The 72089-nt window shown below is 34.9% G+C and overlaps 2 pseudogenes; one reads left to right on the top strand and one right to left on the bottom strand.

Annotated features, from left to right (window-relative positions):
* The first annotated feature begins 20218 nt into the window (after positions 1-20218).
* On the top strand, positions 20219-48740 carry LOC141507334 (keratin, type I cytoskeletal 18-like; annotated as a pseudogene).
* A 16606-nt stretch (positions 48741-65346) lies between these two features.
* LOC141507327 (mitochondrial import inner membrane translocase subunit Tim8 A pseudogene) lies at positions 65347-65883 on the bottom strand (annotated as a pseudogene).
* Positions 65884-72089: the final 6206 nt, after the last annotated feature.

The following is a 72089-nucleotide window of genomic DNA, read 5'->3' as shown; positions in this document are numbered from 1 at the left end:
AAACATGTGTGAAGCTTAATAATAAAGGCAAGATTGGTTTATTAGAAGTATACTCAGAATCTTAGAACAATAATAGTGAATTTTTCAGATATTAAATAATGATAATATCACATATGTTTATGTTTTTGTGGAGTCATGTCTGACTTTGTGATCCCATTTGGACTTTCTCCTACTCATTTTACAGATGAGAAAACTGAAGTAAATAGGGTGAAGTAATTTTTCCAGGATCACAAGGCTAGAAAGTATCTGAGGGTAAATTTGAACTCAGTGTTTCCTGACTCCAAATTTGCTGATCCATTAAATTACTTAACTGCCCTGATATTTTTTAAATGAATTAATTGTAATAGACTAAATGGAAATTCTATTAAGTATTTCATTGCTTCCATAAAAAATGAACCAACAAATTTTGGGAACTTTTGGGAAATATATATGTTTTAATGATTTAGAGTTTATTGTTGTGAAAACATTGCCAGGTATCAAAATACCTGGAGTCTAATTTCAAATCTACCATAAAATAAAAAGTTTTGTGACCTTTGCTTCTCTGATTTTCATTTCCATACCTGTAAAATGAGTCAACTGGATTATATGATTCCATAGGACCTCTTCTTGAGAGAAACATCTATATTTAATTATTTTTTACACATAGGTTAGAATTATTTAATAAAAGTAAAGAAAAATATTTTTAAAAATTTAACAAAAGCATTTGCTAGATTGTTATAAGAACCAAGTTCACATTCAAAGTCAGTTCCTCTAATTTTCCAGGCCATACTCATTTTACTACATTGTCCTATAGTGAACTTCCTATAGTGTCCTTCCTCTAGTGAACTTTTACTTCCACATTCAGTGAGTACAAGAGGGTAATATTGATTATATCAAAAAGGTCCATGGGTTTGTGTCTGTGAGTTCTCTTACTGGCAGATGGAGGGAAAGGAAAGGGAACTTAGATAAGATTACATTCTTAGATATTATCTTGCTCAAATGCCATTTCTTCATTTTACAGACAGATATTTTGAGGCCCACAATTGTCATCCAGTGAGTGGCAGAGTTCAGGTTTGAAGCCAACTATCTTGAACCCCACTCTTGAGCTTTAAGCTACTTCCAATTCTATGGATCTATGTACTACAAGAAGTTTGAGGAGATCATTAAGTAATGGAATCATCAATGTTTAGAGTTGGAAGAAATCTCAATATCCAATTGATACCCAAAAAAGAAAGGACTCAGTATCTTATGAAAAGGCTTTCACTGTCTCCCAAGATAGCCTCATACCATTTGTGGACAGCTCCTCTATTTAAATTATGTTTGCTTTCAGAAAGCCTTATTTGTTGTTGTTTGCCCTTCATTCTCTTTCTCTAATATTTTTAGTTGCATCTTTAGTTCATTGATTTTCTCTTTCTCTAATTTATTCATGTAAACATTTAAAGATATAATATATTCTCTGACTGCCACATTGAGTGTATCCCATAGCTTTTGGTATGCTGTTTCATTGTTGTCATTATCTAGGATGAAATAATTAATTCTTTCTATAATTTGTTGTTTGATACACTTATTCTTTAAAATGAACTTATTTAGTTTCTAATTAGTTTTGGGTCTATATATCCCTGGCCCAATATTGCATATGATTTTTATTGTATTATGATCTGAGAAAAATGTATTCACTATTTCTGCCTTTCTGCAATTGATTGTTAGGTTTTATGCCCTAGTGCATGGTCAATTTTTGTGTAAGTGCCATGTACTACAGAAAAAAACAGTATATTCCTTTCTATCCTCCATTGAAATACCTCCATAAGTCTATTATATCTAACGTTCCTAACAATCTGTTTACCTCCTTAACTTTCTTCTTGTTCATTTTATGATTAGATTTATCTAAATCTGAAAGTGGGAGGTTGAGTTCTCCCACTATTGGAGTTTTTCTGTCTATATCTTCCTGTAGATCTTTCAACTTCTCCTCTAAGAATCTGGATGCTATACCAATACATATTTAGTATTGAAATTACTTTATTGTCTATTGTACCTTTTAGGAGGATGTAGTTTTCTCCCTTATCTCTTTCAACACTATCTATTTTTGAAGCTGCTTTATCTGAGATAGGGATTGCTACCCCTGCTTTTTTCACTTTAGCTGCAGCAAAATATATTTTGATCCAACCATTTACTTTACTCTATATGTATACTCTCTGCTTCAAATGAGTTTCTTGTAAGCAGCATATTGTAGGATTCTGGTTTTTAATCTGCTCTGCCATTCACTTACATTTTAAGGGAGAGTTCATCCTATTTGCATTCAAAGCTATAATTACTAACCCTTTATAGCCTTCCATGCTATCTTCCCTCTGTTTGTATTTTATCCCTTTATCCATATTCTCCAGTAGTTTGTTTATGAATACCTCCACCTTCAAGTGTGTTTGCCCACCTATATCAACCGCCACCCCTTTCTTTCCCTTTCCCCTTTTCCCCTTCCTCCTTCCCTTCTGTCTGTTAGTTCCCCTTTTTCTCCCCCTTCCTGTGCCCCCCAACCTTTTGCCCTTTTAATACTTGAAAGGAAAGATAAGTTTCTTAAATTTAACTGAGTGTGTGTAAATTAACTTTAAGCCAAGTCTGATGAGTAGAAGATTCAAGTTGTTCTAACCACTTCCTTTCTTCCCCACTATTGCAATAGATCTTTTGTACCTCTTAATGTAATTTGATTTACCACATTCAATCTCTTCCATCCTCCCATCTCCTTACTGTCCCCCTTTTTAAGGAGGTAGTGTTTTTAAATCTTTAAATCAAGCTATCTGAGTCACAGAAAAGTCATCAGTGTCTGTCACTTCTGGCTAAGTATATTCTCTTTAATAGAGTTACAATTCTCAAGAGTTATTAGTCTGTCTCCCAGCTAGGAATATAACCAGTTTCATCATATTGGATAGTAGGGTTTTTTCCTTTACTCTTTTTTTTGCCTCTTGATGTGTCCCTTAAGCCTCCTATGATGTACAAATTTTATATTTATCTCTAGTCTTTTCATCAGGAAATGATGGAAATCTCTCATTTCATTAAATGTCCATCTTTTCCCCTGGAAGAGAAGGCTCAGCTTTGTTGGATTCTTGGCTTCATTCCTAGCTCCCTTGCTCTTTGGAATATCTCATTCCAGGCCCTTTGATCCCTTAATGTTGATGCAGCCAGGTCCTGCATGATCCTTATTGTGGCTCCTTGGTATTTAAATTGTTTCTTTCTAACTTCTTTCAAGATTTTCTCTTTTATCTGATAGTTCTGGGATTTGGCCACAACATTTCTTGGTGTTTTCATTCTAGGATCTCTTCACAGAGGGGATCTATGTATTCTTTCAATAACCATTTTGCCCTCTAATTCCATGATATCAGGTCAGTTTTCCATCACTAAATCCTGAAATAGTAAGTCCAGGCTTTTTTTTCTCTTCAATGTTTTCAGGAAGTCCTGTAATTCTCAGGTTGTCCCTTCTCAATCGGTTCTTGCAGTCAGTGGTTTTGCTGATGAGGTGTTTTACATTTTCTTCTATTTTTTTTTAATCTTTTTGTTTTGTTTAACAGAATCTTGCTGTCTCACGAAGTCATTAGTTTCCACAGATTCCATCCTTTTTTTAGAGAAGAATTTTTGTAATTTACTTTTTTGCAACTCATTTTCCAATTGGCCAGTTCTATTTTTGAAGGAGTTTTCCATTTGCCCAAGTGTAGTTTTGAAAGAGTTATTTTCTTTCTGTATTTGTCCAATTGAAGATCTTGAGAGAGTTATTCTCATATTCTCATTTTGTATTTGTCCAATTGTATGTTCCAAGGATTTATTTTCTTTTTTGTGAGCTGTTAATTTTCTCTTGAATTTCTTTTCCCAATTTTTTTCCCAATTGATTTTTAAACTGCTTCCTGATTTCTTCAAAGAAGTCTTTCTGGGCTGGAGAGAAATTCATATTCTCCTCAGAAGTGCTAGATCTCTCTGGGTTAGAATCTTTTATTCTAAGTATTTCTCCATGGGACCCCTTTTTTTTGGTTTTTCTTCATTCTTCTAGAATCTTGTACGGGGGGGAGGGGCAGCCTCTCAGAGGTTTGCTTTTGAAAATCCTACAGTCTTTGTTCACTTGGTTTAGTAATTCCAAGGGTTGTCCAGTAGGAGATGCTGGTTGCTTTCTCTGGAGGGATTGAAGGCCTCTCCCAATCTTGGAGGGAGTGAAGAGAGGGTCAAGAGAGAGAGTGAGGAGGAGCAACAATGTTTGAGTTAACCTTGAACAATAGGCTGGGCCCTGGGGGAGGAAGCCAGTCTCTGTATTCCATACCTGGGCCTGAGGGGGTGGGGCAGGTGGCTACTATTTTTCCTGGAAGAATGCTTCCCTAATGGTATGGATCTCAGCTCCCACACCCAGCTGGACAATTTCCAGGTGTGCAGATCTTCCCTCCCCCTGGTCAAAAACTCCAAGGCTAAAGTTAGTTAAGCCTCTGTAGTTAAGGTATGTCCTCTGGCTTCCCCCAGTTGCTGTCCATACACCAGCCCTCTGGTCTGTGCTCTGGTTCACCCACGCTCCCCTGAGACAGAATGTGTTGGTATGTGTTCTCATAGCTTGTTTTTCTGGGTTTTGTTGATTGAGTTTCTCTTAAGAGGTTTCTTTCATGTTATTTTTGAGAGGATACCAGGAGCACTTAACACAATATCTGTCTTCTCTCTGCCATCTTGGCTGGAAGTTCTGCCTTATACTTAATTATTACAATGGCTTTGAAGTTAAGAAGTTCTCAGTTTTTTTTTTTTTTTTAATCTTGCCTTAGACAATACCTGCTTGGCCTGGGTTAAATCATTCAAACTCTGTTTTGGTTATTTTTTTTAAATCCATAAACTGAATGAGCAGGATTAAGTGCTCTATGAGTTATCTCCCAATACTAAATTCTGTAATTAGGCATTCCAATCAATTCATGATTTCAATAGGAATAATTGTCTGTCCATCCTATGCAATTCTTGATGTTTATGAAACAACCATGGAGAATCTATTGGATTAAAACTTCCCTTTAGGTTATTTTAAAAACATTCTTTGGTTATGACTGCAATATTTGTAAGATTCAAAAATTTTATATTATAAATACTGAACTGAAGGTTATAATTTCAAAATTTGAAAACCCAGCAAAGAAATTCCATAATCTCTCCACTCCTCCACTAATGAACTTTTCCCTTCTGTCATTCAATGATGTTTGGAAGCATCACTTTTAGGTAGTTAGGTATGCCATGGGATAGAGTGCTGCACTTATAATTTGAAAGATCTGACTTTGAATTAAGACTCTGACACTTTTGTACTTTGTGATCCCGGGGAAGTCACTTAACTTGTCTACCTATATTTCTTCATCTGTAAAATTATGTTGATAAGGATTTATATGAGGATAAAATGAGATATTTGTAAAGTCTTAAAATGCTATATAAACCTTAAAGCTCTATATAACTGTTTACTTCTTTTTTCTTTCTTTTGAAATTTATATCTACTTATTTGACCTGGTACATCCTTGTTTCTCCACCTTACATACCTCTCTTCAGTCTTTCCTGAGATTTTGAGATTGTTAACAAGACTAGCTAGCATTGACTTAGAATTTTAAGGTTACAATGCATTTTTCTTTTTTAAAATTTATTTATTTTCACATTACTACAACAATCTTTTTTTGTGAAAGTAATTATAAACCTCTTTCCTCCAAAAAGACAGAGAAACTTCAAGAGAAATAAAATGAGAAAAAAATGTACTTCAGTCTGTGTTCAGTCAGTATTGGCTCTGTCTCTGGGATGGGTTGCCTTCTTTATCATAAGTCCATCAGAGAAGTTGTTTCAATATTTTCCCACAGTAGCAATTGTTAACTGTATTTCCCTCCATTCTCTTGCTCCCCACTCCCATTTATTCTATTCCCCCCCCTCTCTTTTCATCATGTTCTTCCTCAGTAGTGTGATATATTTGACTACCCTCTCCCATGATCTTCCCTCTCTTCAATCATCTATGTCTATCTCTCCACCTGTCCCCTTTCTCCCATCCCTTCTCTCTATTTTTCCTCTAAGGTAAGATGTATTTCTATAATCTATTGAGTACGTATTTTATTTTCTCTCTGAGCCCTTGCTGATGATGGTCCCTCCAAGGGAGCCAAGTCATTTCTATGGTCAGATTCTTTTTTTCCTGTTGTTTGTTCATTTCCTCAGCCTATAACTGATTTCCCACAATTCCAAGGTTTTGAGGGATTTTGGGGACACTCTCCCAAAAACCCTAATTCCTCTAAGGTCCTATGAGAGGCTCTGACTGCTCTCTTGTCTGTGCTCTGGTCTGTGGATGACCATAGATCCTCCCCTCTGCTCTGGAGCGGTGAGGAGGGTGCCTGCAACCCTATGGTAGTATGGGTGCCCAGACTGACCCAGTCATGCCCACTTAGCTTTCCTCCTTCTACTCTATTGCAAAAACTTTTTTCTTGACTCTTTTACATGAAATATCTTAGCCCATTCTATCTCTCCTTTCTCTTTGTTCCAAATACTCTCCTTTTCACCCAATGACTCCATTTTTATAATATATTATACCATTATATTCAGCTCCATCCTGTGCTTCATCTATATATACTTGTGACTGTTCTTTAAATGACAAGATTCATATGAATTATGTTTATCTTCTTCCCATGCAGGAATATATGCAGTTCAAAATCATTGAATCCCTCATAATTTGCCCTGCCATACACCATCTTTGTTTCACCTGAGTCTTGTACTTAAAGATCAAACTTTCTGTTTAGCTCTGGTTGTTCGAACATGAAAGTTTGAAAGTTCCCTGTTTCAATGAAAGCCCATCTTTTCCCTTGAAAGAGGATGTTTAGTTTTACTAGGTAATTGATTCTTGATTGTAATCTAAGGTCTTTTACCTTCTGGAATATTATATTCTAAGTACCATGAGCCCTAAATGTAGCTGCTGTCAAATCCTATGCAATCCTGACTCTAGTGCCATAATAATTGAATTGGTTTTTTGTAATGCTTGTAATATTTTCTCTTTTACTTGGGAGTTCTGGAATTTGACTATAATATTCCTGAGGGTTTATTTGGTAGGGAGAAGATTTCTTTCAGGATAGCTGGATTCCTTCGATTTCTATTTTACCCTCTGCTTCTAGGCTCTCAGGGCAATTTTGCTGGATTATTTCTTGAAAAAATGAACTCTAGGTTCTTTTCCTGGTCATGACTTTCAGGTAGCCTAATGATTTAAAATTATCTCTCTTGGGTATGTTTCCCAGGTCAGTTTTTTTCCAATTAGCTATTTCACATTTTCTACTAGCTTTTCCATTCTTTTGGTTTTGTTTTATTGTTTCTTGGTTCCTCATAAAGTCATCAGCTTCCTTTAGTTCCATTCTACATTTGAAAGCATTGTCTTCTTCAGAGAGCTTTTGTATCTCCTGTTCCAACTGGACAATTCTGCCTTCAAAACATTCTTATCTTCATTGACCTTTTGGACTGCTTTTTTACATTTGACCTAAACTTTTGACCTATTTTCTTTGGTATTTTTTGGTATTTTGGTGTCTCCTTCACCAAGCTGCTGACTTGGTTTGTTAATGATTTTCCTGCACTGCTCTCATTTCTCTTTCCAATTTTTCCTCTACTTTCCTTACTTAATTTTCAAAATCTCTTTTGATTTCTTCCATAACCTGAGGCTTATTTTTTGAAAGCTTTGGATATAGAAGCTTCCACTTTGCTATCTTCTGAGTGTGTAATTTGATCCTCCATGGGACCACAGTCATCTTTTTTTTCCTGTTTGCTCATTTCCTCAGCCTATGACTGATTTTCCATACTTCCAAGTATTTGGGGAGTTTTGGGGAATACTCTCCCAGAGACCTTAATTCCTCCAAGGTATTATGAGAGGCTCTGACTGCTCTCTTGCCTGTCCTCTGGTCTGTGAATGACCACAGGTCCTCCCCTCTGCCCTAGAGCTGTGAGTAGGATCCCTGCTTCAATATGGTGGTATGGGGGCCCAGATTGACCCTGGATCTGAGTTTGGTCACAACAGCAGAAAGCAGAGAGACCTTTTCTGTCTCTCTCCTTCCCCTTACCATTTTTGGGCCCAGACCAGAGCTCCGGAAGCAACTTTTGGGTGGCTCTGCAGGTTTCTGAGGTGGGGTCACTCCTGGGCCACGGCTGACCTGTGTGTGCTTAGTGCTCACTCTGGTGAAACAGAGTTCTCCCACCAACCCTTCAAGCCATCCCCAGGGATCCCTGGGTCAAGAGATCTGAAAACTGCTCCTGCTGCCTCAGACCCAATGGGCCCCAGGGATCCATTCATTGTATGGGCTGTTCCTGGAAGGCTGAAACTGGTCCACTCCAGCAGGGTGGGACTGTGGCCTGTGCCCTGAGGCTCTTTCCAATTCCCAGGCAGGTGGAACAGACCTTTTCCACAGATCTAACAAGTTGTCTAGGGCCAGAAAAATGTTTCACTCTATCTTTCTGTGAGTACTGCCTCTCTAGAATTTGGAAAGTCATATTTTTGTCGCAATTGGAGTTTTTCGGGGGGAAGAGCTTCTGGAAATTCCTGCCTCCTCACTGCCACCTTGGCTCTGTCCCCCCTACAGTGCATTTTCACGTGCAATTTCTAATTTCATTCTCTTAGTCTCATGGAGTAAATAGTAGGTTATTATCCTTACTTTATAAGTAAGAATGCAACCAAGGTCCAGGAGAGATAACTAATAAATAGTACAGACTGGACATGTACACAAATCTTCTGAATTCAGTTCTGCCTTTTTCATCTAGGCCTGTCTTCTTTTTGTGAATCTCCTATAATTCAGGAGTAACTTGGATGTTATTTATAAGATTGCCAAAACATAGAGAGATCATAGTTATCCTAATGATAATTTGTGCTCGGGGACCTATCCTGAGCCTTCGCCTGGATACATACCATTCCCAGGTCTTCGGAAGTCACGGACCCTTCGGTCTTCCCACGCTTATTGCTTCCGGCAATAACTGGACAGCGCACCTGGTAGCAGTCTAACAAACAGATCTTTATTGCTTACATAGCAGCGAAAAATGGCTCTCTTCTTCCCCAGCCCCATCCCTTTTATAGTCCTGAGTTCCTCCCCCGAGCTCCTCCCCTGTTCCTCCCTCATGGGCGGAGCCACTCCTATTACTGGGGTGTTCCCAGCACCCATGTGGGTGGGATCACACCCCCAGGCATCTCCTAGCCCATAGGTGCCCAAGGTCCAGAGCTGGGTCCCTGACAAATTTGCATTCATGATTGCTACTATTAACATGAGTTTTAATGTTCTTGTTCTAAATTTCTCCCACAAAAGAGTTGAGAGTAGAATACTTGTCTGCTGAGCAGGATCACTGTGAGACAAATATATACTGAGATGGTAAAGCATGAGGTGAGATAGGTAATGATTTTTTTTTTTACTAACTTGGGAGTGATTTAAAGAAAAATTAGAGCTATTATTTCCTGGATGGATATAATAATGAGATGATATAATGATAAAAAAAAAGAATGAATTTCTCAATCCCTTTTTTTGTTTTTTTATCTTTTTTTACTGTAAAGATTAGAACAAATATAGTTGATATGGAGATAAATACAAAGAAAGATAAGTAAGAATATATTTGACAAGAGTAAACCTAGTTTTCAACAATGAGTTCAAGTTAACATGTCTACAAGATGCATGTTAAAATATTAATAGGACTACAGGTACAATTCCTGAATTTCTGTCAGATCTTTCAAAGATTATGAAGAATAGGATGGTGTCACAGGACTAGATGCCTCCAGTTTGGAAGAGAAAAGAAGGAGAGAGTGGAATTGGTAAGGTATATACCAACAAGCATGACTGATTTTTGGAAAAAATTTCAAATACTGAGAGCTATTTTAAATATAGTCTATTTTTATATCCATGAATTCTACAATCCAGATGAGTTTTGGTGTACCTGTTCTTAGTTTTTCCCCACAAAGGAGTTGTCAGTAGAACACTTACTAAAGATGTTACTGAGCATCTTTATTAAAGACGTTAGTGAATATATAGAATAGGGAGCATGACTTCAATTGAGAACAACTCATATTATGCTTAATTGGAAATATGATAAAAAAATGATAGAAATATTACTTGGAGATTCTACTTCCAAACATATATTTCAATGAAGTCAAAGATATAAAGATTCCAATTATATAAAAATATTTATCATAGCACTTTTTATCATAATAAAGAACTAAAACAAACAAATACCTTCCATTCGGGGTATGGCTCAGCTAATTGTGATTCACTTAATGGGAAAAAATTCAATTCCATGATAAATAGAAAAAATGTTCAATGAGGCTTTGTTCATTATGTTCTTAATGCCTATAAAGCTAAGAATAATGGTATAGAGGTGTTCGCCAAAGATGTCTGAAAGTACTGTATGATTTCCAGAGCAGAGTCTAATTGGCAGAAATATTTTCTAAAGATGGTGAGGTCCTCCATCAGAATTCCACAAAGTTTTCTTGATAATAACCACAATCTCTCAAAAAAAGTTCTGTTTAACAATACACAAAGAAAAAACCAAATACCTGAAGTATGTTCTTGTTATGATTATAAAATACTCTGGATTAGCAGCCCATATACTTAGTCTATCAATATATATTCAAAAAATAAAGTAGATGAGGAAATGAGTAGAGACTAGAAATAAATGGGAAGAACACAGTGAACCAGAATGTATGTGGGAATTTGTTTAACATTTTAAATAAACCCAAGCTTCTCTTTGATCCAAATTTTTTAATAATGACTTTAATTTAGTGATGCCAAATTCTCATAAGTCAGAGAACACTGTAATCTCTAATAAACTAAATTTATGGGTGACTCAAAGCCTAGTGGGAAAAGAAAAATGTTCTTTTTTAAAGCTGCAGTGCATTTCCAAAGATGACTTTTGTATAAGAAGGTTTATAAAAAAGTAAAAAAGTTATCACTTAGGATATATATATATATATATATATATATATATATATATATATATATATATATAACTAGGAAAGAGGGTGAACTAGTTAGGTAGCTAAAATACTGCTTTGCAACTGAGAAATGAAAAATGTTGAGGAGTGACTTGTATTTGTTTTTGGCAGAACCTTTTGGATCACTGCTGAGGGAGCACTGACATGAGTCACATAATAGGAGGAGGTATAGATTATTGGTGATTTGGCATGATTGAAGGAAATACCCACATAGATGAAATTATGAATCCATTGAATCAAATTGAAGGTTTACAAAGCAAGATCACCACAACTCTATCAGATAAGTTACACAATTTCATCTTGCAGATAAAAATACTAAGACGTTATGGTGGAGAGAAGATTCTTGTTCAGATAAAGGATGCACTAGATGACTTTTGAGTTCTACTGTCCCACTCCACATCCTCACCCAAGATTCCTGTGAGTTTCATAAAGGGGCAAGTGGTTTATTAATTATTCATCAATGGTAAGATTTAACCAAGTTCAGCACTGTGATGTTCAATAAAAACTGTTCTAATACTAATTTTTTATTTGAGCATTACATATTGAAGTTATTTTAATGGAATATTATTTTATACTACAGTTATTCACCTTATTCCATATTCCCTCATTTTTTTCCATCCTTTCCATCATAGCATAATTCTTCAGGCTGTCTCCTTTACTGCTTATAAATAACTTTTCCTTCCAGTAAACTAGAAGCTTCTTTTTTTTTAAATTGTTCTTTTTTTGGCAAGGCAATGGAGTTAAGTGGCTTGCCCAAGGCCACACAATTAGGTAATTATTAAGTGTCTGAGGCTGGATTTGAACTCAGGTACTCCTGACTCCAGGGCGGGTGCTCTATCCACTGTGCCACCTAGCTTTCCCATTAGAAGCTTCTTTAGAGCAAATACATAGGAAAGACAAAGGGTTGGTTTTTTTAAATGAAATAATATTATCTTAGGCTTTTTTGCAAGGCAATGGGGTTAAGTGGCTTGCCCAAGGCCAGACAGCTAGGTAATTATTAATTGTCTGAGGTTGGATTTGAACTCAGGTCCTCCTGACTCCAGGGCTGGTGCTCTATCCAATACACCATCTAGCCACCCCTTATCTTTTGTTTTTTACATAACTTACAACTTTTATTTCTTTTCCCTCCAAGAAAGTCATGTCATATCACAAAGAAGGAAAAAAGAGGGAACACTTCAGCAAATCTAACCAACACACCAGAAAACCTCTGACATTGTATTCCACTCCTATGTTCCTCCCCCTACCTACAGAAGTAAACAAGGGAGATACCTACTCAAATCTATTCTTTGAAGAAAAATCTTGGTAATTATATAGAATGAGTTAAATATCATACTATATATAACCCTGAACAACTTACTCCCAATCTTTCTTATATTAAAGATGTAGAACTGTTTTATCTTCAAATATTTCTCTGGGAAAACATAAGTGGTGATGTAGATTAACAGATGCTCAAAGGAAGATAAATTTTAAATGTGAAATTTAAAAATAAGTTGTATAAAGTTGTTTTACCTATCAATATTTTGAACATTACCACCCTATTTTTAGAAACAGCTATCATTAAAAAAGCACTTGTGTCATACTGAGTTGATTTCCCTTTAAAGGGTATGGGGAGGACATTTCTGGGATTTTCATTAATTTGAATTCCTTATTACCAATGTTAATAGAATTTCTACTTCCCTTATGGGAGCAATGTTATTTTCTAGTATGGCCCCTGGTCGTGAATATGGAAGTAGAGAGAAGTGGATTTTTTATTTGAATTATTGCCTTTTTCTTTCTCAGGAATTATATCTTTTTTTTTACTTTGCTACTAGTAAAAAAATCATTTTTTATTTTATTTTATGGTTCATGGTGCATCAATGTACCCTAACTCTCAACCTAAGTAATTTGATCTGTTCTGAGTCAGTCCAGACCTAGAATGTCCAATTTGTTCTCTCATTAACAATTTTAGGAGGAAGGAACTTCTGATAGCATGAAGACATATTATGGACATATAACTTCAATATACTTTGCAATAATTCCTAAGTAAATATGAGTATACCTTTTTAATAGACCTATTTCTGAAAATATATGGTTTTCTCTAAAAAAGATTATTTGATAGTACAGCTCAGAGCAATCTACACAATGTCTAACATGATTATTTATAGGGCCACACAATATAGTCATCTCAATTCTAAGACCTCTTTTTCTGTTCCTTCTTTTCTATTTATCCTAAGAATAGCTTGCTTGTGTATGTTGTCCTCCTTCCTTCTCCCGACAGCCTTAATTGCATTATGAACTCCTCGAGAGAGCAAGGACTATTTTTTATCTCAATATATTTTCAGCTTTTAGTATAATGTTTGGTGCTAGTAGGTATTTTAATATAGTTATTGACTGAACTCTGAATAAGACATCATCTTTGACTCTGATGAATACTGTGTGACCTTTAGTAAGACACTGAGCATTTCTTGAACTCTATTTCCTCATCTGTAAATTGAAACATTTTAATTTTATGACTTATGAGGTCCCTTCTAGCTCTATCTCTGAAATCCTGTGATTCTATACCTATTATCTTTCTGCTTTATGCCTTATTTGATATTAATGATAGGCTTTTTGAAAAAAATGATTACATCTCAAGGAATTCTGCATAATCTTAACAGAAACATGAGAGCATCATTGCTGGAGAAGAGGTGTTATCTGTTCTATGAAGTCATATGCTTTATAAAAAAATGAATCAGGGGCAGCTAGGTGCTGCAATGGATAGAGCACCAGCCCTGGAGTCAGGAGTACCTGAGTTCAAATATGGTTTCAGAACTTAATGATTACCTAGCTGTGTGGCCTTGGGCAAGCCACTTAACCCCATTTGTCTTGCAAAAATCTAAAAAAATGAATCAATAAAACAGCAAACATAGTAAGTCTCTATATTACTTCTAAGTTAATTGTGAAAGCTGTTATCTGCCTTTGAAAATGAACACTGAGACTCTGTCTGTTGCCTTCCCGTATTTCTACAAGGATATTCTTGATAAAGATAATGAATGTTCTGATACAGATTTCCCAGGGATGAATTTGTGCACAGGATATCCTCCTGAGAATAAATATATGAGAACTTAGCTACTAATTTCTCCTTGCTTACCTACTTCTTTCCTTAATAAACCAATCATATACTCTAAAATCTGCACAGGATATACCAAGTGGATGAAGAAAGCATATTGTCCAGATTCTGACCTAGAAGTAAATGGGAAGCTAAATGAAGTCAATGTAGATGAATAATGAACTGAGACTGAAACTGAGTTGGAGAATAGACTGGACAGAATTTTGGAAGCTGCCTTGAGTGTCCAGAGAACATCTTTTTAATATCATTATATTTTAGGTAACATTCCTGATGTTACCTAAATATTGAAAGCAATTATCCCTGAAGAATCAAAATTCAATACAAAGATAAGTAAGTAAGTATAAGTATATTGTAACATTAGAATAATTACTGGTGTGGGAGAGGAGGTATAACTATCATCAGCTACCACTAGGGGTAAATCCAAAATGAACAAACTGGAAGTGAAAATATCAAAGGTTAGTGAAAGTCAATTTTCACGTGCATTGACTGGGAACAGGATGTTCACATAAGAATATACTTTTAGAAAATTTTATTTAAGACTTTACATTAGTCTGTACAAATGCTTTGAAAGTTATTAAATTTCATCATATATTTTTCTTCTTTATACTCCTCATTTGAATTCTGAGGATGGAAAATATCCAAGAAAAATGTTTCCCTTAAGCAATTTCCTTTTCCCTCTTCCTTCCTTCTTCTCCTATTTTATTTTAGTTTTTCATTTTTGCTTTGAAACCTCAGCTAGCAAAGATGACTGATTTTGCAAAGCTGACCCAGCTGCCAAAAGCAAAGAGTGCTGTGCAGGGAACTCTTAAGTGCTTAGGTCTTTTAGGGCTAACAGCCGCTGGAAAGTAGAATCATTTCTTTCTGGAGTTTGACTGGAAGACATAAATGAACAGTGGTCAGAGACATCAGGTTTATAAAGTACTTAAGATAGTTAAAAGTAATACACTATTTTTCCCCTTCCACATACCTTTAAAGGATACAAAACAACTTTACTATTGAGTACAGGATGCTTTAGAAACAAATTATTTACTGGGGAAAAAAGAAGGGAAAGAAATGAAAGGTGGAGAGGCAAATATCTTTACCACTATTTGACATTCAAATTGGGAAATTTGCTTTTATAAATTATATTGAATATATTTTGGAACTGTCATAATTGTGAGGTAGTTATAGGTGACTTAATGGATTGAGTGTGGAACCATGAGCAAATCATTTAATCCCTGTCTGCCTCAGGTTTCTCTTCTGCAAAATGGGGATAATAATAGAAAGTTCCTACTTACCAGGGTTGTGGGAGGATGAAATGGGATAGCCTAGGCACAACACTTAGAGCACTATATAAATGAGATATTTTATGATTTTTGCTGTTCTATATGAAAGATGTGAATATTTACTGGACATTGTTTCTTGAAAAAGGACCAAGAATTATGTGAGAAATTATGGTTTACATGATACTATCAAATAACATTGCTAAACATTTAAATTTTCATACTGACTTTTCTTCTTTTTCTTTAATTTTCTTTCTGGGTTACTATAAATTGATTCTGCTTTTGAAATTTGAAATTATGTATTGTAGTATGTCACTGGCTCTCTGTACTAAAAGCCTGTGCCAGAGGAATACAAATCTAGCTGGTTAAGCCAAACTGGAAATGTTTTAGGAAAATGTCGTGTAATTTGAAAACATTCATCACCAAAAGTCTGGCCCCTCGATGAGGAATTGGGGTAGTGGAGAAGAAGGATTTACAACTGCTTATAATAACTATTTGATAAGGTTAGAAGAAATCAGGTAAATGTTGAACAACCAACTCTCCAAAAAAAGTACATATGACACATGCTTTGAAGTTTAAGTTGCATTATTTACAAATTCTCCATTATTTTCTCAAGTCTAGAAAATTAACAAAACAATAAATCAAGTCCTAATTTGTGGTATTTTCTTGGTGGTCCCTTAAATGAATGTCTCATACAGATGTAAATGCTCATACTGAAAATTTAACAACAAGCTTTCATGATCTCATTGAGCTAGCTCCAGCACACTGTTGGTAATAATCTGGTTTTGGAGGGCAAGTCATTTATTTGAAATATTTGCTTTTGAAATATTATATTTTTATCCATTTAAACTGAAGATGACTATTGAATATAATATACTTTCCCCATCTACCTCGATTCTTTCTTTCTTCTCTTCATTATCCTCCCTCCAACACAGAGGCCACTGACTTCTAAATGATTTTTTAAGAATACAAATATTATATTCATTTTATTTTTATCTTGGGTTTTGCATAAATTCTTGGGCCAATCACTTTTTATAGCAAGTAATTCTAATCCCTCTGTGATATCCTGAAGAATATAACTGTTGTTTCCTTCCCTCCAGAAGTAAAACAGCAGAAATAAATGTCTTTGCTGGCATTCTACAAAAATGATACTTGCATGCTGGTAGAGTACAATATCAGGATAATTTGTAGGTACCAATGACTAGAGATGTTTGTGATAATTGCTGTTTTTCTTTGGACAAGTTTGTGAGAGCTCCAGTTTTGATGAGGGTGGAGAGGTGCAAAAGAGATGAGGTGTTTAGGAAAAATTTGAAAGTTTTAAACAGTGACAAAGTCACTGTGTCTGGAGACAGGAGGATCTGAGTTCAAATCTGACCTTAGATATTTACCAGCTGTGTGAACCTGGGCAAGTCACTTAATCCAGTCTACCTCAGTTTCTCATCTGAAAAATGAGTAAGAGAATGATATTAAAAGTCTGTCCAATGCTTTTGCCAAGAAAATCCCAAAAGGGGTCACAAAGAATCAGATATGCCTGAAAAACAATTGAACAACAAAATATAAATTTGATTCCAAGATTTGTTTATCTCATGTCCCTTTCCACCAGCAAGCGATGAACATAAAAGGATAGGACAGTTACAGTATTTCCAACCCATCATTTTGAACAGGAATATTATTGTTCTTAGGGATGATTTGTATATTTCTACCTACAAGTTTATCAATTACATTATTGAAATTTTGTTCATAGTTCCATAACAAAAGATTGTGTTTTTTGTCTACTATTTGTAGTCTCAGGGTCTCAGTATTTAGAAATAGCTGACAGGAGAAGTCTATGGCTCTTTTGCAAAAACTTGAATTTTATTAGACAGCTAGGAAATGACCATTAAAATGAAAGATAAGTATTACTTTCTTATGATTTGAGACATGCAATTAAGGGACCACCAAGTTTTAAAAAAAATTAACTTTTAACCAGTGATGCTACTATCTAGCAAGGTTAGCAAATTGAATAAGGGGAAAAAAGTTAGAGATACTCCTTTTCTTATTTAACTCCTCCTTTGGGAATTGTGGGAGTATCCATGTTCATCATCTACTCTACAGAATATGTGTGGTTTTCAACCTACGGGAGGAAAATGGAGGACTCAGGTCATTTCTGTTAATCTTCTAGCATACTAGAAAACTTTAAGGATGGGAGAAACTGGTTTCAGATTCCTCACTTCTATCTCTTAAAAGTTGGATGTTTGAAAAGACCATTTTCCCCTTCCAGTTTCAGTTTTGCTTAAGTTAATGATACTTGCATTGAGTACCTCTGAGTCTCATTTGTAAGGAAAACCTCTTGCAACTCCTATGTGCCCACAGATGAATTGAGATACTATCAGCTAAAATGTTTCAGCATATCATATTGTCTAGATAAAGTACCCTGCATTAGGATTGAATAGCTCATCACTTCTACATTTAGATGGAGCTTTCCAAATTGAAGAACAAAGTTGCCTTGAAATTTCGTTTCATACCAAAGTTTTATTTGAATATTTCTTTGGTTTTGTATGTGTATCTGGAGGCAGTAGTTCAGATAGTCCATTTGTTGACTGAGAGATTTATTCCATTGTAAACCTGATGTGGGACAATTATACCAGCTGCTCATAAATTTGAACATTCTTAGATTTAATAGCCACTATAAATCTTCAATGGGGGCAAAGAGAAAAGAAAGGTGAATTTTACATGTGACAGAATTTTAATAGAGAGACAGAGACATATTGTTTGAGCCATATAGTGATTGAGATGTGAAAAAAATAATAAAGATTGACTTGAGTCTAAAATGATCTTCCCTTGAGGACATTGGCATAGTGTCCTCTAGTTTAATCAATGTTTTAAAATTAGTCATACCACATGTAGATTTTGTTTAGTTTTCTTCTCCAGGCATTTAAAAGGTCAGTGAAAGAATGTATGTGTCCAGAGGGGAGTGTTCAGGATATCAAAGAATTTGTAAACCATTATAAGAGTGGTTGCTGTCTTCAAATATTGGAAGGAATATTATGGAAAATAGAGTGATTTCTTCTATTGCTTTAAAGAGTAGAATCAAAACAAAAAGATGGAAATTTCCAGAAGACAAATTTTCATTCAATATAGTTAACTTCCTAAAAAACAGAGCTTCTAAAAAAATTGAATGGGTTGCATCAATTGTGGAATAACTGAATAAGTTGTGGTATATGATTGCTTTGGAATATTATTGTGCTTTGAGAAACTATGAGTAGAATGATTTCAGAAAATCTGAAAAGACACGAACTGATACAAATAGAGGTGAGCAGAATTGCAAGAACATTGTACAAAATAACAGCAATATTGTACAAAAATCAAGTGGTAATGACTTATTTATTCTCAGAAAACAAAGATCCAAAACAATTCCAAAAGATTCATAATGGAAAAAAATGTTATCTACCCCTCGAGAAAGAACTTCAGGAGTCTAAGTCAGATTGAGGCAAATTATGTTTCACTTTTTGTAGGGCTTTTTATGGTCTGTGTTTTCTTTCACAACATGACTAATGTGAAAGTATGTTTTGCATGATTGTATAAATTTAATCTATATCAACTTACCATCTCAGGAAGGAAGGGAAGGGAATAAAGAAGAGTATCCAGAACACAGATTTTTTAAAAAGAATGTTTAATTATTTTTACATATAATTAAGGAAAATAAAATATTATTTATGAAGTTAAAAACAAAAACAAAATAGAATAGGTTGCTTTATAAGGTGAAGATTTCTTTCATTGTGTTTTTTTGAGCATGTAAAATTGTCTTTTCTATAGTGGAGTTCTTAATTGGATGGATAGTGGAAAGAGATCACTTCTGGGGTATCTTTGAGTTAAGATTTTATAAGTTAAAAATAATAGTGGTTTACAACCTCTAGAAACCACCAGGCAAGTACCCATCCAGACGGGCCTTCTAGGAAGTTGAAATAATATTTTGGTATGAGACATAAATAAGTGAGCAACTAAAGTGTCTTTAGTACATTTTAGAGAGTACATTAACATATTACAGTGAATGTGGTGAGAGGCCTTGAAAGAATAACATGCAATGACTCTAGAATAGGAACTGTTTATTTGGGGAAAAGGGAGATTTAGAGGGAACATGATCGTGGTTTCTTACTACCTGTGTGACCTAGGGTGAACAACTTAACAATTCTGAATTGGTTTCCTCGTCTGTAAAATTAGAGAGTAGAACTGGATGGTCCCCAAAGTGTTTCTCATCTTTAAATGTATGATCTTAAATGAATGTAATTTTGAAGATGGCCTGAACATATTATGCTGTTCTCCATAATTCACATCTTTGAGGAATGGTTGGAAGCTTCAGAGAGACAGATTTGGGTTCAATGCTACAATTAACATTCCAAGAATTGGTAAAGCTGTCACAAATGGAATGGGTTACTTCAGGAAATGACAGTCATGGAATCAATCCCTTTCAGGTCTAGATTGGAATAGATGAACCCCTAAGGTTACTTACAATCTAGAAATTCTGTGAATCTATTGTTTGGTCCAAATTTCTTATTTCATTAGAATAGGAAACATTTAGGATGTTCACTCTCCTCTGCAGAGTATCAGTTGCTCTCTAAATGATAGTCTCACAGAGTTGTGTGGAGCCCTGAGGGGTTAAGTGATTGGCCTCACAGTCAGTTTGTACCAGTTGGTTGAACTTGAATTCAAATTCTTCTGACATTGAAATCCAATCTTGACTTTCACCTACCTTTGGATTATTTAAATTGCATCCAGCTCTCCTCTATTGACATCATGAGTTTCATTTCACTCTCTACCACCTTTTCTACCACTCTTCCACAGAGGCAATTCTGTCTCCTGAATCTCTTTGGCCCACTCCACCAGCATCCAGTGCTGTTTGGGAGGCCAGGGACATGGTGGGTAGGAGGCCAGTCAGGATTGGGGGAGGAAAATATAATGCAGTACCCCAACCTCTGCCTTGTCTCCTATCAGTATCATGTGCAGAGCCTGAGACAAAGAATCACAACCTGGAAGCAAAAATTAGAGAGTATACGGACAAAAAGAGACCTCGAACCAGAGAACAGGGACACTATTTCAAGATGACTGAAGATCTGGTGGCACATATCTATACAAAGTCAGTGAACAATGCCTGAACAATGCAGAATCCTCCTACAGATTGATGTTCATTTGGCTCCTCCTGATTTAAGACTTAAGTTTGAAGCAGAGCTGGTCATGAGACAGTCTGCAGAAAGAGTTATTCATAGTCTCCTGAAAGTCATTTACAATCCCAACATGAGGTCATCAATGGCCCCAACATATCCAGGCTTCTGCTTGTGACAGAGATCAAAACCCTGAAGGAAGAACTGCTCTTCATGAACAAGAACAAGAGAAGGTGAATTCTTTACAAGGTCAAATCTGGGCTGATCACAAAAGTGGACTGTCCAAATCCCACGATTTGAGCAAGATCATCACTGATATTCAGTCCCAATATGATGCTCTGGTTCAATAAAACAGAGAGGAGCTTGATAAATACTGGTCCCAGCAGATTGAGGAGATCACTATGGTGGTCAGCTCAAGATCTGAAGAGATGGAAGAGGCTCAAAATACCATCACTGAACATATAAGCCAGTCCTCAGAGATTTAATTCCTTTCAAAATCTAAAAACCATCTTGGAGCAGAACTTGAGGAGGTAGAGATCCACTATGTTCTCCAGATGTATCATATAAATACAGCCCTGGTATACTTGGAGGCAGAACTGGGGCAGACATGAATGGAGGGGCAGCACCAAATACAGGAATATGAGATCATGCTCAACATTAAGGTCAAACTGGCAGCAGAGATCAACATCTTTTGAAGCTTTCTGGAGAATAGGGAAGATTTCAAATGAATCTGAGGGCCACCTCCTCTCATGGCAAGCCCCTCCCACTCTTCTCCATACCGCTCTATCCCCAATACTCTGCTGGGTCCCACATTGAAATAATCACTTGTGTGCCTTACCCATTAATCAAGAGATTTGCTCTGACTTTTAAGAGTCCTCTTTGAGGAGCAAGGAGACCAAAGCTGCCCAAGGCCAGCTTAAAATTCCTTTAAATTAGACAGGGAGGCAAAGATGGGATGGGAGGATCAGGAGGAACTTCTTCTTGTCTCCCTATGCATGGAGCTGGTCTCTCTCCCTAAATTCGTGCATGCCTTGGACAGTAGTGTCAACTCTATACATAAGACCAGCACTCTGAGGACAGAGGGCAAACAGGTGGCAGAGATCAATGATGCCAGGGTCCTTTGGCATTAATGCTACAAACTGAAGACCCAGGCTGAGTCAGGAAATTGATAAAGGCTCTTTGGTCATCTAGCCTTTAAAAATGGGGGGAAGGGGTAGCTAGGTGGTTCAGTAGATAGAGCACTGGTCCTGGAGTCAGGAGGACCTGAGTTCAAATCCAGTCTCAGACAATAATTACCTAGCTGTGTGACCTTGGGCAAGTCACTTAACCCCATTGCCTTAACCCTCCCCTTCCCCCCACAAAAAGAAATTCAATCTTTATCCATTATCCCTTGCTTCATTTGATTTTGTAAGAAGATCATACTTCCCTGCTTGTTTTTGAAATCACTATTACTTGTTAAAGAGTTGAAGGCGCTGTGGTTTTGAATTAGTTTAAGACATCGTCATTCTGTTCCCATGCTCCTTTTTTGCCACATTGTGATATGAAGCTCTTGAGTTCTCCAAGTTCCCACTAAATACATTCCAGTTCTAGAAGTTCTTCCCTAACTAGATAATTGCCTATGCACCCTACAGCAATAGTCTGTCTGTTTGTATTCCAAAACCCAGTGTGGCTAAGTTTGGGCAGACTTGTCACCAGAAATCTGGATACCAAATGATGATCTTTTTTATCCATAACAACTAAATCTGAAATCTTCCATTGAAATCTATGATTAGTGGAGGATGTCTCATTGCTATGATTTCTAAAGTACTGAAGTAAGGCATTATTTTATTTAATGTTAACCTATTAGTACTGCCTTGGTGGCACTCTGTTGGAAAGGAAAACAAATTTGGCAAGTTTGGATGTTAAGAGGAGCCTGTGGGCTTGAAAGTGTCCTCATACAGTAAGGAATGGGGGAATGAGTCCTGAACACTTATGAGGGCACTAGAAATCTGGATGTAGAAAAATTAGGACAAAAGTGACTCCAAAAGGGAAACTAGATGTATGCCAAAGAGCTATAAACTTTATTTACTTAATAATTTGCCTAGAGACAATCATGCAAATTTAGTCAAGCTCTGTGAAGTAGTCTGACCTTATTTGGATCTCAAGTTAAATATTTTGTTTTTCTTTCTTCTCTAATAACCCCACTCTTCCCTTATCTCTCTCTGGAAGGTTGTAAAGTTTGATCACAAATGTATTGACCAAAATCTTGCTGATATGATATCTTGAGCAGTGCTTCTCATGAAACCAATCCATACTATTTAGTCATTAAGACCAGACCACTCAGGCAAATAGAAGAGTGGTTCTTTCACTACTTTCTATTGCATGATATATAAACAATAATCATGGAAACGAAGAAATTTTTTGATATAAATAATGCTATTTGACTATATTCTATATGTCAACTTACCCTAAGACAGGGCAAAGATTTTTTTTTTATTTAATGAAGGAAGGAAAAAAATGATGGAGGGAGGGAAGCACATGCTTATTAAGTACCTACTATTTCCCAGGGTCTTTGCTTTGTAAAAATCTCCTTTGGTCCTTACAGCCTGATAGGTGGTCATTGTTATTCTTATTTTATAGTTGAAGAATTTGAGGTAAACAGAGGCTGTGACTTGCCCAGCTAGTAAATGTCTGAGACTGGATTTGAGCCTATGTCTTCTTGACAATGGTCCTTAACTTTACCTAATTAAGTTCCATTTAAGATCAGTGGCTAAATTTGGAATAACTCATGAAAAATAAAATCAAGGAGATTTAAATGATTTATTTCTAACATTGACTTACATAGGCAAATGAAAGTGGAAAAAGAAATCTTTTAAAGGCTTTTAAATACTTTAAAGAAAATTTTAATTGTGGAAAAGATGTCTGACAAACAAAATAACATTTTCAAGAGTCTGTTGTGTACTAAGCACTTTACAAATATTATTTCATTTGATCTTCACAATAATGTTGGAAAGCATGTTCTATAAATATCTCCATTTTATCAAAAAACTGAGGCAAACAGAGGTTAAGTGACTTATCCAGGGTCACCCAGCTAAGAAATGTTTGAGAATAAATTGGAACTCAGGTCTTTCTGATTCCAGGTCCAGTACTTTAACCACTAAGCCACCTTGCTGCCCTTTTGGAGAATGGGCAATCATATAATTCAATAAATGTAGACTATATCAAGAATTTTTAGGTGATTTAAAGAAGAAAAAGTTAGGAGAAACACAGAAGAGGTCAAGTGATTTCCACTGATCGTTTTCTGTTCCTGGGATAGATCCTTTTTGAAACAAAAACAAAAACACAAAACAATATTATGGAAGTAAGAACAGTGCCAGTTTAGGATTCAACAGATTTTGGGTCAAAAGTGATAAAACTTTGCCAAGAATATATAAAACCAATTTTCTGTTTTGAATTTTGTCTGTCCCTTAGGGCAGCCCTAACCACTGTCCAAGGCCTTCTCCCAGGACAGTTCCCTGCTACCATGAATCAAAAAACAAAACAAAACCTTGGTACTAGCATGAATAGTTGATATTTGACCTTGGCATCACAGACCAAGAGATACTAGGTTGGATTGAGTTGGGAATAGAAGGAATGAAATAATAAGACTACAATAAAAACTTGACCACATTAGGTATATAAGTATTTTTTGACGTTCTGACTTATAAGAAGTTTCATACCAATAACCTGTGTAATATCTTAAAGTTGATTTAGAAGAATTGACCTAACTTCCACTTAAACAATGTTATTATTGAGATAAGTAATTCAGACATTTCCTTTTAAAAGTATATATTCATGTTCTTAAAAAAATTAACAGTTCCAAATTCTCTCCTCTTCAACCCCCCTCACCCATTTAGAAGGCAAACATTATGAGATACATGTGAAGTCAACATACATGTTTTTTTTTATACTTCATGATAATTCACTCCATCATTTTCATATAGTAGAGAGAGCTTACTTAGACAACATGTCATATGAATTTATTTAGCTGGGGTAAGGCAGTTATTTTAAGTGAAGAGAATATCTTCATGGTAGAATATTACTGTAAACAGAATCCAACATGAGCTAAAGCTGACTAATGATCCCCACTGCCTGTTCCATTAGGCAACAAGCATTTTGGCAGGGGGAATTGACCAGAGGCATATTATTTGATGATATGATTGGGAAACTTGATTAGGTATTGTGTGATTTTTAAATAATAGTTCTTCCAATGAGGTAAACTGAAAAGGATTTCCTATGAGGTATTCAAGTCAAGTCAAGTCAACAAGCATTTTTCTTAACTGTGTTAGGCACTGTTCTAGGTATTAGTATTACAAAGAAAAGTGAAACTCTTCTCTCAAGGAGTTTACATCCTTGTTGTTGGGAAGATATTTATATATATATATATATGTATTTCATATATATATATATATACAGACAAACATACATATATATATATATATATATATCTATACACACACACACACACACACACACACACACACACACACACACACAAATGGGGCAGCTAGGTGGTGCAGTGGATAGAGCACCAGCCCTGGAGTTAGGAGTACCTGAGTTCAAGTCCGGCCTCAGACACATAATAATTACCCAGCTGTGTGGCCTTGGGCAAGCCACTTAACCCCATTGCCTTGCAAAAACTTCATATATATATATATATATATATATATATATATATATATATACATACACACACACACACACACACACACACACAGATATATCAAAGGGGTAGAGTTTCAACATGTATATTTTACAGTACACTGGTATGAGGGTAAGATTTGGGGGGAAAGATTGTGAGATAGGTATTAAAAATCACTGAAGAGGATGAAAAAAGTGGAAACCTCAATGGTAGATCAAGATAACTAAGGTGGAGATAATTGTTAAAGGATGAAGAAAAGAAAAAATATTGAAATAAAAGTGCCATAAGAGGGGTTTCAAATAAAATAAAGAAATTAAGTAACTCATTTGTAAAAAGGAGTTTTAAAATGTCAGCTATTATCTTAAAAGAAGTGCTTATTCTGCATCAAGTATGATATCAAGTGCTTTACAAATGTTACCTCATTTGTCCTCATAACAACCCTGTGAGGTAGTTGCATTATTGTTCTCATTTTGAAAATGAGGAAACTGAGGCAGGCAGTGATTAAGTGACAGAATTGTGTCTTAGGCTATATTTGAATTCAGGTCTATGAGGACAGCTAAATAGGTGGCACAGTGGATAGAGCACTGACCTTGGAATCAGGAGGATGAGAGTTTGAATCCAGTCTCAGACACTTGGCACTTACTAGTTGTGTGACCTTGGGTAGGTCACCTAATCCTGACTGCCATGCATCCAGGGCCATCTCCAGTCATTCTGAGTCATATCTGGCCACTAGATCAGATGGCTGTGCAGGAGAAAGTGAGGCTGGTGCACAGCACTTGTTCACTCAAATCAAATTCACAGGATTGTCAGGGTATCAGCTCCTTGATGTCATGATCTTCTTTGAGAACAAAGGACAAAATCATCATCAAGTCTTTCTGATTCTGGACTCATTGCTCTATCACTATGCCATCTACTTGACAGGGTTTGCTGATCATCTTACAATCACAGAATATTAAAACTGAAAGGAACCTCAGATATATGCTGGTACAATTCTCTATTTTTCATATGAAGAGAGAAATCTAGAAAGTCAGTGACTTGTTTATGGCTATACAGTGAGCAAAGGAATCGCAGAGACAGATAATATTGTGGAATGAAATCCAAGCTGGGTATCATAGGACTTTTATTCAAATTCAAGTAACATGACCTGTGTGACCTTGGGTTAGGATCTGAAACTCTTTGAGCCTTAGTTTTGTCATTCTAAAAACTTTATATAATTAGACAATAGCTTCTAAGACCTCGATAAACTCAAATATCCTATAATTCCAGAACATAGACCTCTAGATTTCCAGTTCATTATCATTCCATTATTCTACTTATTCTTCAATACTTTGTTTTATTACTTTGTTCTCTGAATTTGAATTTAGAGAGTACAGGATGAAACTAAGGTTACCCACATCAGAATTTTGGTATTAATGGCAGAAGTAAGGGACATACTAGTAGTATAAGTGGTGACTCATAATGACATCCTTAAAGATTAGGAATGTAGTCTAAATATTAATTTGTCTAAAACATCCATTGTTCCATTCCACTTACTGTCTGGAAACTTATGATGTGTACATATCCATGCCTCAAAAAATCCAAGAAACTGAGACTTTTATTGGAATATGAAATTATTTCATTCCAGGTCATTTTTTTTATTAGATTCTATATGAGTCATGGGAATGAGAGTGGTCAGGAACAGAAGGAATGATAATATAAGAGTGACAACAATATGCCCTTATGAGAGTTGTTAGGATTTATAAATCAGCCAGCCATGTTATATTTTAAAAGTTAATTAAGTAAATTAGACTGCCTATTTGTAATATCTCTAACAGTTATTGTTGAGTAATTTCAGTTGTCAGACTTTTTTATGAACCTGTTTGAGGTTTTCTTGGAAAAGAGACTGGTTTGTGATATCCTTTAGTTCAATTTATAAATGGGGCATTTTATAAATGAGGCAAACAGGTTGAAGTGACTTTCCTAGGATCACATAGTTAGTAATTAAGGTCAGATTCAAACTCAGATCCTCTTGTCTCCATGACCAGTGTTCTATCCATTGTGTCATAGAGCCAGCTGAACAGGGCAAAAGTTAGTTTAAGTATTTTGGAATATAGTTCTGTACCATGCATGTAAAATTCACTTTTACCGTAACTGTTTATGTTACATAGAAGTTCAAATTGAAACTATATGTGTATACAGATATATTCACAGAGGAGAACAACTTTACCAAATTGTTTATGTAGTTGTGTTAAGAGCAAATTCTTTTTTATGGATCCATCTAGAAATAATGACTCTGTAGGTGTCCAATGAGCTGTTTTCTATTTACATTTTCAATAAAAATTGAGGCACAGATTTAATGTGTCATGTGAATAAAACCAGCCCTTTTTCCTCCTAAAAAGTTTTGAGTTTTACAGTTCATAGAACTGGAATGAAGGCCAACTTTTGTTTCCAATGACCCTCACTTTTAGCACAGTTACTATGTAAATAATATGGTCTTGTGAGCCTTTCAAATCACTCCAAATTAAGACTTCCCTTTCTTTTTGTAAACAACCTCAGAGATAGCTTCTCTCTCCAAGTCTGCATAAGTGTATGCTAAGCTTATTTGTTTGTCAGATTCTAACATGTATGATTTCTTACTATTGCCACTTTACTATTTACAAGCTTTTGCCAGTCACAGTTTAGCAGGAAAGCCAAAATGATTTCTTGATTAAAGCATTTGTGTAATCCTGAAAAAAAATGGTGATCAGAGACTCACTGTAAATTGCAACCCATTTTCTAAATCAGTCAGTTGGAAAAACCAGTCAGAATCTTTAAAATTCAAGGGCATAGTTTCCCATAGGGATGTAATGAAGCAAAATGATAACTGCCTTTTGAAAAAGAAAAAAAATATAAAAAAATAATTTCACTAATCTCTTTTTTCATTTTTTAACCATAAACTAACTTTAAAAATATGATCAAATAAACTATTTTTCTTTAAGATCACAGGATCATAGATTTAGAGCTGGAAGTTATCTCGTTGGAGACCCATACAGACTCCCTTTGTTTTACATATGAATTGAATGGGTCCCAAAGAGGTAAAGAAAAACTACCAAAATTCACAGATAATCAGTGATAGAGCCAATAACAAAATCTATGTCTCTTGATTCATTTTATTAATTTCCAAAAATTAGCTGTTTTATGTTTAAAAAGCACTTCCTGATCATCTTTAACTGTCATAAGTCAGATATAATCTTCCTTGATTTCCACAGCTGAAAGTAGTCAAATCTTAGAGCAGGGATTCTTAACCCTTTTTTGGTGTCATGGACTTCTTTGAGAGTTTGATGATGTTTATGGGATCCTTTCTCAGAATAATGTTCTTAAAAGTATTAAGTGAAAATATAAACTTTATCTGACTTTCTCCTTTGGCTTTATATTCTCCTGTATATAATATGTACTTGTATTCTTCCTGAATTCCCCCAAAGGAAATGGCAATCTCTCTGAGAAAAAGGACTATTACTTGGATACATTGACATAATTGGTATTATTTAATAAGTATAGTTTGAAGTGAATGAGAACAAGGAATACGCAAGAAACCATGTCAAAGAATTGGAATCATAATGGAATCATGATGAAATAGGAATTTCTAAGACTCCTTTTCTGGGTAAGCCCCTTTCTTCCAGATTTATGAAATTCCTTCTAACAGAACCAACACCATCTGGGACGTCCTTTAGCTTGGAAGCTAACTGGTAGGTTTTTATATACATGAAGATCAACAAGTCATGTATCTGTAAGTTGTTACAGGCTATTCATATCCACCTTCACCTCTCTGTGAACTTTGGGTGACTCCAAACTTTAATTATGTTCTATAATGTTGTATGACCTATAGTTTTAAAATGATGCTAAAAAAAATGGGCCTTTGCTTGAGGAAGAAGAAGCTTGATGCACTTTCCCAAATGGAATCAAGCCCACTCCTCTGCCTTTGGAAATCTATATTCTCTGTCCAAAATATGCAAACTCATAAATGACCTTTCTGGGTTGTCTAATAGCATATCATAATCTGGAGAATAAATACAATTCATCTTTTTTTTTTTATTTGTATGGCTACTTAAATTGAAATGTCACCAAAATAGTCCTGACATATGTCAAGGATATCCTTAATAAGATCAGACAAGCTGACAGAGACAATTTTGTAAATGATATTCCTCAGAAAACTTCATCTTTACAATCCAATAATTGACTGAAAGATGCAAGGAATAATAGATTTCACTTTGCTTATATTGATAAATAATGAAAATAATTCAGTAATATCAAATGGCATCTTATGATTTTTCTCCCATAAGATTTCTCCAGGACATAAAAATTATACAAATTTTAAAGATTTATAACATTATACAAAAATAGTATTTAAACTGTTAAAATAAGAACATAGAATGATCAATGTTAATAGACTCTGACAATCTTCAATTATCAAAAGACTCCTTTCTGCTTCCTGAGCTGTATAATGGTATAACAGAAAAGTCTTATTTATTTCCAGTTCCCTTTGAGATTGTTCATTTTTTAATATTTCTCCCTTATTAGTAAGCAGATATGATGTTTTTACTCAGACACAAATAAACAAATAAATCAACCCTATAACCATACCTTAAATTCTCAACTGGGCTTATATGAAGTCAGTCAATGGAACAAAACTGTTACATTGTTACATTTCTTTGTTATTTCCTTGCTCATCCTGAAGACACCAGCTGGCATGGTTATAAACCAGGAAATTTTTCAAGTTAAAAGCGAGGAATTTTGATGATGTTGCATATTGAGCTTTGCTAAGGGGACTGTGCAAGAGGTGACTGTAGCCACAGTGTTCAAGTGAAGGGACAACAGTTACCAAAAAGGTAACTATGGCTTCCATTCCCAATATCAGCACCTTGCTTATATCCTGTTATATCATCTCCTCGTTTTGGCTCTGTTGGCTAAAATTCAAATGACTAAAAGGTTTCTTATTTTGAGCAGAATTGTATTGACATTGCTACGGGTGTTGTCTCCTGATTTCTGTTTCTGAGAGTTCTTTTTCCCTTACAGGAATCCTCACCTCAGATTTACAGAGTCCCATTGATGCATAAATGACTTTACAGGCTTCATGATGGACAGAAAATGATATGGTTCCAAGTCTGAGGAAAAGGAAGACTAGAGATCCCACTGACCACAATGAATTTTAACTTTTGAAGGCATATTTATTCATATTTATTAATCTCAAATTCAGCTTTTGACTTATTGAATAACCCAGGAAGAGTTCCTTGAGGGAAATGGTAAACTGGCAGTAAAATGTGAGAGCATGTCATTTTTACCACACAATACAGATTGTGGAGCTTAGAAAGACATACAGAGAACTTGAGGAAAAGGCAAAATCCGCTCCTTCCTGAAGGATCTAGCTTTTCTTTCTTGGTTATCCATTTCTTAAACTAGACCAGCTGAGTAGTGCAGAGAATAGTGTGCCAGACCTGGAATCAGAAAGACTCCTCTACCTGGGTTTAAATCTGTCCTCAGATACTAGCTGTGTGACCCTTGGCAAGTCAGTTAACCCTGTTTGCCTCAGGTTCCTCATCTATAAAATGAGATAGAGAAGGAAATGAGAAACAACTCCAGTATCTTTGCCAAGTAACTCCAAAGTCACAAAGAGTCTACTAACATAACTGAAGGCAACATTTTTACACTTCTGAGTGATATTTTTGTAGATGTTGAAGTAAACAAAAACATTTTATATATAATGTTTTGTTTAATGATTAGGTAATGTTTATCTTTGCCTTTCTAACTATTGCCTTAGAAATTATGTCTTAAATATGCATTTCTGATCATAATCTATTGTCATTTCACTTTTCTCTCTGCCTTTCAAGTTCAAATACTATTGATCTCTAATATCTTCTTCCCTTAATTCACTCCTAAATCATCTCTCTTGTACTCTCTATATGCTCCTCTCTAACTTATTTAGAAAAACCAGTTTAAATCTATACCATCTTTTTCTCTTGAATACCTTGGCACCTGATCTTGCCCTAGACTTCTCCCAGCATATACTGCCTTCACTCCTATTCATATACTGTCATGGGAAACTGAAGACAATCATGAAACCTTGCTTACTGGATCCAATTCAAATTACAAATCCATAACAAGTATGTTGTATAATCTCATCTAGTACCTCACTGATGACAGTAATTGTACCTCTCCCTGATAATTTATCCTACTCACCACATTGCCTTTTTCCTAATCTTTTCAAGTGCCTTTAAACTCCTAGTTATGTGTTCCAGAACAAAACTGAATGAGGTTAAATACCTCTTCCAAATCATTTCCCTTCAATTACATTGCAACAGCTGTAATGTCATTGACTTATCTTGAATCTATCTAATTTTTATAACTTTGTATGCTATGGTTTTGAGATCTTTCATCATCTTGTCTTGATTTCATTAAAGGTCTTGGTACTCTTATCCATTCCAGAATTATTTTGTATTTTGACCCTTATTAACCATATTCATTCTTTACTTCCCTATCTTGGTATAATTTACCTTGATAGAAAAAACAAAGGCATAATAGGAAGAGAGTAGTCCTCTCTTCTCTCTATTTCCTGTTATTTTTATCCCCTTCATTACAAGTTGTGGTCTCATATCTTTGACACTTACATAGACCAAGAAAAGCATCAAACATTTATTAATGTTTACCATTTTCCAAGTTCTGTGTTAGCACAGATGAAAAAGCCCTTTTAATTGCCATTGACATTTATCACCAAATTTTCCCAATAACTACTGAGGAAACTTTCCAGTTGCTTCACCTTGAGGAATTGCATTCCTTAGTGTTCCTTCAGTGATGTGGAGGACACTTTCAAACAGTGCACTTGTTTTTTGTTTTGTTTTGTTTTGTTTTGTTTTTTGCTTTTTTTGATGTGAGAAGGAACACATAAACTCAAGAGAGCATCTTCTCCCAGGAATATGTATTAGTTGAGAATATCCTTTTGAAAGATTTATTCCTGACAAACTCTCTCAATTATTTCTGATTCTAAAAGCTATCGAGATTATCACAATAGAAAGGAAAGTTGTTTTGTTTTTTGCCAGATGCTTCACACAGTGTTAGTTTTATGCCTTTTCTCATTTTCAATATAACAGAAGGCATATTGGTACATTATAAATAAGTACTTAATGTAGAAAAGGGGAACCACTTTCACTATCTATATTGTCCCAGGGAAGAAATTAAGAATATGATCATTACTTTAGAATTTCTTCAGTTAGACATTCTTTCTACCTTTCTTTGATCTCTTTCCCTTCCCCCCATTCTTTCATTTTCTCCATGTAGCATAAAATGTACCATACAAAAGGAATCATGGAAATCTCTCTCTCTCTCTCTCTCTCTCTCTCTCTCTCTCCACATATATATTACATGTCATTTAACTTGAATTCTTTGTATTATAGCCCCAATTTTATTCTTCACTGAGCAATCAAATCCAGACTCCAAGTGTAATCCATTGCACAAAGAAACAAAAACAAACAAACAGACATTTTAAAAGCACAGCAACAACTAGTTACTAGATGGGGAGTATTTGAAATGCAGGCAAAATTATATGAAACCAGGGACTGTTTCAGTCATCAACAATCAAAAAGCTTGGCTCAGAAAAGCTGTTCATTAAGCATCTGTTGAGTGAATAAATGATCCCACAGAAATCACTAATCAATTTACATATAATTTCAATTAGTGAGAAGCAGCATAGCATAGATGCTAAGAGCTGAAAGATTTGAGTTCAAGTTTTGCCTTAGATAAATTCTGGCTATATTATCCAAGGTGAATCACTTAATCTCTGCTTTGACAAGTTCTCTAAAATGCTAAAATTCAGAGAAGGTTTTTAACTTCATTGTCAGAGATAGTTTCATTATCTCATAGTTCCTTAATTTATTGAAATCACAGGTTAAAACCAAGAAAACAATGTACACATCAACAAAATTGTGAAATGAACAAGCTTATGAAAGCAGCTCCTCTCAGCATTTGAGAAAGCTAGGACAACTGTATTAGAATTAGAATTAGAATTAGAACTGTATTAGAATCTTTACCCAGTGGAAGAAAAACAAAGCAAAACAAATAAACCAACCCTTCAGAATATGATGAACACTTTATAAAAATTATCTCATGTATCTCTTTCCCTTAATCCTAATTCCTCATACTGAAAATAACTAATCTGTAAACATGTTTATCAAAACATCTATGTGCAATGATAACGTGTTTGCCACTGAGGGGCATGGGGGTGGGAAAGGAGGGTTGAAAGCAGTTTTGTAATTTATAAATATACCTGTGCATATGTATGAAAATAAATTCTAAAATAAGAAATCACAGGTTAAGTCCCCATTGCTGCCTTTCTAAATAAGATTTAGCTTTTGTTTGTGTTGCAAAAATCTCAACAGTTACTACTCAGAACTAAACTAAAACACAATGAGTATTATTTTTTTTTAATGAGGCAATCAATCAACAAGCAAGTTGATTAAACCTTCATCAGGTCCAGGGTACTGTACTGGGCAGGTTGTTTCAATGTAAATGTAAATGTCTTGGTAATAAATGAAGCCATGTTGCTCTATTGTAAATAAAATAAAGTTTTTCTAAATTTGCTGTAGATACAGCTGGAAAGCACTTGGCTTAGATTTATGCTGGAATCACTGCCCCAACTACTCCCCCCCCCCCAAAGCTGGCTGGCTTTTTGGCCTCTTTTTTGGCCTTTACTGAAGATTGAATACTAAGCTAGAACTGCAGTTGAACAACATTTACAGGCGACATTCTCTGTAATTCATTTTTTCATAGTTTTATTTCATCAGTAGCCATAGTTGGAAAGTGTATATTTGCTAACCATAAATTGTGAAAACCTGAAAAGTTCCTGTCATCTATGATTAGTTGTATATTTTTGTTTCTTAATGGAAATGTCTTTAATCAATTTCCTGGAACATTAAGGTTGAACAAAGGTTATAGACATACAATTGTCTGGATATATTTTTGGCCAGAACCCTGGGCCAAATTTTTGAAAACAAAGTCTTTTTTTTGACAAATATGTTTTCATACTCAATGTAATTTCTTCACTAGAAGAAATGACTTTTTTTCATATCATATGGAATATCTATGCATATATTCCTTTAAGCTATTACAAAATAACTAAGTAACTTTAGTTATTGATTATTTGGTATTCATCAGGATTATTGACAGTAGATTAGATTTGCATGCTCAAGAGTCAAATGCTCAATCAATTCAGATTTATGTATAGATATATTATATATATATATATATACATATTAGACTATATATATATATATATATATATATATATGCAGGAGATAGAAAGTAAAATTAGAAGGAAGGGTCCTAGCTATTGACAGGTTCAGGAAACATCTCCTGCACAATGTGGTGGTTGAATTGTTTGAAGGAAAGGGAAAAAAAACAGTGATGAGGAGGCAGAACATTTCATGCATGCCTAAGAGTCATTCATTGCAAACACCTCAAATCCTGAAATGAGTGATTTTTGACCACAGGTCATTCTGATTTCAAATTCTGACACTTTATTCATTATATGACTCTCTCTTTCTCATTGATAATATCTAAAATTCAAAACTAATAAATTGATGCCTTGTAGAACTCTATAGTCTACTATATGCTATACCTGATATTACAATAAATGGAAGTATTTCAACTATTTATCAAAGCTAAAACCATTTGAACTTCAAGATCTCATTAAAGGAACTCAATTTTTTAAAAAAAAGATAATGTTTTTAGCAATAATTCAATATGTTAAAAGTGTTTTGCCAGTGAATACAGATAATAGAAATTTGCTGTGCAAAGCTTATCATATAACTATTTTCCTATATCAATAATTTCTGACCTTTTCAAAGACTGATTTTAGTTTGTTTATTGATTAACCTGTAGATTTAATCCTGGAATGAATTAGGCTATATGTGATTTGTAAAATGATTTAAAACAACAACTATAATTTAAATGCTATTTTAAAGTTTCCATAATACTGTGAATACTTTGCTCTTATTTGAGTCTCTTAATAATGGTCTGATGGATACTAGTGTATTTTATGCTTAATAGGTGAGAAGAGATAAATGACTTGTACAAGAAAATATATAATTCACGAGATAAATTCATGCACATAAGTAAAATAAAATGATTACTAAAGGTGGGAACATCTAGGTGACATGGTGGCCTGGAGTCAGGAAGATTTGAAATGAAATTTGGCCTCATACACTTATTCCTTATGAGACCCTGAGAAGTCATTTAAAGCCTTTATGCCTTTATTTCTATTTTATTTTATTTTTATATTATTTATAAATATATAGATAATTTATATTATTATTTATAAAATAGTAATAGTAATAGCATAGTAATAGTACCTGTCATTTGCACCTGTCTGGGTGCAAAGTTGTGGTATCAAATGATATATTTGTAAACCATTTTGCAAACCTTATGGCACTACATAAATTCTAGCTATAATAATATTATATATATATATATATAATATATATAATACTAATATTAATAAAAAATTTAATTGGATCCTTTGCAGAATAAATGATATAAGGGCATTTGTTCCTCTAAAACTTGGCAACTTTTACTTATCTTGTCCCTAGGAGAATGTTTCTTGAAGATGAAAATTATTTCATTTTTTCCTTGAATTCATGTCACCTAGTAAATTATCTGGTATTGATTAAAAGATTTATCAAATTTAACAAATAGGAGATTTTTGGTAATTTTGGAGAGAACAATTTAGCTTAAGTGATAAGATCAGAAGATAGATCTTAAAATTAGTTAATAAATTGTTGAGTTCATCTTCATAATTCTGAGTCCAACACTCATGTATATAAAGAACAGTTCTTTCCATGACCATTTATAACAATTCTAAATTGCTGATCAAATTATTGTACTTTCTGTGTAACTATATTCAGTCTCTCCTCTCAACCCCAATTTGCATTTACAGGTGGATACCATCACAAGGGTACTATGTCAGAAAAAAATTGATTCAAATTATTGATATAGGCAACATAGTTTCTCTTTTTATGATTTTATTTATTTTGAGTTTTACAAATTTTCCCTTAATCTTACTTCCCTCCCTCCACCCCCCCCCACAGAAGGCAATTTGCCAGTCTTTACATTGTTTCCATGGTATACATTAATTCAAATTGAATGTGATGAGAGAGAAATCATATCCTTAAGGAAGAAACATAAAGTATATGAGATAGCAAGATCAGACAATAAGATATCAGTTTTTTTCCCCCTAAATTAACGGTAATAGTTTTTGGACTTTGTTTAAGCGCCACAATTTCTCTGGATACAGACTGCATTCTCCATTACAGAAAGCCCATAATAGTCCCTGATTGTGGCACTGATGGAATAAGCAAGTCCATTAAGCCTGATCATCACCCCCATGCTGCCATCAGGCTGTACAATGTTCCTCTGGTTCTGCTCATCTCACTCAGCATCAGTTCATGCAAAGCCTTCCATGCTTTTCTGAATTCCCATTGCTCCTGGTTTCTAGGAGGACAATATTGTTCCAAGACATACATATACCACAGTCTGTTAAGCCATTCCCCAATGGAAGGACATGTACTTAATTTCCAATTCTTTGCCACCACAAACAGGGCTGCTATGAATATTTTTGTACAAGTGATGTGTTTTACCCTTTTTCATAATCTCTTTAGGGTTTAGACCCAGTAGTGCTATTGCTGGATCAAAGGATATGCAGATTTTCATTGCCCTTTGGGTGTAATTCCAAATTGCTCTTCAGAAAGGTTAGATGAGTTTGCAGTTCCACCAAGAATGTATTAGTGTCCCAGATTTCCCACATCCCTTCCAACATTGTTCAATGACCTTTCTGGTCATATTGGCCAGTCTGAGATATCAATATATTCTTTCAATAACTATTTTGTCCTCTGGTTCTATGATATCAGGTCAGTTTTCCATCACTAAATCCTCTAATATTAAATCCAGACTTTTTTTCCCTTTAATGTTTTCAGGAAATCCTATAATTCTCAGTTTGTCCCTTCTTGATTGGTTCTTGAGGTCAGTGGTTTTGCTGATGAGGTATTTTACATTTCCTTCTATTTTTTTGATCTTTTGGTATGGTTTAACAGAATCTTGCTGTCTCGTGAAATCATTAGTTTCCACAGATTCCATTCTTTTTTTAAGAGAATAATTTTCTTCATTTACTATTTGTAACTCATTTTCCAATTGGACAATTCTATTTTTTTGAAGTTTTCCATTTGCCCAAGTGTAGTTTTGAGAGAATTATTTTCTTTTTTGCATTTGCCCAATTGAGGATCTGAGAGTATTATTCTCATTTTGTATTTGTCCAACTCTATTTTTCAGTGTTTTGTTTTCTTCTTGCAAGATGTTAATTTTCTCTTGCAATGTTTTAATTTTCTCTTGAGTTTCTTTTCCCAACTTTTCCAGTTAATTTTTAAACTCCTTCCTGATTTCTTCAAGGGTGTCTTTCTGGGCTGGAGACTAATTCATATTCTTCTCAGAAGTGCTAGATCTCTCTGGGTTAGTATCTGTTACTTATAAGTATTTCTCCATGGGTCCCCCTTTTTCCTGTTTTTTCTTCATTTTTCTAGGTTCTTGTTTTGGGGGAGTAGTTGACTCTCAAAGGTTTGCTTTTGAAGATCCTAGAGACTTTAGTCATTTGGCTTAGTACTTTCAAGGACCAGCCAGTAGGGGGTACTAGCTACTTTCTCTGGAGTGATTGAACCCTCTCCCAATCCAGGATGGAGTGAAGGCAGGAGGGGAAGAGGAGCAGCAGGGTCTGAGTTGACATTAAACAATGGGCCAGAAGCCTATCTCCCTTTCAACTGAGTGTGCTCCTTAGTCCACACCTATGCCTGAGTGGATGGGGGGGGGGGGTGCAGCACAGCTACCATTTGTTCCTGGAAGAATGCTCCAAAATTATGGAGCTCAGGTCCTACACCAAGGCTTGCAGATCTCCCCTACCCCTGGCCAAAAACTTAGCAGATAATGCCTCTCACCAATGTCTCTGTGCCTAATGCTCATTCTTTGGTTTCCCCCTCTTCCCCCCTACTTACCCCCCCACCTCTGCTGCTATCCCTGAGCTGACCCTCTGGTCTCCTCTCCAGGCTCACCCATGGTCCCCAGAGACAGATATAGTTGGTAGGTCTTCTCCTAGTTTCTTTTTTCTGGGTTTTGTTGATCAAGTTTCTTTTAAGAGGTTTCTTTCATGTTGTTTTTGAGGAGACACAGGGAACATTTAGCACAGTGCCTGACTTTTCTTCACCATCGTGGTCAGAAGTCAGCAACATAGTTTCAGTGTAGTTTTTGCACCAGAAGAAATGACTTTTATTCATATATATGGACTATCTATGCATACACTTCTTTATGCTATTACAAAAAAACTAAGTAACTACTTTAATCATGGATTATTTGCTATTCATCAGGATTATTGACAATATATTAGATTTGCATACTCAAGGGTCAAATGATCCTTTATTCTTAAAAATTTTAAATTATAATTCTTATTCTGTTTTAGCCATTAACTAGAAGACATAAGTCACTTAAAACAAATGCATTTATTGAGATGTCATAATAAAAAATTAGTAATTACAAAACATCCCCCAACCTATATCATTTGGCAAATACACTCAAGTTTTAATTGAAAAGGAGACATCACTCTAGAAAGGCACACACCCAGAAAATGTAAATGTAGTCAAAGTGATTCACATCTCTGATGTTGAAGCTTTTACATGACATTTCTTCTTTCATAGTATCCCTTCACTGTTCTCCTTGAATACAGCATCACTTCTTGGTGTAGTGCTTTTTCATTGGACTTCTTGTTCATGTTTTCTGAAAGCTTCACTGTCTCCTACAGGGAAAATAGTTCCACTTCAAGATAACAAGGTGAACTGGACTGAGGAAGATGGGGAAGGGAGAAATCTAGCTCTTTCCTCAAGTGGAGGCAGGGTGTCAAGAAACATTTATTAAATGCTTATGTGCAAGCATTGTGCTAAAACTTAGTTATACAATACAAGCATAAAGACCAATAATTTCTGCCCTCAAGGAGCTTACATTCTTTAAAAAAATTGTTTCTATATTTTTCCCCAATTACCTGTTAAAGCAATTTTTAATTTTTTTAAAGTTTTGAACTCCAAATTTTATCCTGACCACCTTTCCTCTTTCCCTCTCCCTGACATCCAAAGCAGCCAAATAGAAGTTATACATATGCAATCATCTGAATCATTTTTATATTAGTCATTTTATACAAGACTCAAATAAAAGAAATATAACATGTATCAGTTTGTATTCAAGCAATATAATTTTCAAATTCAAACAAGTTTTTCTTTTTTGTGGTGGTAGATAGTAAACATCAGAATTAACCCTTTGGAATTGTCTTTGATTATTGCATTGCTGAGTCATTAACAATTCTTCATCTTACAATATTGCTATTACTATATGCCACAGTCTCCTGGTTCTGTTCACTTTGCATCAGTTCATGTAGGTCTTTTCAGTTTTTCTGAAATCATTTTGCTTGTCATTTCTTATAGTGCAATAATATTCTATCACAATTACATGTCTGGGTTTTTTTTAGCCATTCCCCAGTTGGTATACATTCCTTTGATGCACAATTCTTAGCCATCATAAAAAGTTGCTATAAAAATTTTCGAACAAAAAGCAGCACTTGGAGGAAAAAAGACCTAGAAGTGGTATTGCTGAATCAAAGGATATGCAGTTTTTATAAGGAGCTTGCATTCTAATGTAGGAAGACAATACAGGAAAGGAAATTGAAAAGTGTGTAAGTGGAGGAGTATGTAGCAAAATAATATCTCCGGCTTCAGTAAACTTCCTTGTATGACCATCCAATGGTAGCAACCCTAAGGTTTTGTAATTTGATTGAAGCAATCATTTGCTGCTCTAAAAGGAGTAAGAAAATATATAGAACTTTTGTTTACCTGAGTATTCACATAAAAAGGAATAGAGACCAGAAGAGAGGAAGAAATTCTGAATCAAACTTTTTCCACATATTTTCAGCATAGTACCTGGGAGCTGAAATATATCCTTTTCAATTTAGAAAGTTTTTCAGCAAAGGTTATATACTAGGTTGTAGATTGTCAGTGACTTTGTGGGGCTTAAAAGAAAAATATTTCATTTTTATTATTTAGTGATACTGTGTAATATATAACTCAACTTTGTTTAGTTTTAAATTAAAAAAAACCTTGGTGGTTTTATACTTTAAAAATGTCAAAGACATTAAAACAATTGCTCCCACCCAGTTTTCACACTTCCAGTAGAGCCTGTAATGAGCTAGTGGATAACTTTTGGACTCTAATATTTGTATAACGTGAGGAAATAGAATAAGCGTGAAAGGCTTATAATGTGGTTTTCCTTCCTACATTTATAAATGATGGCTTGGTCAATGGCAGAAGTAGTTGGAAAATATTCTGAAACTTGGTCACACTAAAGACGAGGGGAAATAAATAATGTAGAACAAGAAGAAAAAAGGATGAGTGAAAATATGACTTCATTACATAAGAGAAATGTTATTACTAAAGGAATGGGGTATAGTATTATGCTTATTATAGTACTTTTATGCATCAAAGGAGAGAAAGCTCCCCTAAATGAACTGTTTCCCTTCCCCATTTTTCATGTTTTCTTATATTTCTGATTTCAGAAAATGAAGTAATTTTGTAATTCCCTTTGTCAGTTAATGCTTGGCTTCCTTCCCTTTCCTCCTTTACCCCATTCATTCCCATATTCCTTCCAGGTGTGCCTGCTTGTCTCTACCTGTGATCTAAGGAGATCTGGCCAAAATTTTTGGTTCAGAGCAGAAAACATATAACATGTCACTATCTCAAATGTCATCTGGCTGAGTTACAATCTGTTCTTTAAGATATTGAAATGTTAACCCTTCGTTGAACAGACACATTGTCTGGGTTGTTTTCCTTAATTTTCAAGTTTCTTTGGTCTGGATTTTTGATCCTAACTGAATTTCTGGTCTCCTAATTCTTTCAATCTGAGCTTATCAAAGAATCAATAAGCATTCATTAATAACCTTATATATACAAGGTTCTATGCTAGATGCTGATGATATAAAAACAAAACAAAATTTAACAATCCCTACTCTCCAGGAGTTCATCTTCTATAGGATGGGACAATATGTATACATATAGACTAAATGTATGGTAGTTAAAGAAAGATGACACCAACAGCTGGGGAGATCAGGAAGAGCTCCATATGGAAGCCAATCTTTGAGATGCATAAGGAAGTAGATAATTGATTTAGCTGAAAGTAAGGAGGGAGTTCATTCCAGGATGGAGAAATCAGTGCAAAGATACAAAGAGAGGAGAAGCACAATGTGTGAGGAATAGAGAAAAGACCTGTTTGGCTGGGCAGCAGGGAAAAGAGAAGGAATAATAGGAGTAATATATAAAGAAACAAACTGGACAAATTGGTTGAGATCAAATTGTGAAAAGCTTTAAAAGACAAACAAAGAAGTATATGGTTTATCTCTGGGGCATTAGGGAGCCCTTGGATTCTATTGAAAAAGGGAGTGAAATCACCAAATCTATGCTTACAGAAAATCACTTTAATTGCAATATTGTGTTGGCTTATGACCTGGAGCAGGGGAGAGATGAGTCAGAAAGATGATGAGCTCAGGAAGGAGGATATAGATCTGTGGGTTGTTTGCATAAAGATGAAAAAATACGTGATCTCATCACTGAGAGAGGGTATATTGGAAAACAGGGAAGAAAATCTGGATAAGGCCTTAGTATATAAATCACAGGTAGGTATATGATATGATAGAAGACTTAGTAAAAGAGACTAAGAAAGAGAGGTGATATAGGTAGGGGAATCAATAGTATCATGAAAACTCAGAGAAGAAGTGGTCAACAGTTTTAAGGATGGCAAAATTGTCAAGAAAGATGGAGACAGAAGAACATCAGATTTCTCAATTAAAGTTCTATTTAATTTGGAAAAGCAGTTTTGGTTGAGTGATAAGGTTGGAAGCCATCTCTAAACTATCTAGTTGACCATGCTATGTGAAAACCTGCTACTAGGAGGGGTACCTTACATAGCTTACCTTCCCTGTCCATGCCTTCCTGGGCCATATAGAGACCAAAAACGACAGCAGAGTGGGTAGAAGACCCATCACAATGGGTTGACATGCTCTTCATTCCCTATTCCTTTTGCCCTCCCTGGTCTACTTGACAATTCATGAGATGAGATGAGATGAGATGTCAAGTCCATTCCTTTGATTCTAGGTCTTACCAGAAATCCTACTATTATATTCTAGAGTCCTCTAGGTCAAACTATCCTTCCTTTCTCTATGCCTGTAGTGTCCATTGCTATCATGGATCTACTTATGTAAATCAAGAACTTCTGGGCTGTTATGAGCCCCATCCCCTACCCCTTACAACTTGATGACCTTCTACCTACTGTGGTAAGGAACTTTCTTTTTTATATGTTATCTCTCTTAATTACAGTGCCATCTCCTTGAGAACAGGAGATGTTTTACTTTTCCCATTTGTAGTCCCAGTGCTTAGCATAGTAATTAGAACATAGCTAGTACTTAATAGGTGTATTTTCATTCAATTCATTCATTCACTCATTCATTCATTTATCCAGATGGCAAATAGAGGGAAATTGAGAAGAGGAAGTTGAAACAAGAGTAGATTGCTTTATCTGAGAGTTTGGTCAACTAATGGAATCAGGGAGAAACTGAAGGAGGGAGGAAGGGGGTGGGGAGAGAGAGAGAGAGAGAGAGAGAGAGAGAGAGAGAGAGAGAGAGAATGATTAAAGTTTTAATCTTCTGGAGAAGATTGAAAGATATAGAGTAAAAGGCACTATAGAGAGATTGACCTTGGGAAGGAAAAAATGACATCCCATCATCAAAAATTAAGATAAAAGAGGAACAAATATGTGAGGAGATGAGGGCAAGGTGTTTTGAAATGAAAAGATGAAGCTCCCTGCCTGTTTCTTCCTGTTTTGCTTGATTTTTCTTATACTTGACTGGACTTAGGATACCAGTCAAGATTCTCAACACCTACCTTCTGCTGCCTGTCTTGGCTTAACTTCCTAGATTTGATCTCTAGGCTATTTGGTACTTGCTAGCTCCACCCCAATATCATTAAACTTGTTTTGGAAACCAAGAGGTTTCCTGTATTGATAACCCCAAAGTCTAGCATGACTCCAGCTCATAGAATTAAGGCAGTTAGAAATTCACTTTAGGTCAAAGGTACTTTTTTTTTATTTTTAGGTCAGAGGTCCTTAATGTTTTTTGTGTCTTGACTCCTTTGGCAGTCTAATCTCAATGTAATGTTTTTTAAATGCATAAAATAAAATAAAATTCATTGAAATTATATACAATAATATAATTTTCATTTTAAATAAAAATGCAAAGCCATAAACCCCAGATTAATAATTCTTGCTCTAATTGATGTATATTGAAGTCTTCAAATAATAACTATCCTCCCAGAATTTTTTTTAGGATTTCGCAAGGCAAATGGGGTTAAGTGGCTTGCCGAAGGCCACACAGCTAGATAATTATTAAGTGTCTGAGGCCTGATTTGAACTCAGGTAGTCCTGACTCCAGGGCTGGTGCTCTATCCACTATGCCACCTAGCCGCCCCCTTCCAGAATTTTTGTGAGCATAAATTGAAGAAATTTTTTGTAAAACATTTTAAGATTTCTAAAATACTGTACAGAAATTTTTTCTCATTTTATGGTCACAACAACCTTGGGAGGGTAGATGTTTTTATTATCCCCAAGTTCTAAATGAAGAGGTCAAAGTATGAAGAAGTTAAGTGAATTATCCAAGGTCACATAGCGAATAAGTGTCTGGGGGTAGGATTTGAACTAACTACAGGATAGTGCTTTTATTCCTTGCAAAAGAGCATGAGTAAAAAGACCAGAATAAGGAGTAAACATTGTTATAACTGTTTCAGCTCTCACAGAATCTCAGAGATGGAGGGACCTTTGCAATTACCTAGCTCAAGTCATACCTGAACAAAAATCTCTTCCATATTTTGTGTGCCCATTCTTGAAGAACTCTAGCAGAGGAGAGAGAATTTTTCAAATCTTCATTTATTCATTCCTACATTGAGAAAGCTCTAATTACTTTAAAGTTTATCTTAACTTCAATACTAGATTTGTATCCTTATAGCTTCTATCCATACTTCCTCTATATTGTCATCTGCACCAACCAGAAAAGAATCTTCTGAGACTTATTATCCTTTTTAAAAAATAAGAGAAAGAAAATTTCCATGTCTTTCCACTTGGTTTTTCATATTATATAAATTATTGTAATTATCAACATCTCTCTCAATGAGTTTATATAAGGTATGGTCCACAGCAAAGTAGCTGCCCTACTAATATTCTTTTACATATTGTGGTCTGCCAACTATCGCACAGAAGAATAATTAGTGATTCCTTTTTTTACAGATGAATCAAAGTATTAGACCACAGCCATCTTCTATAGGTTCACTGAAAATATACTTGGTCCAACTCTGTAGCAGACAGAACAATTGACATGCTCTAAATAGGTATTTATTTAATCTTACTGCATATCAAGGAATACAAAACTAAAAAATGAAGCAATTCCTGCCTTCAAAAAACATATCTCATTAAGAGAAATACAGTAATATTAATACAAGCTTACCTGGAATAGTAAATATAAGTATACCAAATCCTTAAATGAATATGTTAACTACAATTATTCAGATCACAAGCCCTCATGTCCATCTGTCCCTCTCTCCTCTATGTCTTCCCAAATACATTGGAGCACTCCCTCACTCTCCCTTCCCATGACCAAGGTTCATTGCAAGGTCCATGACACATTCTCATTATTGCCACTTACTCAAACCACAACTTCTTCAGTTGTTATTACCAACATCCATACCTTTTTATTCATTCATTCATTTGAAATAATTTTCATCTTGTTTGTTAGAAATAATTTTAGTTAGTGTGAGCAGGAGGATCCTCTCACATCTTTAATGATACCTTGCTTTTTAATGAAAGACTGTTAGCAAATGGCTTTTTTTCTGAATAATTTTTTGAAATTTAGAAATTATTATTTTGAATTGGAAAATATTCAAAATAATATCATATGCAAATATTAAATACTGAATGTACATTTAATCTACACAGTAATATTCTATAGTAATTAATAGGGCACACAGGGATGTCATATTACCAGAACATGAAATTATGATAAATGTTTTCTAGAAAAGATGTCTGAGATAGTTGAGAGATATTGGTGGAGAATAGACTTAGAACCCCAGGTTATTCAGAAAAATTATCCAAATTTCAAAAAGTCAACTGGAAATTGTATAATCCTTTACTAAATTTTGATTATAGAGACATAACTTACTACTATGCAAAACTTCTTTAATGTCCTCTTTGGACTTCATCTGTAGGAATTTGAGTATATTAATTTTATTATGTTGTTGTTGATACATTTTGTTTTGACAAGACAGATACTTTCTATCAAATTCAAAACAGACTCACTACAAAGTATTTTACTGGAAAATGTATGTTTAAATACTAAGTATCATGATAACTGATAGCACATGTCACTTCCTACCTTTGAAGTTTGCTGATTATTCCCAGAAAGGAAGGCTGTGTGCTTTAATTTTGATAGCATGGTACCAAACATTTTTCTGTTTCAATTCATCTATCTTAAGTAATGAAGACACACCCTCTTTGTTTATTTATATAGTGAAACATGAAGTAGGCATATAGCTGAGATAGCTCCAAGATAGACATCCTTTAATCATTTAAAAATACGCCATTGAGAGAAAGAAAAATTATATAATAAATCAAATAGATTTTATTGATATTAATATCACTTAGATTTATCCATGTATCCCATATTTCTACCCTGAAAAAAGATAAAATGAGCAAAACAAATTAAAACTAGAATATTGAAAATAATATGATTATATAAAAAATGTTCCATACATATGAACTACCCACTTCTATAAAGGGAGAACATTGAGGGGAGGTTGTCTTTTCACATTTCTTCTTCGGAGTAAAGCTTTTTCTTTTCAACTTCCCAATATTAATTTTCTTTTTAAGATAAATTTTTATTGATATCTTTTGTATAACCCAAGAATTTTGCTCAGCAACCCTCCTCCTTTTTGCTCTCAAGGAGTCATTCTATATAACAAATAATATCTGTAAAGAAAAAATAAAGAGGGAGAAGTATCCAAATAAGACCACAAAATCCAAAAAATTGAAAATGACTGAACACAGTTCATTCTGCATGAAAACATGCAAATTTTTATATTTATTCATCACATTCATCCTTTCCTATAATATTGTAATATTACTTTGCTTTGTAAGCAATTCTCCAAGTTAAGGTCAGCTAATTTGTTTCTACTTCTTTATTTCTACAAAAAAATGCTGCTATAAACATTTTGATGCATATACAGGTTCTCTTCTTATAAATGGCCTCCTTTGGATATTTGCCAATCAGTGGACAAGCTGTTCACTAACAAAACAATAGTGCCTGCTTTTCCATAACCCTTTCAACATTCACTCTTCCCATCTTTTATCAACTTGGTCAATTTCTTGGGTGGAACTTCAATGTTATTTTGATTTTTCATTTATTAGTATTTGAATTATTCTTTCATATGATTGCTAAGCTAGCAATTCCTCTGAGAGCTGTTATTCCTATCTTTTGATCACTTTATATAAATGTATCATAATTTTTGTGCCCATCACCTCAAATTTTTGTATAAGATATATTTTTGTCAGCAGCGATATTTTTTGTATTATGTACTGATGATATGAAGAAACATAAATCATGGTTTCTAATTTCATGGAGTTTACCAGACTTGGTGAGGAAAAGTGACTGTAATGCTACATATGTGTGTGTATATGTCTGTATGTGTGTACATATATGTATTCATATTTATGTATATATTTAACTGTAGATTACTAGAAAGTAGATTAATGTGAGAGTGCTTAGAGGAGAGAGAGATGATTGTGACTAGATTGGGTAGAGAACACTTACTAAAAAAAGTTTAACCTTAAGCTGGATTTCCAACAAACCTTTATTAAGCATTTCCTGTGTGCATAGTTCTATGTTAGACAATATGGGATAAGAAGATAAATGGCATCAATCTTGCTTCCATAGAGTTTATGGTCTCAAAAGGGTTATAAGATTCACATAATTAGTACTAAGAAAACTGAATCTGGAAGCAGATGATTAGAGAATAATGATGATGATGATGATGATGATGATGATGATGATGATGATGATGGTGATGACAACAACAACAACAAAAGCAATAATTTATATATTCTGTTGAGTCTTTGTTCCGGACTTTCTGGACTCCCCCAGTCTTCCCCGGGCAAATGTTGAAGGGGCAGGAGACAAGGAAGACAAGTTTCTCCCCATACACTACGGTCTCCAAGGTCTCCATTTATTTACCAAAATACAAGTGCTTAAATGCCTCTCCAGCATCTAATTCACTCCCACTCCCATGGCACTTAGTGAAACAAGGCTATGATGCTCAAGGACATCAGGTGATGATATATAGTTTATAGCACTCCCACACACAACAGTCCCTAACATATCCCCTTTCTTGTCTTTTTTTTTAAACAAAATTTTTACATAATGAATGTCACATAAATTGTAAATAAAAGTTCAAAAATAAACAAATGTCAATAGTAAAAACCAATTATTCCTAAATTTCTTGAAATACATTTTATCCCCAGACAAAGATTACAATTTTTTTTCTTTTGCCAGCAAAAAACCTTTCAAAGCAATCAAATTCAAAACCCAAACTAAAAGGAGTACTATTTAACTTTACCTATTTCAGAGTTTAGACACTAACAAAAACACAGAAAAACAATGCTCTTGTATCACATTTACCAAGCTGATACTGAAACCCTGGCCAGATCTCAGAATATAGGAACATTTTCCCACCTCTCCATGCCAGTGGAGGGATGTAAAAAAAAACGCCTTATTGAAGAATACACATACACACACCAAAATATGAGCCATAAACACAGGCTTCCTTCGAAAGACAAAAAACTAAATTCCCAATCCCCCCCCCCAATCTTCTTTTTTCTTAACTAATTGAACCAAGAAGCTTCCCTATGGAAAAACATAGTCATTGCCCACCCCACCCCCCCAAACCAAGAAAAAGGCTTGGGTATCCCTTGATTTCTAAAATAATTTTTTTGAAACATGGGTTTGAGTTTCGAACTTCCAAAAAGAAAGCTTTCCCTTCTCCCACCCCCTTACTTCTGCAGAGGGTGGGAACCGCAGAGAATGAGAGAAAGCATTTGAAATTATTTAAGATGTTGACAGTACAATCTGGAGTTGCTGCATTTTGTGAACAGTAGCCATCATCATAACAAATTGTCCCATAGCATATGACACCTTTGCTCTCAATATAGGAAGTGCAGCTAGTGTTCAATTCACAGCCCTCTGCTACCGGAGCAACAACAGAGCCGGCAAGTGAAACTCGTGGCTTCAGAAGTGCAATTCGTGGTCAGCAGTGGTGTCTGCATCAGGGTCTGCTTCAGGGTCTACATCAGTGATGAAAAGTCTCTGAATTTGACCACAGATTTAGGGGTGCGGATCGCGCATAAGGCACATAGCGCAATCAGGCTGGCAGCCACTGCCAAAAGGAACAGCAACGTCCTCCATATCCCATTCCTGGAGCTGGTACTCTGTTGAGGAAGAAACTCCATACCCTGTGGCACTGCCTAGGAGATTCCACTTCCTACTGGCTTCTCAATGCTAAATACTTAATTGTTTCTTCTCACTTTCGTTTTCCTTAAGGCTAATTTACTTCTGTTGATTCCTTAATGCCGAATACTTGTTTGTCTTCTCACTTTCTCTTTACAACTCTCCCTATTCTCTGTCATCACCACAATCTCTATTTCCTCTCCCTATTCCTGTTTTCATAGGACACCATCTCTTCTTCCTTTCAGAATCATAATCCTTTAGTAAAATTTCTCATTTTCTACCTTCGAATTTCTTTTTCCATTCTCTTAAAGCTGCTCATCCCTTAATGTTCCTCAGATTTGGATTATGCCAACGGTCTACATCTCTAGTATTGCTCATTGCTGCAGAATTCTACCAAAGTCTTTCAGTTATGTTGGTTCATTCCACTACAAATCAAAAATAAATAACTATTTTACTCTTTCTCAATGATCTAACTATCCTTAGCACAGTTTTTATCAAATTCCACTGCCCTTCATTTTCTTCCCTTCAGTTCCTCTTCCTCTCTCTTTTTTTATTGTTTTTTTTTTATTTTTACAATCACATGCAAGGATAGTTTACAAACTTCATCTTTTTGTAAGCTTTTGAGTTCCAAGCTTTTGTAAGTTGTAAGCTTTTGCGATTTTTCTACCTCCCTCCCTTCCCCCCTCCCCATGACTGAGAATAATCCAACATAGGTTATAAGTGTGCAATTATGTTTAACAATTTCCATATTAGTCATGTTGTGAAAAAAGAATTAGAACTAAAGGGCAGAAAGAATAAAAAAGATATAGCCAGCTTTTAAAAAATGAATATAGTATGCTTGGGGCTGCATTTAGGCACCAGAGTTTTTTTCATTATATGAAGATAGCATTTTCCATCACAAGTCTTTTAGAATTGTCCTTGATCACTGAACTGCTGAGAGAAGCTAAGTCCATCCTCACACAGTTTGCTGTTAATGTGGACAGTGTTCTACCGCTTTTTCTCACTTCACTCAGCATCAGTTCATACAAGTCCTTTCAGGATTGTCTGAAGCCTTCCCTTCATGATAGAACAATAGTACTCAATCACATTCATATACCGCAACTTCTTTGGTCATTCCCCAATTTATGAGCATCCCTTCATTTTTTCGGTTCTTTACCACTCCAGAAACTGCTCCTTTAAATATTTTTGTACCTGTGGGTCTTTCTCTCTTTCTTATGATCTCTTTGGGATACAGCTTTAGTAGCGGTATTGCTGGATTAAAGGGTATGCATACTTTGATTATCTTTTGGGCATAGTTTCAAATTGCTCTCCAAAATGGTTAAATTATTTCGAAATTCCTCCTACAGTGAAATAGTGTGCTAGTTTCCCACATCCTCTCCAATACTGATCATTTTCCTTTTTTTGACATAATGACCAATCTGATAGGTGTGAAGAGGTATCTCAGAGTTGTTTTAATTTTCATTTCTCTAATCAAAATTGATTTGAAACATTTTTTTCTTTTGACAGTAGATAACTTTAATCACCGCTGAATACTGTCCATATTCTTTGACCATTTATCAATGTGGAATGTCTTGACTCAGTTCTCTATATATTTCAGAAATGAGTGCTTTATCAGAAATTCCTGTTTCTCCTCTTTTCAGCAGAGAACTTAAAATGGGGACAAATGTGTGGGTCTTATTGTTCTTCCAAAGTCTGCATTTCAAATCAGATTTATCAGTTTCCATTTGCTCCTCTGTTCCAGTTTCCATCAAACACTGTGTGCCATGATTTGACCCTATAGACTTATCTTTTCTTTTTTTTTTCTTGGAGATTTTATCTTTTCTCCTGATTATCGTATACTTTATATTCTTTTGATAGGTAAGTATGCTTATTGGTGTTTCCTCACTTTCTATCCAATTGTCTACCATTTACAATATGTTTTTCAATTCTGATACAACAGTTTTCGGAAAATCTCTCTTGTATATATCTCAGACACAATCAAAGAAGAGCGCACCATCCCCTTTCCTTCCTTATAAATCCTAGTCTGAACTTATCTATTTCTGTTAAGAGCATCACCATCCTTATAGTCATATGTATTTGAAATATGAGTCATACTCAAATCTTCTTTTTCTCACCACCCCCTTTTAAATTGTTTATTTTTTGATTTTCAAAATTGTTATATTAACCCCTTTCTCTCCATTCAGTGTATGGCCACTTCACCATCTTTTACCCAAGTATGAACAATTAAAATTCCAATCTTCATCTCTCACTTGGAACAATTGAAGTGAAATAGTAATTGGTTACTTGTCTTCAAGTCTTTCCCATCTCGAAAACATTCTTTCACTTAGCTTCCATATTGATTTTCCTAAAACATGTCTGACTATGTCATTCTCCTCCTCAAGGAGCTTTGATTGCTTCTTCTGCCTCCTGAATAATATAGAAATCCCTTTGCTTGGGATGTTTCCAAACTGATTATGCATTACTCTCCTTTGTTGCACCCTATACATGAATGAGATTAGCCTCTTTGCTATTTCTTGGGCACAATTTCCATTCTCCACCACTATTCCTTTTGAGAAACTATTCTCCCTATCTATAATGTTCTTCCTTCTCTCCTCTGACTCTTGCAACCTCTAGTTCCTTTTACAGATCAGCTAAGTACGATCTCCTTTGTAAGTACCTACTTTTTCTACCATCCACCAAGATTACTGTTTATTTGTTTAAATAAAATCTGTATTTACTTTTTCAACAGAAATGTTGTTTCTGTTCAAAAGAAATGTAAGTTTCCTTTGAACAAGGACTGCCTTGCTTTTATTTTTGTATCCCCTGTTATTAGGATAATGGGGCATTTAGGAGACACAGTAGATATATCATCTGCAGGATCTTGTGACAGGAAGACTGCTCTCCCTGAGTTCAGTATGACCTCAGGCATTAGTTGTGTAACCCTGGGCAAGTCACTTAACCCAGTTTGCCTTGGTTTTCTCTTCTGTGATATGAGGTGAGGAGAAAACGGCAAACCACTCCAGGATCTCTGTTAATAAAACTCCCAGAAAGAGTCACAAAGAGTTGGACATGACTGAACAACAAGCAATTCAAATGCCAAATATTTAGTAGGAATTTAATAAATACTGCTAGATAAATCAGTTGGTTGAGTTCCCTACTGAGGTCAGCTTGCAGCAAGCATCATATGCTAGAGGTAATGCTCACCCTGCTGGAAGAACTGGAGAGTTCATCAATAAAATTCACTTGTGAAATGATGGAGCCTTTCTCACAAAATGACCAAGGGCCTAATTCTAGTTAATTAGGGACTTCTAAAATAAAACAAAAACAAAGATCAATTAGTGAAACTCCAGTGAAAGTAATGAGACCTAGAGAAAGTATGTCTTCATTAGATAAACGGTGGAAGTAATTGACATTCTTGGAGTAAGAAGCAAAAATAATGACACTTTTAACTGGGTTATTTGTCCTTTGAGATGAGACTGAGTAATTAGTTTTAAAACAACATGCCATATTTATTCACATACTTTCCCTTATTATCTTCAACCTAAATTGATGATGGAAAATGGAAAGAAAGGGAACAATTAAAAGAGCACCTGGGCGCTGGTCTGCTGCCATCCTTAAAACATTGGCTAGTTTTTAAGCATCTTCTCCTCATTTACTAAAGAATAATAACTCTCCTGGTTGCACTTTACAAAGCTGTTTGGAATCTATAGCTAATGAATTTTCTTCCTCCAGAAATTCTTCCTTACTTAAAGTGAAAACAATTTAGTCCAGGCAACTTTATATGTTTGGGGAAAGGAAGATGACTTGAAAATGATGAAAACATAATTTTTATGTTTAAGGTTTCCTATGTAAATCAATTTCCTGATTATTTATCTACAATCTACACTTGCTACTCTCCTCTATTGAACAATTAAAAAAAAATAAAGCCCTTAATACAAAGTTTCACAGTTCAGTAAAATAAATACCTCCGTCATCCATTTCTAAAAGTATACATTTCTTTTTACATCTTAAATTCAGCCCTTCTCTGTTGAGAGGTGAGTTATATGTTTCCTCTTCATTCTTTTGATCTTGTAGATTTCTGTTCCTTTCAAAGTGGAAGATTATATATGTTCTCTTTGCCTACAACAAAAGTACTATTCTACTGTGGCCCTGGCTTAACCTTTAATTCTTCTCCAAAGTATTATGATCTTGTGCAAACTCAGGGTTTTCTAAACCTTAAATCACTAATTATTATCATCATTTTAATGACTCCATTACTTCAAGGAGCTATAATTTCATCTGTATGGTTATTCCTTGTAATGATACAGATCAGAACCTTTCTGTGACTTCCCAGAAGATTTAATGAGTAATTATGGCAAAAAAATGTATCACCTGTGGTGACTGAACTTACCTAGTTTGGACCACTTATAATAGATATATAGTCCATTGTACTGCCTATACTTGCAGTATTTCCATCTTGGTAGGACCTCCTAGAACTTCAATATTACTGGAATAACTTTCCAGAGCTCAAGGTTACCATCAGGCCAAAATAAAACAATGACATAGTGGACTAATGTCAATGACCTTTGATGTCACATCCAATTCCAAGAGTCTGTGAGTAGGACTAGTGGAAATATTTTTTCCTACTTTATCCTGGATCTTTTGAGTTGTGTGCGTGTTGACATTAATTTTATTTTCCTTCAGGGACTTTTGGGAAAAAAAAGACTAGATAATCAGTCAATACTGAATGTGACTGAAGGTATGCTACTGAGAAAAAATATTTATTAACTAATGATTTGGGGAGATCCAGAGTTCCCCCACTTTTTTTCTGAAGTATTCATTTCAAGGATCATCTTCTGAAGGACAGGACTGTTTATAACAGGATTAACTATCTCCTCAATTTAGGTATTGCTAACCCACAGGTCACTTTACAAGAAATTTAATCAAATATAAATTCCCCATCCATTGTGTGACTTGGGTGAGGTATCTGAAGCTGATTTGGAAATAAATGATTTGATCAAAGTTATGTCCATCCTTAGCCTTTCATGAGAATAGGTCAACCTCTTATTATCACCATAATGAATATCTACTCTTCCAAGGGCATATAAACTGTGAGTATATTGCCATGATATAACTTTGGTATTCAAGAGTGTAACTGACACACTTTATTGGTAATATGCTAGCATTATTAATGAAATGATTAATTATCCAGAAATTATGTCTCTCAAACTTTTAAAATGACTACTGAAAGGAGCCCCACATCTGCTAAATGTTACTGTCTAAAGAATAAAAATGCTAGATGGTAGAGACTATCAAAGAAGTCTTTTGGTCTGTTTGACATATTTCTCTCCCTTTTTCCTTTAGGAAATGATGTAATGAATGCAGATTAGTATTTGCTTTTCTTAAAGGTTCTTCTGCCCTCTAAGTATGTTTCTTTTCCTAAGAAAAGAAAATTTTTTTACATTTCTATGGTGTTTTAAGGTTTATCAAGAAAAACTTTCTTTAAAACAATACAATTTGATTGTACATGTACAACTTTTACCACACTCTTAACTGCAAAGGGAAAAGGAGATGGAAGGAAGAGTGGTAGAAAAATATGGAACTCAAAAATTTTCAAATGGATGAAAATTGAAAACTACCTCTGCATTAATTGGAAAAAATATTAAAGTAGAAAACAACTCAGTGAGTGTATTATGTTATTTTACTGCTGAGGGAACTGGGCCTCAACTGATTTGTCCAAGTACCAGAGCTGGACCACAAAGCCAGGTCTTCTGAGTCTATGTTCAGAGTATATTCCATTACTCTAAGTTCTCTCTCAACAGTGCTATCCAAAGACAATGCCACACACTCCAAGTTTCAACTTAACAATCACATGGAAAAGAAAATAATCCATACTTTCAAAAATACTTATTGTCTTTCTGGATGTACATGGCTTCTGTTCAGTCTTATCATCAGTGAACATAAAGATACTTCTCCCTCCAACGTTTACAACCACCCAAGCAGATATTGTGAAATTATCCATGTCTCCTGACATTATGTTAGTGCCAGTCTAGTAATGGAGAACAGAAAGAATTAGAGTACTCATAGAATAGTTATGAGGGAGAACTTAATTTAAAGAGGGATACCAATGTGGTGGTAGAAGTAAGCCATGAATGAGAATCTAAAATGAGGAGTTTAGTATGAGGAAATAAGACACAAAGAAGAGTTGATCATTCTGGGCAGTGACAAAAGACTGAGATCCGCATTTCTTGATAACCACACATCTTGATTTTGTTTTAAGCCACAGATAAATGACTAATCTAGTGAATGTTTATTTTGGCTAGAGTTTTTAAAAAATCATGTGTTTCCTTTATGATTTTGATGCTTATGATACACTAGCTCTCTGAAACGTGGATAGTACTAAAGCATGTTCGCAGATGTTTTCCCTCTTAGGTTTAACTCATCTCCTAAGGATATAATGCTATTGTGTACATAAAAGGATAAAAGCTCAGAACTGACAAAAAAAGCAACCCACTGTAGGAAATGTAGATTCCAAGTTTCCCTGATGTGTTGGCTAGCTGAACCATCATCCGATAAATAGAAGCTGGTTTCGTATGACATGCTAAGGTCTTTTGCAACTCTATTAATTTCTCATTTAATATGGATAAAGTTTGTATCAGCTGTATCTTTAAATTACTTTTTCATGAGCTAGGAGAGGAATTTGGACCCAGATAAATAGTATTGGAGGCCACATGCTCAGTTGTTTATGTTTAATTCCCACAAAGTAGAATTGGAATGGAACAACCAGAGTTCTTTTTTTTAAGAAAAACATAGACATAGGGAGGGAACTTTAGTTGTAGGTTGACAAAATTTAGAGCTGTAAGAGACCCTGGAGACTATCTATTCCTATACTCTCATTTTTTTAAAATATGGAAATAAAGAAGGAAGAGAGGTAAAGTGATTTGGCAAAGGTCACATAGGTACCTTCAGATTATATACATAACAGAACCAGGAATTGCATTCATCCTCATTCCAAAACTTTTTATTTCCACCACATCATATAACTCTGTCTTCTAAGACAATAGTTTGCTAACCTATTGCTAAACTAAACTAACTACTAAAGGGTTATCTACAATGTCAGCCTTCAGTGAAGGAATGGTCTTTTCTGTGAATTCATTTTTCCAGTGTTTCTGGAGGAAGATACCCTGTCATTTACAATGATCAAGGTTTGTTAATTTATCCATGGGTAGATTTCAGGGGCTTTGTAAACTTTGGTGGAAAAAATACATCTTTATTTTCATTAACCCCTAATTGAGCTTTTTTTTAAATTTTAATTATGATTATAGATAGCAAATATTGTGTGATGGGGTTCAAAGGTCCTACTAAAATGTCAAAAGGTCTGTGACAAAGAATAAAGAATTTTTCTTCAGGTTAATCTGTGTTATATACTAGGAGTAAATTAGCAAAGATGAATGGAAAAATTTTAAGAATTTCCAACTTATTTTTCCATCTTGTTTTCTAGTTTCATAATAGCAAGATGATGAACATACAAGAATTTTACTTCATGTTTATTCTGTATAATGTTTGTATGTATAAATGTGTATGTTTTGGTATAGAAAGTTGGCCAATGTGTATTAAAACTGAATAAACAGCACTATGAAGTTGACGGTTAAGTTATACAACAGGGGCTTTTGTATTATTGCTTCACTTCAACTGATTTAATCATACTTTATCATACAATCATCCTTTCAATATTGTGATTTTTCCCTTTGTGGTTTCAATATATCACAGATCAGCATATGAAATTAAATGGGGGGGGGGCGGCTAGGTGGCACAGTGGATAAAGCACTGGCCCTGGAGTCAGGAGTACCTGGGTTCAAATCCGGTCTCAGACACTTAATAATTACCTAGCTGTGTGGCCTTGGGCAAGCCACTTAACCCCATTTGCCTTGCAAAAACCTAAAAAACACAAAGAAATTAAATGGGAATTTAATGACACAGATGATACATGAAGGTCAACAGAAAAAGTTTAGAAATTCAGAACTGCATAAAATATATGTAAAATATTTAATAATATAGCCTATGCTGAAATACTTAACCCAAATTTTAGAATTCCACGAAAGAAGGACAATTAGGCTTCTTCTCTGGTATGAAGTGAAAACCAAAATAATTTACACAAATTTATCAACTCATAGTTAAACCTGGCCCCTGATCACTGCAATATGGAAGGGATAACAATATTGATTATTGGGAAATAATTGATTGATGTCTTTTTGAATGAATGGATGCCAAAGAATTTTTTTTAATTTTTTTTTTTATTTTTGTCTAGGCAATGGTGTTAAGTGACTTGCCTAAGTTCACAAAGCTAGATAATTACTAAGCTACTTAGCTGCCCCCAAAGCAGTTCTTAACATCACTAAGTTTTAAAGCACTATGCTAAATGCTTGGAATTCAAGTAGAAAAATATGACAATCCCTGTTCTCAAGAAGCTCATATTTGAATGGAGGAGACAACATACTCGGCAAATTTCAGGTGCAAAACAACTGGAAAAGTATCATGTTATTTAATATGGTCTAGCAAAACAGGTTGTAATGCATCTTTTAAAATGTCATTTCTACTGACAAAACTTTATCTGTTTATGACCTTGAACAGCTTGTCAAGGAGTTTGCTGTTGAGAAATTTCTTTTCCGGGACTTTAATAGTTATAACTATTGATGAGACAATATTTATGCATCCAAAGAAATAATTGATAGGTGGATTACTTTCCTTGGATAATGACTGATAAAGGAGATGAGGTGGTGACTAGAAACAAAACTGGTGATCTAGGAGTGCTGATTTTCCTGGGTCTACCTGTCAATCAATGGTAACATGACAGTAGATGGTGGTGGTGGTGGTAAGGAAAGTGGGCCCTTTCTCCACAATGATTGCTCTCTTCAAGGAGTCTAGCCAGGAATCAAGGGCCTGTGGTGTAGGACATCATATACCATTCCCAACGTTCTTTACCTAAGGTTCCCAGGCTATATCAAAAAGAAATTAAAGGAATGCTGTAGTCAAGGTGGTTGTTGATCTGACTTGTCCAGCACATTCTGCCTCCTGTTCTCTATCTGGGTACCTAGCTGCTTCTTTGTTCAGTTGGTTTGTTTCTGTTACAATGAAACTGTCTAAGAGAGTTACAACATTTACCTGATTCCATGAAAAAGAATCTACAACAAAGGTGTTGTGATATTTTGTGGATAAAACACTTTAGTTAATTTCTGGTTTTTCAATTTATTGCCCTTGTTGGCCAGGTATAATTTGGGAATAACTTCTGTCTTGCTTAGTGAATCTCTTTAAGTCTTAAAAATACCCAAGAATTTTGCCTGGCTGAACACATTGTCTCTCCTGCCATGATTTATTGTGTTGATACAAAGTAAAGTGAGAAGTTCCCAAGGGTTATAAAAGCTATTTAGTTTTGCTGTATAGTAAAACAGGAAGGGATTTATTTCTGATTCTTTTGCAAATATGGAATACTTTTTAAAATATATTTTCTTTATTAAAGTCTGGTAAAACTTAAGCTGACTCTTCCAAAATCAGCAATATGTTGAATTAGGAAAATATTAGCTCAATTACATAGAGAGCATTAAACTAGGAGTTAGAGTTTATTATAATTAATATTAAACACTTGGTTTACTCTAATCAGAAAGTCAGATCATATTTCATCAGTCAGTAAGCATCTCTTAAATGCTGACCCTCTCAGCCAATAAAGATTTCATATATATATAATATATATATATAATTTGCTTTCCTATTATATACAATAGTTTCTACCAATCATTTTTGCAAGGTTTTGAATTTTACAATTTGTCTCCCTCCTACCCTTCTTTCCCCTGTCCCCCAACAGAAGACAATCTGATAGTCTTTACATTTATTTCCATGATTTGCATATATATCAAAATTGAATGTGTTGAGAGAAAAAACATATCCTTAAGGAAGAAAGAAAATATTAGAGATAGCAAAATTATGTAATACATAGATGAGTTTTTTAAAACTTGAAGATAATTTTTTGTCTTCATTTAAACTACACAGTTCTTTCTCTGAATACAGATGGTATTCTCCATCACACCTCCCCTAAAACTGTCTCTGAATATGGCACTGATGGATTGAGTAAATCCATCAAGGTTGATCATTGTCCCATTCTATTTTTAGGGTATAAAATGTTCTTCTGGTTCTGCTCATCACACTCAGCATCAATTCATGCAAGTTTTTCCAGACTCATTCCCCTGTTCTTAAAGATCAGTTGAGCTGACTGGAAAGATGTTTGCCACTTCACTGGAGCTCTCCCACCCTTCATGCAAACAGAAATGCTTCTGCTTCTGTTCTCAGGTTAGTCCACCAACCTCACCCCACCACCCCTGCACTGTGCCTCTGCTCTCTGCCCAGGATCCCTTGAGAAAGACCTTGTTGATAGCTGTTCTCCTAGGTTCTTTTATGGATTTTGTGGTTCCAATCTTTCAAGAGACTTGTTCATGAGGGAAAACCAGGAGACCTTAAAACAGTACCTGACTTTTCTCCACCATCTTGACTGGTAACTCAAAAAAGATTTCTTTTTTGGGGGGGTTTTTGCAAAGCAAACAGGGTTAAGTGGCTTGCCCAAGGCCACACAGCTAGGGACTGGATTTGAACCCAGGTACTCCTGACTCCAGGGCCAGTGCTTTATCCACTGCACCACCTAACCACCCCTTTCAAAAAAGATTTCTTAAGAATCTACTGTAAGCCAGATGTTTTGCTAAGCTCTGATGATACAAAGAGGTAAAAGACAGTTCCTGTTTTCAATGAATTCATAATCTAAATGGGAGATACAGCAAGTAAACAAATATGTGCAAACAATCTATTTACCAAATAAAAGAAAATAATTAACAGAGTGAAGGCACTAAAATTAAGGGGGTTTGGGAAAGGACTCCTGTATTTCTGTAAAAGATGGGATTTTAATTAGGCTTAAAGGAAACCAGCAAATGCAATAGATAGATATGGAGAAGAGAAGAGAGAGAATTCTAGACTGGGTAGATAATTATCAAAAATGTTAAGAGCCAAGTGTTATCTTCTGAGTTTATGTCTTGGTCTTCCCTACCACCATAGTAGTGTTTGTTGTTGGTTGCTCATTTTTTCCATTTCTTGCCTTTGAACTTTATGTTAATATTGGGCTCTTCTCACCTGTGCCAGGGAAACCCTGTCCCAAGCTTCAGATTTGTGAATGTGACTATTTCCAGAACTAGTTCTTGAGGTCTGAAATTTTTGCTGTTACTAAGGTGGTACAGTCCTGGGAAGGATATGATCACTGCTCTTCAGGTCTGCACATTGGTCTTTACCAAGGAAAGGTGCCTAGTCCTCTCTATCTGCAAGTGATAGAATTCCCCTTTTCTTTGGTACTGTGATCAGGGTGTCTGCTCCCCTTTGAGTGACCCCAAAGTGCTCCTCTGCTCCTTGGAAACAGCAACCAAGAACTGTTATGGTCAATGGAGTTACAATCAACGCCAGATATACCAGTGCCATCATAAGGTCCCCTGTAAGCCCTATATCAGCAGCTGTCCAACACCCTTATGGTCTAAAACTTTTGAGCTGCTTCTATTTTAGACATGGTTGTCATTGCCATAGTTTCATCTGAATGTCAACAATTTCTCCTGATGACATCCTAAAATTTATTAGACTACAAAAATGTCTTATCCTAACCCTTTGATTATTCTACCATTCCAAAATTTTATTTCAGGTGCTAATTTAAAGTTATTTGGAGGGAAATGTTGAGGATATTCAGGGGAGATGGCTGTCTCTAATCTGCCATATTGACTTTACCTCCATCATAAAGAATTTTTCATTAGATTTTTCAAGAGTCCAGAAAAAAATTAAATTTTTAACATCAAGTTTAAATTCACTTTTCCTTTTTTATTTTAATATCCTCTAAAGTTCTGCATTAAATTAGTTGTGTCATTGTCTAGGTATATGTATAGCCATTTATAACTCACTAACTTTAAAAAATTTTTTTTTTTGTAAATCAATGGGGTTAAGTGATTTACCCAAGGTCACACAGCTAGGTAATTATTAAATGTCTGCGGTCAAATTTGAACCCAGGTCATCCTGACTCCAGGGCCAGTGATCTATCCACTGCATCACCTAGCTGCCCCCACTAATTAACTTCTAAGTAAATTTCATTTAAAAATATTCTTTTAATTAGTTTGCAAGGAGAAGATTTCTTTAAACCAATTTAGACTAAGGAAAGTAAGAAAGAATATTCTATCTTATGACTAATTTAAACAGGATACTGAGTAATGTCCTGAAAAAAAAACTTGAGAAATTTCTTTTAAAACTTTTGCCTCAAAAGATAAGCTGAAAAGGATATAATTTTAAAGTTAAACATTGAATTGTGGTTGTGTTGCAATTTTTTTATGTTTACTGAAGAAAAGAGGTGAAAAGCAGACCTTACTTTAGATTTGCTACAAGAAGAAAGCAATGAAGCAAGCTAGTACCATCTAGGCTTCTGTCTAGTATAGGATCTAGACTTAGAATGATTTGCTACTCTTCTTGGGCATATCATATCCTCTCTGAATATCCTATTGTATCTCACACCAACTTTATGCCCATTCTTTCTATTCTCCTTGGTCTTACCTCCCTATTTATTACTGTGATTTGTTTTTTCCTAATCTATCTTGAACAAGCATACCACATATATAAATTCAGTTAAGGTAATGTTGATTAGCTCTGTTATTCCCTTACATCAAAGTAGTCTTGATACTCCATAGATGAAGTGGAACAATGTAAGTTTTTATTTTTTCATACAATATGTAGAGTTCACTTAAAATGACCATTATTGTTCACTGTTTGCAAAGGACTTGGTTCAATAAGAAGGACATGAAAGAAAGGGATGACAACATGTCTCTTTCATGGAACATGATGTGGAGCTTGGGACCATGTGTCTGAGAAACAAGATCATTTTCATATGAGAATAATCCAATAATCTTGTTAGTCTTATTTCTAATTCTGGTCTTCTTATCATAAACTTCAAGAACTATTTTTTCAACCTGAGGTAAAGTTTTTATTTCATTCATCAGAAGATTTGCAGCAAATGGAACAATAAAATAATACATTTACCATATCCGTCTATCTAGAACTCTGATTTAGCTGGAATGGTGGCTGGATTAAATCTTTTTTTTTTCTTTTATTAAAATTTTCTTTAATTTATTTCCATTTACAAAAATATTTTTTGTTGTAAGAGTAAACATAATACCCCCTTTCCCCACAAAAATATAAAACCTCATGAGAAATAAAGTAGAAGAAAGAGGAAAAGATGTGGTTCAGTCTGTGTTCTGATACCATCAACTCTCTCTTGGGTATATCACATTCTTTATCATAAGTCCATCAGAGAAGTTACTTCCATATTTTTTCCACAGTTGCTATTGCTGATTGTAATTCCCTCCATTCATTCCCCCCCACTACCATCTATTATATTTTCTCTCTCCTTTCTGTCCTTATTCAAAAATGTGCTGTGGGGCAGCTCAGTGGCACAGTGGACAAAGCACTGGCCTTGGGGACAAGAGGTGACTATCCTCTGACTATCTGACTCTCCTCTCCTATGATGTTCCCTCTCTTCTATCACTCACATCCCCCCTCCCTGCCCCCTGTCCCCCTTCTCTCCTTTGTCTTCTAGCTTTCTATACCTTATTGAGTGTATATGCTGTTTCCTCTATGAACCATTTCCATTGAGAATGAAGGCTCTCTCATTCCCCCTCTCCTTCTCCCCTTCTCTACCATTGTAAAAGTTATTCCTTAACTCTTTTATATGAAATATCTTAGCTATTTTACCTGTCCTTTCTCTTACTCCGAGTACATTTCCCTTTCTCCCATTGACTCCATTTTTACAATATATTATACTTTCGAATTAGACTCTCACCTGTGCCTCATCTATAAAAGCTCCTTCTACCTGCTCTATTAAATGAGAATGTTAATATGAGTATTATCAGTATCATCTTTCCATATAGGAATACATGCAGTTCATGATCATTAAGTCCCTCATAAGTTAACCTTCTTGTGCACCCTCTCTGTGCTTCATATGAGTCCTGTACTTGAAGGTCAAACTTTCTGTTCATCTCTGGTCATTTCAACAGGAACATTTGAAATTCCCCTGATTCATTGAAAGTACATTTTCCCCCCTGGAATAGGATGTTGCTGGGTAGTTGATTCTTGTTTGAATTCCAAGCTCTTTTGCCTTCCAGCATATTAAACTCCAAGCCCTACGAGCCCTTATGTAGATGCTGCTAAGTCCATTGAAATCCTTACTATAGCTCCATGATATTTGAATTGTGTCCTTCTGGCTGCTTGTAATATATTCTCTTTGATTTGGGTGTTCTGAAACTTGGCTATAATATTCCTGGAGGTTGTTTCTTTTGAATTTCCAGAGAATATCAGTGGATTTTCTCAATTTCTGTTTTACTCTCTGCTTCTAGGATATCAGGGAAATTTTCCTGTAAGAATTCTTTAAAAATTAAGTCAAAGATCTTTTCCTGATCATGACTTTCAGGTAGCCCAATAATTTTTAAATTATCTCTTCTCAATCTGCTTTCCATATCAGTTGTTTTTTTTAATGAGATAGTTCACATTTTCTTCTAGTTTTTCATCATTTTGGTATTGAATTATTGTGTCTTGATTTCTTGCAAAGTCATTGGCTTCCTTTACCTCCATTCTACATTTGAAGGATTTATTTTCCGCAGGGAGCTTTCTTATTTCTTTTTTCCATCTGGCCAATTCTGCTTTTTAAAGCATTCTTCTCCTCATTAAGTTTTTTGAACTGTTTTATCCATTTGACCTAAACTGGTTTTTAATATATTATTTTCTTCAGCATTTTTTTTGGATTGCTTTGACTAAGCTACTGACTTCATTTTCATGTTTTTCCTGCATCTCTCTCATTTTTCTTCCCAATTTTTTTCTATCTTGCTTACTTGATTTTCAAAGTCTTTTTTGAGCTCTATCATAGCCTGAGACCAACTTCTACATTGCTTGGAGTCTTTAAATGCAGAAACTTGGACTTACTCATCTTCAGGGTGTGTGTTTTAGTCCTCCATGGGACCAAAGAAATTGTCTATGGCCAGGTTCCTTTTTTTCCCTGTTTACTAATTTCCCCAGCCTGTGCTTGGTTTGGGGGTGCTTCCTGAGCTTTTGAGTATTATTGGGACACCCCTGCAAGGACCTCAGTTCCTTCGAGGTCTTATGGGAGGCTCTGATTGCTCTCCTGGTCTGTGAATGACCACTAGCTCATCCCTCTGCCCCCGGGGCTGTGAGTAAGGTCCCAGCTCTGTGGGGGGCCTAGACTGCAACCAGGTTCTGAATGTGGTCAAAATCCCAGAGTCCTGTCCCAGGGACAAAGAACAGACCTCGGCAGTCTCCCTCCACTCCCTTACCTTCCCTGGACTGAGCACTCAGGGCTCAGCTGCTGGGTGACTCCCTGCTGGGTGACTCCACAGGCCTGCTTTTGTTTCCTGGAATCTCAGCTGCACTGAGGGCCACTGGCCTGGGCTTTGCATTCACTCTGGCAGAAGTCTCCCTGTTGATCCTCCAAGTTGTTCTTGGTGCTCTCTGAGGTGGCAGGTCAGGAAACTGCTTCTGCAGTCAGGAGCCAGGGCTCCCAGAGACCCAGGCGCCCTGGGGCTGTTCCCAGAAGACTGAAAGTCTTTTGCTCAGGCATATTGCTGCTCCCTACAGCCCTGTGGAATAGAACCTTCCCATTATTTTCCAGGTTTCCTTGTGCTGGAGAATTGCTTCACTAGATCTTTCTGCGTGTTCTGTCTCAAAAATTTAGTTAGAGTCATAATTTTAAGGTTTTTAAAATATTTTGGAGAGAGCTGCTAAGAAAGGCTGTTCTCTTGCCACTATCTTGGCTCCACCCCCACCTCCCATCAGTTTAAATCTTTACAATTAATTCAGGAACATCGTTCCAGTCACAATAATCTGAAACTCAGGGCAAATTGTCCTTATTTTGAAACTGCCAAGAGAGAGGTAAAAGTTATATCCACTTGAAAAATTAAGCTAGATTTTTCTGTATCCAAAGGCCTTTACACTTTCAGCTTTGTCTACTGAGACCTATTGTCTATAAGAATTTAATATAAATCAGAGTAAGGCAGGAAGATGGATACCACTGGAAGTGAGGTTTATAGTCTGGGCACTGTATTACAGATCTGCTCTGATAAGTCAAAATACTAAGTGGTTTCTCTCCTCTTGTTAGATTTGAGGATTATCTCAACCCCATCCTCCAACATATTTGAAACTAATGTATACAGATAAGGGAGGCTACTCATGTGATCCCAGATTGAATACTTGCATCCAAACAAAGCCAATGGAGCATTACAAACATAGCTTTATGTATCTAGTCATCTTTCAGTCAACTGTACAGAATTTTCACAAAACAATACAACCCCAAACTCACAAAACTACTATTTTCTCATCAAGATCACAGAAAACTTCCCAAAGGATGGGATGAAAAATGTAATTCAATCTCCCCACAGCCTTTTCCTTTACAACTATGGCATCACAGTTATTCTTTTCTTGATCTATAGATTTCTTTTGAAAATGGAACAGAGAGAGAGAGAGAGAGAGAGAGAGAGAGAGAGAGAGAGAGAGAGAGAGAGATGTACTGTGATCAGTAAGACAAGTTTTCTGAGAAGACTGGTTTTGACTTCTGTGTCCGCTCCAGTTGATTCAGGCTGAACTGGCTTGGGGCAATAAATCGCTTCTCACACTTCATGAGACAGGTTTCAGCTCAACTATCCAACTTGGTTAACCATGCATGTTTCCCAGCAAAGTTTAGTCATTTGGTGCAACAAATATTGAAACCTACAGCTTCAGAGTTTCTATCTCAATGAAATGCTGCAGTTAAGGATCCACATCACTCAGTCCTGCAACTGATAATGAGGAATTTACATTGAGCTGTCCTGAAGGACAGGACCTATGGGTCCCAAAAACCTTCCAAGAATTAAAAGAAAAAGTCTTGATAACTGAATTTAGGGGTGATACAATTTTTCTTAGTAAATTTATGTATTTTATGTCAACCATCAAAAACATTATTATGAGAAGGGGTCTAAAAACTTTACCAGACTGCCAAAGGTGTCCTCGGTACATTAAAGATTAAGAACTCTTCAAATCTCCGCTGGAGAACTCCTACTTCAGCCCATGCCATATAGTACAACCAGACTCAAGGTGATAAAATGATATTTTCTTCTTGTTACTTACAAAAATATATAATGGTTGCCTTGGACCTGATTCTAAAGATTTTCCTTATAATTTCCTTATGATGACCAAATGCCATTATAAACTTTATAAAGAGTAAGATAAATATGATCTTTAAATTATTAAGATTAAATTAAAACCAAAGTAGGTCATGAAAATAAGTAATCTTTCAGCATTTATTCTACAGGAGTGATAAGAAGAACACACTTTGAAGTCATTGATGGATTGATGATACATATTATTCTGACATTTCTCATAATACAAAGACTTTCATATGCCCTTCAAAATGAAGACAGAAGTGTAATAGATCAACTCACATTAATGTTTATAGCTTACCACTTGTTGACAGAAATAAATGTCATATTATTTAACTAAATTAACTTTAAAAAAGACATTCATAAACTTGTTAGATATGAGGTTAAATTCAATTGTTTTAATTTATATTTCTTTAATTTGTGATTTTGAATATTTTTGATCATTCTTTTAAAAATTTTATTTCTTTTGACAATGTAATCAATGAAGAATACCTCCTAATTATTTAGTTTTACATCAGTTCTATTTAGATAGTATATGTCAGACATTTTAAAAAGTTTACTGCAGTGGGGTGTCTAGGTAGGTAAGTAGTTAGAGCACTGGCCCTGGAGTCAGGAGTACCTGAGCTCAAATCTGGCTTCAGATACTTAATACCTAGCTGTGTGGCCTTGGGCAAGCCACTTAACCCCATTGCCTTGCAAAAAAAACCCCCTAAAAATAAAATGTACTGCAAATATTCTTTCTGAAACCCTATTTGTTCACTATTATAGCCATGTTAATTTAAAGCTGTATAACTTTAAAAATTTATGTAATAAAAATTATCTATTAAAAAGTAATTTTCTCTGTCCTACAGTTGCTTATAAAGTTTTCCTCTGTCCAGTTTTAAGACATATCATCTATTATACTAAGAATAGATTTTTTATGTGTCTTTCAGCCCTTTAGCTTTAATTTTTTTTACTATGAAGATGTTTCAAATTAATTTTTGAAATTGCTCAAAATAATTGCTGATTAGATAAATGAAAATTAAAGAATCTCTGGGGTACCATCTCACACCACTCAGATTGGCTAAAATGACCAGAAAGGACAATGAGCAATGAGGGAAGTGATGTGAGAAATATAGGACACTAATGCATTGTTGGTGAAACTGTGAACTAATTTAAACTTTCTGTAAGGCAATTTTGAATTATGCCCAAATGGCAATAAAAATTTATATATACCTTGATCCAGCAAAACCAGTACTGGGTATATACCCTGAAGACATCAAGAAAAGTTAAAGCCATCAATTTTACACAAATATTCATAGCAACCCTGTTTGTGGTAGCAAAGAATTGAAAATCAAGTAAATATCCATCAGTTGCTGAACAAATTGTGATGTGTATATATACACATATATGTTATATATACATATACATGTTATATACATGTTATAATATATATATGTGTGTATATATATATGTATGTCATAGAACACTACTGTTCTATTAGAAAACAGGAGGGATGGAATTTCAGAGAAGCCTAGAAAGACTTACATCAACTGATGCAGAATGAGATGAGCAGAAGAAGATGATACACAATAACAGCAACATGGAGTGATGATCAACCTTATTGGACTTGCTCAGTCCATCAGTACAATAATCAGGGACAATTTTAGGGTATCAGGATGGAGAATACAATGTGTATCCAGAGAAAGAACTGAAAAGTTTAAACAAACACCAAATTCTACTACCTTCAATTTAAAAAAAAAAAATGTTGTCTTATGTACTACATAATTTTGGCATCACCAATATATTATTTTTTCCTCTTCTATATGTTTTTTTCTCTCGGAAACAATATAAAAGTGATCAGACTGCCTTCTGGAGGGTTGGGGGGAGTTAGAATGGGGTAAAAATTGTAAAATTAAAAACTTTACAAAAATGATAAATAGAAACTACTATTGTATATAATTGGAAAACAATATTTTTTAAAAGGAAACAAAAATAAATTATTTTTTCTTTTTTTGAATTATAAAAATTTTATTTATTTTGAGTTTTATAATTTTCCCCTAATCTTACTTCCCTCCCTACACCCCCAACAGAAGGCAATTTGCCAGTCTTTTTTTTTTCTTAGTTTTTGCAAGGCAAATGGGGTTAAGTTGCTTGCCCAAGGCCACACAGCTAGGTAATTATTAAGGGTCTGAGACCGGATTTGAACCCAGGTACTCCTGACTCCAAGGCCGGTGCTTTATCCACTATGCCACCTAGCTGCCCCTATTTGCCAGTCTTTACATTGTTTCCATAGTATACATTGATCCAAATTGAGTGTGATGAGAGAGAAATCATTTTCTCAAGGAAGAAACATAAAGTAGGAGAGATAGCAAGATAAGACAATAAGATATCATTTTTTTCTAAATTAAAGGTAATAGTCCTTGGTCTTTGTTCAAACTCCACAGTTCTTTCTCTGGAAACAGATAGTATTCTCCATTGCGGATAGCCCCAAATTGTCACGGATTGTTGCACTGATGGAATGAGAAAGTCCATCAAGTTTGAACATCACCCCCATGTTGCTGTTAGGGTGTACACTGTTTTTCTGATTCTGCTCATCTCACTCAGTATCAGTTCATGAAAATCCCTCCAGGATTCCCCGAATTCCCATCCCTCCTGGTTTCTACAAGAATAGTGTTCCAAGATATACATATACCATAGTTTGCTAAGCCATTCCCCAATTGAAGGACATTTACTTGATTTCCAATTCTTTGCCACCACAAACAAGGCTGCTATGAATATTTTTGTACAAGTGGTGTTTTTATCCTTTTTCTTCATCTCTTCTGGGTATAGACCCAGTAGTGTTATTGCTGGATCAAATTTATGCACATTTTTGTTGCCCTTTGGATGTAGTTCCAAATTTCTCTCCAGAAAGGTTGGATGAGTTCACAGCTCCACCAACAATGCAATAGTGTCCCAGATTTCCCACATCCCTTCCAACAATGATCATTGTCCTTTTTGGTCATATTGGCCAGTATGAGAGGTGTGAGGTGGTACTTCAGAGAAGCTTTAATTTGCATTTCTCTAATAAGTAATGATTTAGAGCAATTTTTCATATGACTATGGATTGCTTTGATCTCCTCATCTGTAAATTGCCTTTGCATATCCATTGACCATTTGTCAATTTGGGAATTTTTTTTTAAATTTGTCTCAGTTCTCTGTATATTTTATAAAGGAGTCCATTGTCAGAAACATTAGTTGTAAAGATTGTTTCCCAGCTTATTGCATTTCTTTTGATCTTGGTTACAGTGGTTTTGTCTGTGCAAAAGCTTTTTAATTTAATGTAATCAAAATCATCTAGTTTGTTTTTAGTGGTTCTCCATCTCTTCCTTAATCATAAACTGCTTCCCTTTCACTAGATATGGCCAGTAAACTAGTCGTTGATCTTCTAGTTTGCTTATAATATTGTTTTTAATATCTAAATCCTGTATTCATTTTGATCTTATCTTTGTTATAGGGTGTGAGGTGTTGTTCTAATTTGCTTCTCCCATACTAACTTCCAATTTCCCCCCCAAAATTTTGTCGAGCAGAGAGTTTTTATCCCAAGTCCTGGACTCTTTGGGTTTATCAAACAGCAGATTACTATAATTGTTTCCTACTATTGCACCTAGTCTATTCCACTCGTCCACCACTCTATTTCTTAGCCACTAACAGACAGTTTTGATGACTGATGCCTTATAATTTTAGATCAAGTAGGGCTAAGCCACCTTTTTTGCACTCTTTTTCATTGAATCCCTGGAAATTCTTGACTTTTCATTTCTCCATATGAATTTACTAACATTTTTTTCTAACTCCATAAAGTAAGTAATTTTTTGGAATTTTGATTTGTAGGGTACTAAACAAGTAGTTTACTTTTGGTAAGATTGTCATTTTTAATATATTAGCTCGACCTATCCATGAGCAGTTGATGTTTGCCTGGTTATTTAAATTTGATTTGTGTGAAAAGTGTTTTGCAATTGTTTTCAAAAAGTTTTTGAGTCTGCCTTGGCAGATAGATTCCTAGGTATTTTGTATTGTCTGTGGTTACTTTGAGTGGGATTGATCTAGCTCTTTCTGCTGTATCTTGCAAGTCATATATAATAATGTCATGGATTTATGTGGGTTTATTTAATATCCTGCATCTTTGCTCAAGTTGCTAATTATTTCTAGTAGTATTTTAGATGATTTTTTTGGGATTCTCTAGTTAGACCATCATGTCATCTTTAAAGAGCGCGAATTTTGTCTTTTCTTTCCCAATTCTAATTCCTTCAATTTCTTTTTCTTCTATTATTTCTGAAGCTAACATTTCTAATTCAATATTGATAACAGGCATTCTTGTTTCACCCCTGATCTTATTGGGAATGCCTCTAGCCTCCACCATTGAATATAATGCTTGTTGATGTACATACTGCTTATTATTCTAAGGAACAGTCCATTTATTCCTACATTGCAATCAAAAGTCTGATTTTTCTAACAATTGTTGAATAAAGGACCTTTTTTCCCCAATAATTTGTATAATTATTGTTATGAGATATGTGTGAATCAATGTAACACTAAATTGTTGGCAAATTTTCTTATGAGTTTTGCATATATAATTTAATAAGTTCTGATATTTTTAGATTGCATACCCTATCCATAAATAATTTTTATACTTGGGTAGTTATAAATTGATATAATTGATTATTTATAAATTACATGCATGTAATACTATATTAATTATATATAAAACAACATAGAGATAAAATTGAGATAAAATTATATTAAAATATTTTTATTTAGTAATCAAAACCTTTTTTCTCTTATTTAAAATGATTAAGAATGATATTTTATTAACCGCAATACTATAGGAAGTGCTTCAATATTTTTGAAAATATTTTTTCAACATTTTGTGATGTAGTAATTTCAGTCTTCAGTTCAAGTTCAATTTCTTTTTATATTTTTGAAAGATCTTTATTATAACCAAAAGAGATATATCTCAAAGATACTTAACACTAGCATTGACAGAATGCTTTCTTGGCTATATTTACACAAAATAGTACTATTCATTTTTAATCCTATCTAAAAATCATGAAAGTTTTTCAAAATTTTTTGTCTAGTAAATTTGTTTTCTATAGCATCAGTTATTATACCAAACTAATCAGAAGTTATTGCACTTTAATATTTTTCACAAAATCCTTTGAAAAAATTTTAAACAGGTTACAAAGTTTATTTACCTCATCAGTAAAATGGGAAAAATAATATTAGTATAATCTTCTTCACAGGATTCTTGTGGGAAAAGTGTTGTGAGTCATGAAAAAGAGGATATCTGGAAATTGTATACATTGACAATTAAATTCTCTGCATTGGTTGTTTTTGCTTTTTTTCTTTTGTCCCATTGAAGCATTCAGACAAAATGCAGTGGGGAAATAATGTAAAAATAATGTTAAAAAAATCACCAAGAAAAAATTTTAAAAGGAAAGTATTTTTAAAATGTTAAAGTACTACACAAATGTTAGCTGTAATTTCTGTTATTAACTGATAGCAATTAGAGATTCTTAGATTTTTAAAATGTCATTTGTGATTCTTTTTTACATTTTGAGCACTAAAGGATTTTTTAAAACAGATTAATGGTTATAACTTTCATTTGAAGATAATTTTCATTTCCATGAATAGTATATGGAGCAATAAGGGACTGTTGTCCCTACTGAAAAAAAACAATCTCTTTATGACTTCCAGTGTGGAAACACCATCACTTTATATAAAACTACAAAGGTTTTGCACAAGAAAAACTAATGCAACCAAAATTAGGAAAGCAGAAAATTAGGGGCAAATTTAATAGTTTTCATTTCTCAAACATCTAGAGAGCTGAGTCAAATTTCTAAGAATCCAAATCATTCCTCAACTGATGAGTGATCAAAGTATATGAACATTCAATTTTCAAATAAATCAAAGCTATCCATAAGGACATAACAGTGCTCTCAATTGCTTTAGAGAAATGTAAATTAAAACAACCTAGAGGTACTGCCTCACATCAGATTGATTAATATGACAACAAAAGAAAGTGATAAACATTAAAGGGGTTTGGGGGAAACTTGGACACTAATGTAAGGTTCATAGACTTGTGAACTGTTCTAAACATTTTGGA

The sequence above is a fragment of the Macrotis lagotis genome, chromosome 1 (genome assembly GCF_037893015.1).
Source record: "Macrotis lagotis isolate mMagLag1 chromosome 1, bilby.v1.9.chrom.fasta, whole genome shotgun sequence".
NCBI classification, from domain to species: domain Eukaryota; kingdom Metazoa; phylum Chordata; class Mammalia; order Peramelemorphia; family Peramelidae; genus Macrotis; species Macrotis lagotis.
Note: the sequence above shows the minus strand (reverse complement) of the source record. Positions and strands in the feature narration are given on the sequence as shown.